Raw genomic sequence first — 72089 nt, 5'->3', positions numbered from 1 at the left:
ACTGATCTATAACGCCTAAAGACTTACATATAAAAACTGCTCGAGCACTAAGAATAGCAAGCACGAGAATTCATATGCATACCTGCAACTCACCTAATCATATTAGGTGGCACAGAGGCTGATGTTTGAGGCTTTGATTATGTAAGATATGTATAATCATCATGTCAACATTGTGTTAGGTGATGATCTAGAAAGACAAATCTTAGGTTTATTGTAATCAAATTCAAGATCATCTTATGTGATTTGATTGTTCTGTTTGAAGGAAACCGTTTTGACAGTTTTCTCTTAATCATTTTCGTTTTTGTTGGCAGATTAGCTGCCGGATTACGTGCATGCTTATCCCTCTCTCCCTCTCTCCCTCTCTCTCTCTATATATATATGCCCTTATTATTTTATTTATGATTTTTTTCCTGCTATAGTAGGATTTGGTAACTAAGTTGTTTAGAGTTAAAATAAACACCATCTTGTATTTAATTTTATTTGAATTTTGATTTAAAAACAACTGTAAAAATAATATTTTATTATCTATATATATCTACTCAAATGTAAATGATTTAGTTAAAATTCAATATATATAGAAAAACTAGTCTAGAAAATAATAGAAAATTGTTGTTTATATATGTGTTATGAAATTTATGTAAATGATTTAAAACTAAAAATAAATAAAAGAATTAACAAAACGTTGCATATAAATCCCAAGAGTCACGTAAAACTAAAAAGATGTTCGCACAAGATAGACGGCAGCAGTCTTAACAATGTATATGCCAGAATATTCCATATTCTTTAAAATTACAGAAATGACCTCATATAAATCATTAATTAATTCTAATCCAGGCCAGATACTGAAAAGGCCACAGGAAAAAGATCTCACCGCCGAAGAGCACCGAGATGACGAGAGCTTTTCCAAACGGTAATGCTGCGGCCCGAAATTAAGTGCACATTCAAATTAAATTCAAATTCAAATTCAAATTCAAATTTCAGCTTTCTTTTCTTTAATCTAATATAGAGTTAATCCTTGATATGAAACTGATCATATAATATAGTATAGTTAACGATATGATAAAACATTGAATGGCATGAGATAACTGTTGCGTGCAAGATTTACAACCTGCTTGTTAATGTGATTTAATTGTGTTTCTGAATTTTTTATTTATTTATTTTAGTTTTAAATTAATTTTTATTTATGTTTTTTTATCATTGTTTTGAGATGCTATATTAAGAATAAATTAAAAAAAAAATTAATATATTTTTAAGTAAAAAATAATTTTAAAATTAATCCTTAATATATCAAAATTCCAACAACAGTAGCACTAGCAGAAAGCATAAATGTGCCTAAAGATTTATATATAAAAAAAAATAGAAAAAATACACAAAAAATTAAAATGTAGAAATAATTGAGCAAAGGGATCGATCTCTAATGGTTCCAAGATCCAAACTGTGGCTTCTTATACTAAATTTCAAAATGCACTCTTTCATTTCCTCCATTTCATTATATATATATCCATTCTATTAATTTCCCATATTTTCCCAAGAACCAAATACAACATTAAATTGGTTAAGAGAAGGAGAAAAACAAGTAATTCTCTATTTTTTTTCCATTGCTGTTTCAGTCCCTGTTTTTACAACTGATACCATTCAAAAGAAAAATAAAACCTAAAATTTATCTCTACTGCTTCACCTTCTCCCTTCACTGCAATCTTCATCTTCATCAACACAAAAGATCGAAAAAGGTATATTTACACGAAAAAAAAAAACCCCAAAACGATCTCTTGATATTTCCAACATCACTCCATACATTTCAAGGACCTATAAAAACCTCCCCAGATATATATATATATATATAAACTAATCACCACCGTGTAAATTCACAAACAATCCTCAGAAGTGAACAAAGAGCCAAGTACATCCTCAAGGTCGCTTGACTCAAGACCGAGTCTCAGAGATTCCATAACTCGTTCAAAAACCAGCACGTGACAAGGAATTCTCAGCACTCCTTCCTGCTCGTACCCATATTCTTGAGCCGACTTGTTCAGAAGCCATATAAAAACCGGGTGGTTCAAGAGCTCAGCACTCACCGTAAACCGCTCCATCTCATCGCCAACATACACCGGCACATGACCCTCCGGCACCGGCTTGTCGGACCCTCGCCGGCGCGCCGACCTCAATCCACCGGATCTCCGTCGAGAAGCAGTTGTGGTGGATTGAGAGTTCGAGCGCAGAAGACTGTATTGAGAGGAGTCTGCCACCCGTGAGAGACGGCGGATTAGCTGCTTCATTCTAAAAAGATCGATCCAAATGGCGTCGACGACGTTGAGAAAATATTAAGAGAATCTATGCAAGACGGGGAGTGGGATAGTTAAGAGCAAGTGGGCTTTTCTTGTTATTGGTAGAATGAAATATGGAAGGCTTGAAGATTGGGGGAGTTCTTGAGAGAGAGGAGAGGCGGGGGGTTGAGTTGGGAGAGAAGGAGGAGGAGAGGAATATATAGAGAGAGAGGCAAAGAAAAGGGTAGAGTGATGATAGAAGGGAGAGAGAAGGATAGGGGTACAGGTAGGAGTACTTGCAAGGTACAATTACTGAATAAAGAAATAGAGATTTTTTTTTTTTAGTTCTGTTTTCTGTACTTATTTGTTGTTACTACTTGCCAGTAATTGTAAACTGGGGTTTTACATTTTTTTTAAGAGAGAGATAGTCTGTGTTTGGTAGTTTTAAATCGCTGGTTAGTTATAATTATTTTTTAAAAGTTATTTTTAATGTTATATATCAAAATCATTTAAAAATATTAAAAATATATTAATTTAAAATAACTAAAACATTAAAAATATTTAGTTTTTTAAAAAATATTTTTAAAATATAGAAATAAACAGGCTAATATCTAAGAGTGTAATTTATCTATATATTTAAAAAAATTTAAAATTTATTTTTTAATATTAATATTTATTATTTATTTTTAAATTATTTTAATATAATAATATCAAAATAATTATTCTCAGTGGAGTGATAGAAACCATGACTTATTCTTTCAATACTATAAAAAAAAAAGAAACAAAACAAAAAAATCGTCATCCAATTCTCAACTTGAGCGATCCCACTAATCTTCATGCCATGTACTTTTTATCATGCTCGTGCAAGTGTGGAATTAATTAGGAGTGGGCTGTCCGAGAGAGGGAAAGGGCGATCATCCCTAACCTTATAAGCCAAACACTCATGGATGATTCTAGTTGATATTGCCTCCAACTTATTGTACTCCAAAATAGGAACATAGATATTGTCAATAAGCTTCTTACTTCGACATTTTGACCTGTAATATACCATGAAAGTTGAACTCTTTTATGTCCTAAATTAGAGGAAGTATATTTCAGTAAGAATAGGTTGTTTTTTGTGTTTGAAATTATGTTTAAATGTATTTTAAAAGTGCATTTGTCTTTAAAAAAACATAAAATTTATATTTTTGTTAGTATTTTTTTATATTTTTATTATTCATTTTATATTTCTAGTTTAAAAAAATAAAAACCCACTTCATAGTGGCATCCTCTCTCTCTCTCTTGATTTTTCTTAATTTTCCAATTGGCCAATATCAATAAGAGCAACCTACTGGTTTTCCTCAATTAATTAAATAGACCCATATGATGTTTATGTAGCCACAGAAGCAAAGTTTTGGTTTTTATCACACACACCAACCAAACGTACGACCCAAGGCATTCTCGATGATGAGTTTTTGTTTTTGCTATGAATAAAATTAAATTTTCATTGCTATTGTTGTAGTCAATTTTCCATCTAAACTTTGATCATCACAAATGTTGATTGATGTTTCAACTCCAAATCTTTTTCCAACTCAAATTCAAGCACTGTTGACCAAACCTTTGTGCTTTTACCACGGTTATACTTGCATATATTCATCCATCCTTCTTATTGCACCCAGCATCTTCCATTTAACCTTCTTATTGCACCCAGCATCTTCCATTTTAAAAAATAAATATTATTCTGATATATTTTTATAAAAACAAATGTTATAAAAAACAACTATTATTATAATCTAAACACCTACTGATCAAAGAAGATCTAAAGGGACTAATCAGGCTTTACTCCAGTAATTAAATTGGATAATCATGAGGTGAAGGCGGAAAAGGAAAGGGAGAGAGAAAAGGAGGAAGGAGAAGGGACAAAATGAAAGTGATTTGCAATTGCGCAATTACCGGATGGGAGTCATGTCCGTAACCCGTTGCCAGTACAGCTCCGTGACTCTGATTCCTCTCTTCTTTATATAAATAAATAAAAAAAAAAACGTCTTTGCCTTTTTTACACTTCTTTATTATTCATAGCTTTATGCCGTGCTCCACACGCCTCCCGATTGAAATCCATCTTTATTGTGTGTCGTTTACTCTCCTTACAGATTATGGGAGCTGATAAGGCTTTGTGCCCTTTGTGGGAGATGGATAAAAAAGATGTGATTTCGAGTGTTTTTGTATATGATAAATGTTATGGTTGTGGTTTGAAATATGATATTTTATAAAAAATATTTTTAGTTAAAATTGATCTAAAAAAATAGATGTTTGGTTAAAATTGTAGTTGAAATTAAAATTGAAAAAAAATAATTAATGTGTTTGGTTAAAAATGTTTTTGAAATTGAAGTTATAAAATAATTTTTAAAAATATATATTAATATTGATGATTTTAAATTTAACTATTATAGAATTAATTACTTCTATTATATCATGAAATAAATAATATTTTATATAAAATATTTTTTTTATTTTATTAAACTATTTATAATTCTATTACGTACAAAATTTATTCGATAAGAATTACAATTTTTATAATTTTTTAAGCGTGTAACAAAATTAGATAAAATATTATTAGGTATAAAATTAATATTACAGTGTGAGTGAATTTAATTCACTCTATATTAGTTTTTCAAGAAAAAAATATTGTTCACGTCATAGTGCAAATAAATTTAATTCACTTTAAACTAATTTTTTTAAAATATTAATAAAATTAACACTTAAAAAAATATTAATAAAATTTAATTAAAAAATATTAATAAAATTAAATGAACACTAAAAAAACAAACAAACTTGTATAAACAATGCAAGTAAATTGCATTGTTTACTGAACAGTATAATTAATATAAACAGTGAATAAAAAGTAGTATTTCTTTACTTTTTATTAACTATATTTTAACCATAAAAATTATGTAGAATCCATGTATAATAAATCATTTTTTTTTACTAAATAACTACAAACTATATTTTAATTAAAACACAATCACAGTTACATAGCAACTACAAACTATATTTTAATTAAAACACAGTCACAATGCGTAAACAAATACCATCTTCATGTTTCTTTCTTTTGAGGTGAAAAGCTAGGGTGGTTTTGGGATCCAATCACTGATGTTCTCATAATTGTGCATGCAACCACAAATTTGGCCACTGGTTTTTGTCTCTTTTTTCTCATTTTTGTACAAGGAATTAGTTAGCAGAGAACATCGTTAATTTCTTCTTCGGGGTTTGGTTTCATGTTTATGAACTTTACGAGAAAGAGAAGCATACCAAGATTTTCTTTACCGAACTGATGCCCCCAAAGATTTTGATGCACTGTATACCTTATTGGTGTTCCGAAACTGCAAAAATAATTCATAAGATACTTTTCAGAACGGTGAAATTCAGTAAAATTAGGATTTCTCGTGAACCAGCAAGATTTTGATATTGTTTCATAGTTGCGTACGTGTATGAATAAATTATAGTTAGAGCTGCTGAAGAAATATAGTAAGGTTTGACGAATTTAATCTTGAACATCAATGGAAGTTGAAAATGAATTAATGAGTCAAACAATTTTGCAATAGAATATGGGATCGAGGAGGAGGGAAGCCCAGGAAAACATCCTTTAACGGTTACTTACTAGGTTTGCAGTCTCTAACTCTCAGATATGCTAGAAAGTTACCTATTATGATTTAAATCTCATTTTCACCATGTATCATCACCACCTTCTCGCTAAGGGTTTTAATTATAAGGAAATTCGATATGTCGCCAAAGGTGATTTTGATTGATTTCTAAATGTGTGCCGAGGGAGTAAATTGTTCATTACAATGATTAAAGCTTAGTGATCATGAAAAGACACCCTAAACCATACAAGCCGCTTAATCAAAGAGATTTAGAGTGTCTTTTCATGATCACTAATTATCATTGTAATATATAAATATGTGTGCGTGTGTGTGTTAGGTATAGTTGCGTGTTAGGTATAGTTGGAGAGAGTCCAAGAAGGATAATCAACTTCTCTTTTTATACTGCTTTTCGTCATTTTCACTATGCAACCATGTTAATTGCGTGACTGGGATTATCATTGCGCAAAAGTCTTGCTTTTTTTGCTAGTTAGGCGTCAATTACTGGGATTTAGGACTTAAAGACACCGGTTTTTAACAAAGAAAAAGAAGGGTGAAGGAATTTATGAGGCACCAAAGAAATCGTGGATTTCGAGGCTCCAAATATGATTGTTGAAGAAAACGTGAATGTTGCAATAGAAATAGAGTTAATGTTAAATCATTTCTAGTTACCATATCTAGTTGCTAGATCATATATTTTCAATAGTCCCATTAATTGCATATTTTGATCTATTATAGAAAAAACTAAAAAAGATTAAGGTTTTCTTCTACAAGAAATATTATGCACACATTCACAAATCACTTTAAATTTTAATAATATTTTTTTATTATTTTGGTCAGCAAATTTTTTGTTATTGGATCATTATGTGGCCAAAGTAATGATCAATTGCTTCTAATTTGTTGAGGAATAAAAAGATTTAAACTCAAAGGATCAAAGTAAGAAAAAAACAAAGAAAACTAAGTAGTAGTTTTCAAATTTGATGCAAAAAATTAATTTTGCTCCTCCTACTTTCTAATTGATACAATTGTAGTCTTTTTTGTTCCCAATATTTCACTTTCTTTACTTTTCAATCCCTTAGTTTAAGAGAAAAGAGAAGTAGCCATCAGATTATGGTTGAGCATAAAAAAAATTATGGTTGGCATTAATTCTAACCATGAAAAAGGTTACTCTTGGTATTAACAAGTTTCATTTGATGAGAGAAGTTTCATTTGGGTGTTCTTTAACTTTAACCTTGCCTAAAATGGTAGATATGGAGTTGAGAAGTTTTTTGAGTTTGAATTTATTTCGAGTTTTTGATTTAATTTTGGGTTATTTAAGGTTATAAATGAGTTTGTTAAAGTCTTTATGATGTCTTTTAGATGTTTTTAGGCTAAAACTGAGATGAAAATAATTGGGTATAAAACACATATGTCCCCACTTTCCAGTGACTTTTTGGTCAGAAACTGGTACAACATATGATGTCTCATCTGTATTTAAAAAAAAACAAAAATAAAATACATATTGATATTAAATAATAAAAGGTCTAGCACGCTGGCTTGGTCTCTTTTAAATGGGACAAGCATGCAGGGTTATACGTTTGGCTATTTTGTTCCTTTTTTTTCTTTTTATATCTTACAAATAAGTTCATTCAAATAAATTGATTAAAAAATAATGTGAATTTTTCTTATTAATTAGATACCATTGAATTTTTAATTAAGTTTTTTTTTTTAAATTATTTTAATGTGATCATAGTAGTTTTTTATTATTATATTAGCAAGTTCTTGTTTTGTGCAACCCGTTATGATTTTTTTTTAATTTTATTCAATCACTAAATTCTTTTTAATTATTATTTGATAAACATCATTTGATTTTTTTGTAATTTTTTAGAAAGTTTATAGAATCAATTTTTTTATAATGATTGCGGGTTTTATTTTAAAAAAATTATATCCTTTAATATCAAACTAGATTATAACCGGGTTGCATTAAATTGGTTTAATTTAAAACCCGAGCGAGCCATGTAAAAGCCTAAGTCAAGGGGTCTCTCAACGCCTTGACTTGGTATTAAGTTATCATTAATCTTTTTAATATTTAATAATGTCTTCAATTCAATCCTTAAAGTGTTATATCAAATGAAAGTATACAATTATTACTCATAGTTGAAAGAAAATACTTCTACTATAAATATGGTTATATTGTTTTGTTAAAAAAATATTCATTTAACCAATGAGCCTATGTTTTTTAAAAAATTATTTTGGTTAAGTAAAAAAGAAGAAGTTGTTGTGTAATTAGATAATGTGGTTTTAACTAAAAAAATATTTTTTAAGTTCACTTCCAAATCATTTAGGTGTTTTTGTTAATTCTAATTTCTTACCATTTTTATAAGATTAAGAGGATTTTATATTTAAAAAAACTTATTAAAATAAGATATATTCATTTATATTTTTTCTTGATAATGTGATATGCTTTGTCGATGCCTAGATTTTTTTTTTTTCATTGGCAAAAAGAAAATATAATCTAAATCGATGGTTTTGTTTACTTCTTACCATTTATATTTGAGATTATTTATTTTTGGTTTACCTTTTAAAGATTCAATGTAGATCAAAGAGTGGATTTACAATCTTTTTTTTTTTTTTAGATTAACGTGGGTGTCCGGGCCAGCTTGCGCGCATCACGACTAATCCCACGGGCCCTGAAGTTAATGACCATGTAAGCCTCCAGTGGCCATCATATGAGCAACCAAGGACTTGAACTTGAGACCATAGAGGGAGCAAACCCCTTGATTCCAAATCCTTACCACTTGGCCACCACCTAGATGGTTGTGGATTTATAGTCTTAGATGGATTGTATGTGATGTACAATTAAACTTTTATATACTAAAACCTTTGAACCATTAAAATTTTTAATTGATCAAGATATTATTTAATTGATAAATCATCAATTTATTTATTAATTAATACAAAATTAATTTATAAATTTATTTTTAAAAAATATTGAACTTAATACATGTATTCAATAATGTGATTATACAAATATTATCTATTACAAAATTATAAATTATCATTATTCTAAGTAGTTGTTTGACAAAAAAAATTCATGAATGCATTTGCTCTTATTAAATAGAAGTCATGTATCTGACTATTTTTATAAGAAACTTAAATTACATTCATTGTATACTTAATTAATATACTTCATGAAGTCAAGCAAAAGCATCTATAAAAAGAACATTAGTGTGACAAACAATAAAACCAAATACAATAGTTTCCCATATCTAAGGTGTAAAGACATAAACAATGATGGATGAAAGGCATAAATAATTGTGTGAGTAAAATATAGAAAATCCAATTTAAATCCAAAGGCAATTACAATAGTGGGTGTTAAAAAAAAGTTTATTTTACAAGTCAAGATATAATATCAAATACAATCAGGATACCGTCAAAGTATCTATTAGCCAATATTAATTAAGTTGATGCATGTCAAACAACATAAAATCAAAACAATTCTCAGAGCCAAAGAAAATTATGCATGAGTGGTTTGTTCCATACAAAGAACATATGTATATACCTAAAGAACTAGCTGGAGAAGGAAAATGAGTTTCCAAAAAGATGTACCATATAGATACAATAAAATTTCATTTTTCGGAAGGTTGGCTCAAGTATTTCAAATAAAACTATGGCATCAAGACATATTGTTATTTTAGAAGAAGCAAATTAGTTGGTATATAGTTAATTTGCATATTATAAGAGATAAACTAAATCAATTTCCATTAAAGATGTTTCTAATATGGATGAAACATGATTGTTTTATATACTAGAAGCATATCATTCTCTTAAAAACAAAAACAACTCGAAGATAAGAAACAAGACAATAAATAACTAAATTATCATTATTATTTACTATAATGAAGATGGTTATGAGAAAATTTCTTATGGTTCAATTGAAAGTATACTAAACCACGATGCTTCAGGAATATGAACTTGAGTAGTATAGACTAGGAATATCATGCTAAGAAATGATAATGCATGACTAAGATTTTATTTCAAAACTATATTATAAAATTTGATAAAAAAAAATAGATGTTAGAAAAGTTTTATTACTTAATAATTGTCCAGCTCATCCAAAAACTATTAAAGATTAGAAAAATATTGAATTATTATTCTTTTCATCCAATACAACTTCAAAAATTTAGTCTCACAATGCAGGGATAATACAAGTATGCAAGATGTATTATCATAATTGATTTTATAAAAAAAAATTAAAGAGTTATAAAATTAAAATTTTAAATCAAAACTCAATAAATATTTCAGATATAATGAATCTTACAATCTTGGATTGAGCAATATATGTTGAAGTAAATATAATTATATATATTCTTTTTGAACATTGTAAGATTATGCATAACGAGGTTTTAGAAAATTTGAATCAATACTTTGGATGATAAAGATGTTTAACAATTGCATGTTTTAATCAAAGAATTGAAGATACAATGAATTTTAAATAGCTTCTGAACTGCTAGAAAGAAAGAATGCAACTTTAAAGTAATTGAGTGATTAGTGAATTATTAAGACCGTTAAGGAAAATGATAAAGAAGATGATAGTTCTGTCCTGGAGGATGTCTTGTGTAAAATTACACTCGAAGCAACAATTATATTACATAATTTTCTCTTGCAATTCCAAAACAACCAAAGTTTCTTAATAAACTCAAAAGAAAAGTAAGAAATGAGGTTAAAAAAATAAATAAATTTAAAGGAAAGACCAGAATAGAAGAGGACAAGATGCTACTCTGAGGTCAATTGATTACTATTGAGAATGTAATATAATTTTAATTTCGTCTCAGAATTCCATACATAATCCACGGCGTCTCTTCCAGGTCTTTGGTCGACTGTAAAGCTCTGCCAAGGTGCGCGGTGGATTTGACTGTTGATTTTTCTTATTTCGATAAAAGTCTGCTTCTAACCAAGCTTTTGACTTTTGCCTGTGTTTGGACATGCAGGGTTTCGTCCACCCCTTCTGGAAGTACTCTTCTTTTCCATACAAGTACACCCACTTTAGTCTTGAAAAGACGCGAAGAAAGAGTACCCAAGAGAACTTGCATTGAATAAAGGAAATAAGCTAGTAAATTCCATGGCGCACTCTTTGGTTTTACTTATCAGCTCCCATATTTGATATATCATCACATTATTTAATTAAAAAAATATAATACTAACAGATAATTTAACTATTTAAATTTATTTTTAATGATTATAAATTTAAGTTTTTTAAAATTATTTAAAATTTATATAATTATTAACTTTCAAACTTATAAAATTAATTAAGATAAACATAAATAAACCGACCTAAACACCTACTTATAAAATTAATTAAGATAAACATAAACCGACCTAAACACCGATAAATATAAATAATAGCATATTTATTCAATTAAATCTCTTGTCCACGTATTAAGGGAAACATTTGCCTTCTGGTGTTTTCCTGGTTCATTAAAAAACAAGTTACTTACATTAATTCACAATCTTGTTTTTCTTATAATATATCATTTAATTATTTGTGAATCAAAGTTAAAAAAATCCTGTATAGTCGTAATCCTAAGACTCTTACGTATCGAATACCCTTTGGATATTAAAATGTTTGATCGTAATAAACTACATAAAAACCATTATATTACACGCAATGATATCTCTGGTACTAAAGGGACGTGAAGATCGATTCTTTTAATTTCTTGTATGATTTTTTTTATTTTTAATATTCACAAGAAAAATCATTAGTTAACTAGTATTAAAGTCTATTCAATAGTCGATTTTAAAATTTCATTTTCACACTACCCCAAACCACGTACGGTATAGCCGTGCGTCCTCAACCACACATGATTGCTCCCACAGCTGTCAAATTGAGTGTTAGAAGGGGTTGATTTTCTTGTGGAATCATGTTGCATTTTTAAAATATATTTAGCTGAAAAAAAATAAAATTGATGTATTTTTTATTATTTTTTAATGGTTTTTATATATTGATATTAAAAATAAAAAAATATGTGAAAATATTTTCAAATAAAAATTATTTTTAAAAACCAACTTCTATTACGTTTACCGAACACACAACATAAACGAAGTTGCGAAGAAACCTACAAATTCCTGAGGTTAGAATGTCAACATTTCCATGACTGGACGGACTGGTCTAGGATGTTATGGTTTGGTGCGTTGATTTATGAAATTAATGAATGCTTTTTTGTTCGGCAATTTGCCATATTAATTTTCTCATTGTTTCAAGTGCTGGATTTGGATTTTTACTTAGTTTCAAAGGGATTTGATTATATTTTAGAATTCTAAAATATAAACCAATGCTTACCTCATCTCTTTTCTTGTCTAAAAAGAATGACTTTTCTGGTTAGGTTATGCATGAAAATAACATGAATTCAATTTCCTTGCAAAACAAAGCAAGATGATCCTTTCTAACTTAATACTTTTTAAAAAAAATCTCCCAGTGTAGAGTACCTGTATGATCGCCTGTACGAAATAAATATAAAAACTAATTAAAAAAAAAACAGGAGTAAATTAGATAATCTTGTTCCCCCTTTGCCAGTCATGAAATAACTCCTGTCAAATCAGTTGATATATAGTTGGAAAATTTTTTGTGCAAATTAAAATTGTGTTTCCAACAATATTACACGAAAATTTAAAATAAATTTTGATTTAAAATTATTTTTTATATTTTTGGATTTCTTAAATACATCAATGTTAAAAATATTTTTTTAAAAATAAAATATATATTATTTTAATATATTTTAAAATAAAAATACTTTAAAAAATAATCATTATCACATCTCAAACTCTCGTAAAAATAAAGTTATCATTGTGGCATTGGATCCATTAATTGATTTTACTAATAATTTTTTAAAACATAAAAAATATATTATTTTAATAATATTTTTAAATAAAAAATACTTTAAAATATAATTATTATCTCAAACTCGGAAAAATAAAGTTATCATTGTAGCACTGGATCCATTAATTAATTTTAATAATAATTTTTTAAAAATAAAATATATATTATTTTAATATATTTTTAAATAAAAAATATTTTAAAAAATAACTATTATCACATCTCAACTTCTTAACATAAAAATAAAGTTATCATTGTGGCATTGCATCTATTAATTGATTTTGCTAATAATTTTTTTAAAAATAAAAAATATATTATTTTAATAATATTTTTAAATAAAAAATACTTTAAAATATAATTATTATCTCAAACTCGGAAAAATAAAGTTATCATTGTAGCACTGGATCCATTAATTAATTTTAATAATAATTTTTTAAAAATAAAATATATATTATTTTAATATATTTTTAAATAAAAAATATTTTAAAAAATAACTATTATCACATCTCAACTTCTTAACATAAAAATAAAGTTATCATTGTGGCATTGGTTCATTGGTTGATTTTGGTGATAATTTTTAAAAATAAAAATATATTTTTTAATATATTTTTAAATGAAAATAGTTTAAAAAATAACTATTATTATATCACAAACTCCTTAATATAAAATTAAAGTTATCATTGTGGCATTGGGTCAATGGTTAAATTTACTAATAATGTTTTTAAAATAAAGCATGTATTATTTTAATATATTTTTAAATAAAAAAATATTTTAAAAATAATAATTATCACATCTCAAAATCCTTAACGTAAAATTAAAGTTATCATTGTGGCATTGGGTCCCTTGGTTGATTTTGTTTAATGATTTCTGTCTGGCGATTTAATAATTTAATTGCATGAAACACCTGACAAGTGGATAACTATGAATGATATTTTTTTTAATTAATATAGATATTTAAATTAATTTGTATATATTTTAATTTATTTTATAAATTTTAAAATTAATAGTTATGCAGATTTTTAATAATTTTAAAATTTATAAAAATCAAATTAAAATCTCTAAAAAATAAATTTAATATCTGTTTAATTGAGTTACCCTTTGTAATTATAAAATATATTTTTCTTGATTTGTAATCGAAGTGTTTCCATCCATTAGATAAAACTAATAGAGAAATTATGGTGCGTTAATGGAAGGAACAATGAGAGTAGGGTCCACAACCAAGCATGAGCCATGTCAGCAGCTCCATAAAATGCCGTACAGTCCATCGTACTGAGGGACTCAAGTTCCCAAACCCCACCGACCCCCCACGGACCCCCCACCCACCCACCAGCTCCTTTTCATGTCTTTAATAATTTTTTGCCTGTGCAAACCAGTAAACAAAAGCATAAGAGATGAGAGAAAATGACGTGTCTTGCGTGAAAAGACAAATTAAATGACAGAGAATTCCACGAGTTTCTGTCTCGGCGGGCTCCCCCCTTTGCACCTGTCGAGTAGAAAAGCTCCCCTTGTTTTGCAGTCACTTCGGCTCCCCTCCCTTTGCCTTAAACTTCATTATTTTTATGCTTATTTTCAAGATCAGACCATGCTAGCGCTCAGCATGCCCTAGTTTTATTGCCATTGGCGGAAGGAAAGTCTCTTACGGTACACACACTTTCATGATGCTAATGGCTTTGGTTGAACTGCTGAGTTGAAAAGGAAACGATTGGTGTCTGGAGCTATTATTTTCTATCTTCTAAGCTGGAATTACTTATCAGTCTCCACATCTGTCTTCTTTAGATCTTGCTCGTAAAGATTTTAGTCAAATAAGTTGAGAGATTAGGTGGTCCAAGCTTGGACTAGTCAGGAATTAAATTGTAAGAATATAACTTGGTGGTCCAACCGTACTAAGTTCGACCACGGACTCCACGATTTTCTGTCTCTGGAAATTATTTGTAAGAAAAGATCTGTGAAGCAGATTTCACTGTCATTGAGGCAATAGTGGGAGAGCTATGAACAAGTAGGCTTGCCAACGTCATAGCCCGTAAAAACAGTCATGGTTGCCTTCCACTTTGGGTTTTGGGTGGGCAAAATGTGTCAGCAAGAGTAACTTCTCTGTCCCTTTTCTGTGCATTTCTCATTTTTCAAATACTTACGTGAGTGAAAGAAAACTATTTTTTCTTTTCTTCTAGTTTTCATTTTTCAACGTGAAATTATAAAATGTATTTTAAAAAAAATTAAAGACATAATTTTTCATTAAAAAATACATCAATATTACAACTATTTTTCATAAAAATTATTCAAAACCATGATTTTATAATAATCATCTTATTATTATAATATTTGTGATAATTAAGTTCTAAAATATTAATTTTATTTCATTCAAATTAAAAATCATCATAAAAAACTTATATGATTAACTAAAAATTGTACATATTTGTCATATTGTATTGATTTTTACATTGATCTTTGCACTCCTTATAAGTCTTATATTGATTTTTCAAGGGTGATTATTAAACATGCAAGAGAAACCATTTGAAATTAGATAGTAACTTCACATTTGATACATCTAACTATTAGAACCTTTCAACAACTACAAGCTCAACATGTGGCTTCTAGAATTCTAAAATCATTGGATAGCAAATGGTCACCATAAAGAAATTTTGCAAGGGTCTAAACTGTTATAAGTTGACAAAAAAAAATTATTTTGAATTAAAACTTAAAAATTAACAAAAATTCAAACTTAGATAAAAAAAGACGAGCACAATAATGATATTGGGTTTCTAAAATTTATGAATAAAGATTATTGTTATCGAGTTTACATTGAATATGTATTTTTTTATTAATAATATTATTATTTTTATATAATTGCATTATTTTATTTAACAAATTAAAATATAAATTTTCTATTAAAACATAACTAAATACTTGAGTGTGAAAAAAATAAATGAACACAAAAAAAAAAAGTAATCGAATCATTCTGGAATGGTAAAGAATTAAATGCCACTGAAGGAGGTGTGGCCGTGTAGGAGGTATTGAATTGGCCAGCATTTTTCTTCGCTGGACTTAAATAGCAAAGTGCGGGGGAATTACGCAGCCACGTGATTGACTGATTTCTCAATTTGACATTTCCTTTCCAATATCTATATTATTATATCATTGCACGCTATGTTGTCAGTCAAATTAATCTTTTTTAATGTAAACAAATTCTAGTATTTTTAATATAATTTTCAGTAAAAAAAACTATAAAAATTAATTTGATATAATTTTATTGACTTAATAAATTAAAAAATCTAAACAATTAATAAAAATATGACTTAAAAAAATTAAAAAAATATTAAAACGACAACATATTATATTATATCAACTCAAATTAATTCGGATTAATTTATCAAATTCACTATCTAGATCATAAGATTCTAATAATCTTATAGAAAAAATAAAAAAATATATAAAACATAATTCTTAATCAATTCAATGCTAAATGATGAAATTAAAAATAAAATTCAACTAAAAAAATAAATCAAGTCAAATTGAATTAATCTATTAAAAATGAGTCATAAGATCGAGATAACCCTATAAAAAGTAAATTATAAAAGCATTAAAAATGAGTCATAAGATCGAGATAACTCTATAAAAAATAAATTATAAAAGCAAATTAAAATAAATTATGAAACTCAATTTCTATTAATTCAATATTGAAGGGGGAAATAAAAAAAAAATAACAACTAAAAAAACATAAAAAAATACTTTAGTCAACTAGAATTAATTTATCAAACCTCTGACCTAAGTTATAAGATCAAGATAACATCACAGAATACAAACTAAAATAAATTATGAAACTTAATTTTCAATTAAACTAATATTTAAGGATGAAATAAAAAAAATCAACTAAAAACAATTGTGTCAACCACCCTAATCTAGAACATATATCATAAGACCCTGACAATCTAATATTAAAAATAAAAAAAATTATAAATCCCAGATCATAATCAACCTAATTCTAAAGGATTAAATTGAAAAAAAAAATCAAATAAAAAGGATAAAAAATAACTCTTAGTCAATTCGGGTTAATTTGTCAAACCAGAAAAAAAGACTGAGATAATTTTATAATAAATAAATAAATAAAATGTAAATTTTAATTCTCAATCAATATAATATTAAATGATAAAATTAAAAAAATAAAAAATAAATTACTTAAATCAACATGGCTAACCCACAAAACCTGCAACCTAAATTATAAGATCGAGATAATTGTACACAAAGCAAATCAAAATAAATTATCAAGTCTTATACCTAGTGAACTCAATGCTAGAGGATAAAATTGAAAAACAAATCCTAAAAAAATGTGAGAACAAAAATGAAAAGGTACTTTACTTTTCTTCATTGTTATAGTGAAAGAACTCAATGCTAGAGGATAAAATTGAAAAACAAATCCTAAAAAAATTTGAGAACAAAAATGAAAAGGTACTTTACTTTTCTTCATTGTTATAGAGCCAAGCTCTTTTTAGTATATTTTTATAATTTAATTTGAGATTTGATTGTAAGAAAAAAAAAGTATTACAATTACAATTAAAAAATAAAATAAAATAAAATGCATACATGTTTTGTATATGAATTTACACTTTTTTGCTTCTTTTTTTTTTGTTATTTGATCACTGATCTTATTTTCTATCTGAATTGATTCTTTTATTGTGAAATTGACACTCACTTACTTTTGCTTTGTTTAGGAAAGGTCAAATTAAAAGATAAATGATAAAAATTAAAAACTTAGGAAAGATAAGTGACAATTTTAAAATATCTATTTTTGTACAAAATTTTCTATTTTATATTTTTTAGTATTTGATTTGAGAGAGAAGAGAGACTTGCTAAATATTAATGGTAGAGAGAGAAAATACTGGTTGACATCAATTTTAGCCTTTAAAAGATTGATTTTGGTGGAGAGAGAAGAGAGACTTGCTAAATATTAATGGTAGAGAGAGAAAATACTGGTTGACATCAATTTTAGCCTTTGAAAGATTGATTTTGGTGTTGATAGTTTCTATTTAATAAGGAGAGTTAGATATTGATGAATTTTTCATTTATTTATTTTGGATTCTTGGATGAAATTGAAATTAAAAACTTAGGAAAGATAAGTGACAATTTTAAAATATCTATTTTTGTACAAAATTTTCTATTTTATATTTTTTAGTATTTGATTTGAGAGAGAAGAGAGACTTGCTAAATATTAACAGTAGAGAGAGGAGAGAGAAAATACTGGTTGACATCAATTTTAGCCTTTAAAAGATTAATTTTGGTGTTGATAGTTTCTATTTAATAAGGAGAGTTCTACCTAGATATTGATGAATTATTTATTTATTTATTTTGGATTTTTGGATGAAATTTTTTATTATTTAATGTTATAAATGAGTTTATCAAGATGTCTAGGGTATTTCGAGTAAAAACTAGGTTGAAAAACAATTTTTTAAAAAAATTCTGAAGCTTGTTTTTTTAAGTAGCCTTTGATAATTAAAAACTAGGTTATCAGATAATAAATAGTCAATGTTATTTGCTTTAAAATAATAATAATAAAATAAATAATATATCATCTATTTTTTAATATAAAAAATAAGAGAAAGGATAATACATTATCCATCCTCTAATATTGAAAGGAAAAAAAACTAGGCACGCGGACTAAACCTCTTTTTTTTTTTTGATTAACGTGGGTGCCCGGACAAGCTTACGCGCACCACGACTAATCCCACGGTCCACTGAACATCCTGCAAGCCCAGTGAACAGGTAAGACACCGCGGGGGTGACAGACGTACCACACAGAGAGGAGCCAACAGACATAGGAAGGAAACCACTCGCCAGCCCTACTAATCATCTATTTTTTAATATAAAAAATAAGAGAAAGGATAATACATTATCCATCCTCTAATATTGAAAGGAAAAAAAACTTGGCACGCGGACTATTACGCCACTGAGCTACAAGCTGCTTGGTGACTAAACCTCTTTTCATAAGCCTAGTTCATAAGCCAGGCCTTTTTTTAAGAGTCAAGCGAGTGGGTCCATGCATAGCCTATTATTTTTTTAATGTGTTTCCAACCTTTTAAAATTAAAAAAATTAAAATATCATTTTATTATTCATTTGTTTTTACTTGTTTTAAAAAAAACATTTTTTTTTTGTTATCGGATGGCCTTTTTAATTCAATCACAATCCCCCCAGCTGTTTTATAAATTGTTGCTTGATATAAAGAAAAATGACATATATCTTGATATAAAAAGAAAAAGTTTTATGCTACTACATCGTATATTTTAACATACATTTATTTCTTAAATTTTTAATTATCATTAATAATTATTTATGTATTTATTATCACATATTATTCTGAGTAGTTTTGCTTCTGCCCAATAGATTACAAGCAATGTATTTTTTTTGTATACATACATATAGATGGTTTGTTTAAAATTTGATATGAAAAGGATTGAATTTTCGTAAGTGAGAGCTGGGCTGAATAAATTATGATAAAGAATTCTTAGCGGTCTTAATGACCTAAATAGAATAGCAAGTTTAATTGAATCTGTTAAATTATCCATATACATCTCGCTATAATGGGTGCCAAACTAATCAAAACACTGCAACCTATTTATTTATCTTGAAATAACAAAAAAGCCTCTTTTTTTTATCACACTTTTACAAAATTAATTTTTTTTTTAATTTAATCTCACAAACAACCTTTTTAAAAAATAAAATTTTTTTGTTTGATGTATAAAAAAGTCTTATATACTAGGCTGGTGATCAATAATAATTTTGTAAATAAAAAGTTTTACATACAATGAGGTACATAACTAGAATTGCAGGTTGATATGGATTTATTTGAGTATTTTTTATTATATTTTAAATTAAATATTTTAAATTTTATTTTTTAATATTAAATTGATTAAAAATTAAATATTTTAATTTGTTTTGTTTTGTTTTGTTTTTTTATGATATTAAATGATTAATCGTTTCAATTTGTTTTTTAAAATATTTTTTTAAATAATTATAAATTTAAAAATTATCAAATTAGTATATTTAAACGTTTCTTAGTGTCAATTTGAAAAAAAAATTGTTTTAATATATTTTTATTAAAAAATATATTTATAAAAGCACGTACTTCATCGTCAAAGACACTCCTGGCTTACGAAAAGAGTCAGCGGTTATCCAAGAATTTTCAAAGTGTACAGCTGAATTTTAAAATTATCATGATTGTTATCAAGTTTTCAAAGGCCTGCCAATTATTCCTGTTTGAATTTTAACAGAGACATGTGATCAAAAGTCCAAAACAAATATTCCTGTTATTCTTCTGACTTGAGCTCCGAGCTATTTGTACAACGACTGAATACACGTATAAAATGAAGATTATTTAATGTTCTATTTGTGGGGTATATATAAAAATAAAAAAATATTTTTTAAATATTTTAAAAGATTTCATTTAGGAGATTAGTAGACTAAGAAGCAACTATGTGGATTTCAGTGTCTATATCTATTTTCAGTTAAGAGATTAATTGATTAATGTTGATTAATTAATTTGATAAATGTAGATATTTAGCTTAGTTCAAAGTGATCTCAAATCAAATTTCTTTTATAATTAGAATACATAGAAGAATTAAACACCTGTAAGTTCTTTTTTTTTTTTAATCTTGTAAATTATATAATGAACTAAATAAGTTAATGCAATATTGGTGTCCCTTTCTCAAAATTTAATAAGTTATTTGTAAACGAGTTTCCACTTTATCATCTTGCAATAAAATATAAGATCACAATAAATAAAATTATCTTCATTTAATATATTAATTCGATTGTGGATGGGGGCAGATAGTTGAATTAACTAGTTCTGCGATCCAATATTGTTTGAAAATCAAGTTAATGTATGTTAATTACCTGAAAAGTAACTTTAGAAAAGTAGTTTTCAAAAAAGTGATTTCTCATCAAATAAAAGAATTAGCTTTCCATAAAGAAAAGATACTTATCTCCATGAAATACTTCTCAAAATATCTCTCTCCTTTAATTGATACATGAAAAACATTTATCCAAAACATCTATTAAAATATTTTTATATCTATTTATCATTAATTAATTTGACATCTTCAATATAAAAAACAAAATATCTTCAAGTTTTTAAAATGAAAAAATTATTAATATATTTTTCTTAAAAAATATTTAATAAATCTATGTGTCTAAAATATTATATTTATATTATTTGTATAGTTAACTTTTATAAAATAAACGCAATATAAATATATGATTTAATAAATTTTTTTTTAACAAGTAAATAAGATAAAAGATAAAATAAAATTTCAAGACATGGAAAGCTGGATCCACTCAATGGTGAAATGGAGCGTGGGATCCACTCAATAATAAAAAAATTATTAATTGGATTGAAAGGATAATCTTAGTTTTTGCATGTCTAAGCTATGTAAAAATTTAATATAATTTTTATGATTTCTAGAAGTATTTCCAGATAAATTTTTTAATAACACACCTTTATATTATTATTTTATATATCAGTCTAATAAATTTATAGAAATAATTTTATTTGGATGTTAATTTTAAAATTTAAACTTACAAAATAAAAATAAAATCTCATAAGCAACTACTGCACTCAATCCTTCGGTCAAATAATATATATCAAGTTATAAAAAAAGATAGGTGTATATACTAATTTGGTGGTGTGAAACTTGATAAAAAAGAGAACCAAAAGATGGAAGTTGATGCTGTTGATTAATGTTGGTTGGTGCTAACGAGTCGGGTAGCCGAAGTTGCAGGAGGGTTGTTGGAATTTTAAGAGATTTAAAGAGGGCTACTGCTAGTTTTTTTTTTAAATTGCTAGTGAAAGTCCTAGTGGTATTACTAACGTGTCAAATTTTTTATAAGATTTTAATTAATTGTTTTATTTTTTTATTTTGTTGGTAAATTTATGTGAAATTACCGACTGAAATTTTCTATCATTATTTTTATCTAAAATTATAAATAAAATATTTTCCATAAACATTTTCATTTCTAAATATTAATTTCCTGGCAGTGAATGGAATGAGCCAGAGAGTGGCTTCTTTGCTACAGATGTTTTGTTCTTTGGTTTCAGCTAAGAGCCTCTGTTTTCCAGTGAAATTGCAACTGTGAGGTCTTCTTTTTTGAACGGATGCAACTTGGTAATTTCGTTCTTTAGTTATATCCAAGAGTCGTCAAGACTCGCTGTATTTCGTTGAATTTTTCCTCAAAAAATTAAGAAAAGGGTAACATAAGGGTATATTAATTAAGACAGCATGAGAAAGTAAGAATATGCTCCCTTTTATTTTATTTTTAAAAAAATTCTTACTTTCATGGATCCATAATGCCGTGTGTCTCCTCCCATACCGTCATCCTCATCCCTCAGCATATCAAGCCAAGCTAGGTATCCCTGGGACCCTTCTCCCCTTTCAATTTTGCTTAAAAAAACACGAAAAAACAGTTTTCGAGTCAAATGTAATTATGATTCCATGTACATATACCCTACCGATGAGTCTCAAATTGATATCTAGGAAGGGGAACACTCCACACAGACGATGTTTCCACTGTTTTATTTTCCTTTCAGTACTCATTGCATTGTTTCTTTCCATTTCCACTTAATTATGGTGCAGTGCTGCCATCCACAACTCAAGTGTATATAATAAACATGGAGTCCAATAATATAACATCCTTGCCCAGAATAGTGCTGTGTAGTCCATTGATACCACCGCAGAATAGAAATTTGGGGAAGTTCATTGAACTATCTCCAACTCCTGGCAAGAAATTTGTACAGAAAACTCCAAAAGGCAAATATAAGTCAAGAAACAGAATATGCTTCTTATAGAAATTGTACATGCATTCTCGAGGCTTGATTTGGACAAGAATAGGTTATCATATATATTTGCTTAAGATCCCATTAAGAGAAATTTGTTTTTCGTGTATGAAAATTAATCCAACGATTTCTCTTCTGCCAGTTTTGGAGTCAAAGTCTCCTGTTAGACATGCTAGGTTAGTCAAGTTTTGGGCAACAAATTTCTCTTCTGCTAGGCCTACCGCTTGGCATGATTGACTGATAGAATCATTTAGAGACTGGCATGGCCGTATCATGCATAGCCTATAATATATAGTCGTAATTGGCATGCTAGATACATGCAAGTTGAAAGAAACTTCGCAACTACTTTTGCACTCTTTAGTGAACTAATACATGCATCACTCTTTAACCATTTAAAAATATAATTTGAAAGATAATTGTTTACCACATTGTAAAACAATCCTAATCGATTTGTTTCTGTAGTTAAGGGTATATATTTTTATTGCATCAACATTTACAAAAGTACTAACTATTTTTCCAGCACTCTATCATAGTAGCTTGGTTAAGTTTTTTAGAAAAAAAAATTAAATATGTATGTTATTTCAATAAGTTTTTTTGACATAAAAAATTCAAAATATAAATATAAATATCATGCATGTATTTTATTAAATAAATCAAGAACCATCAATGTTGATAAATAAACAAAAATCATTCACAACAACTAAAGATTAAATTAAAAAATTAATAAATAAATATATATATTAAAATATTTGATCTCACAATATAGGTAATTTGCTTGGCTATATTTAATAATCTTGATTATTAAAATTAAATTTTGTTATTAAATCCAAATAAAATAGAAATAAAAACACATATAAAACTGATTGAATAAAATCGAAGGGAAAAAATATCACATGACATTGTACATATTGGAAATATTACCCAAGAATAAATATTTTTTATCTTTAACATTTATTTATTTATATAAAATAATTTTTTTTTTGTAGATGAATAAGAATAATCTATTCGAAATATTAAATACATACAAAATAATTTAAAAACAACCACTCTTTAAAAAAAAACTAAAACTAAAATAAAAAATCACTTAGAAGAGATATTAATTTAAATATAAATTAAAAAATATTTTAAAAAACACATATTAAAAAAGCATCAATTAAAAAAATAAAAAATAATAAAATAGATCAAAAAAAATAAAAAGCTAGACGCTACTAGATATGATAAGTCAGGTTCCCACGTTCGACCCATTTAAAAAGGGTACATATGTAGGTCTATAAGGATAGACTCACATGTGTGAGTTTTTATCTTTTATTTTTATTTTGGATATAGAACATACTACATGTCAACCATCCTAAATATTTTTTTTTAAAAAGGCAAACGATTACTTTTCCTCAAATTATGGCCATATGGTGACCGTAAAATTAGGGTTAATGTTTTTTCAACCTAAAAATCTTTTTTTGAACCTGTTATTGATCCAAAACACTTATTAAATATCTAAAACATTTGATTAAACTCATACACACACACATGACATAAAACAATCTAAAAATCTATCCAAAATCAACCCGAAATAAAAAACAATTTCAAGTTCAAATCTTCCATCTTAGGCTAAAAAAAGGATAAAAAAACATTGCACATACACATCTTAGGCTAAAAAAAGGATAAAAAAACAATACACATACATACATACACATGACATAAAACAATCCAAAAATCTATCCAAAATCAACCCGAAATAAAAAAAAATTCAAGTTCAGATCTTCCATCTTAGGCTAAGAAAAGGATAAAAAAACACCTAAAGTAAAATCATCTCTTTGATGATTAAAAAAATTAAAAAAAAATAAAGTTTTGGACCAAAGTGGAATTTTTAGAAAATCAAGAGAATAATTTGAAAAGTAGAAGGGCCAAAGTGAACTTTTTGATCCAATTTAAAAATGCCACCTATTTCCTTTGTCTTTTTCATTCTAGTCCTCCATCATTCAATCTTGTTTTTGGTCAACAAATCAAAAGCAATCAAGCTTCAATTTGGTCCTAAAAAATTACAATAAGGCAAAAAAAGAAGAAGTTTGAGAACCATAATGAAAAAATTACCATAATAAATCCATAGTAAAATATAAAAGTGTGAATAATGTTTTTTTTATTGTAATTTGCTCAAAATTTTTAGTGTTTATTATAATTTCATAATAAAAAAGTTTGTATAGGATCGATTCAAAATTATACTCAAACTACTAATTTTGCAAAAATAATAAAAACGTGTCTTTGATGCTCTTACGAGAGACAGTGAATTGATTATTATTACTTTATGTAAAGCTATAAAAAATAATCTTTCAAAAGTGTATGAAAACATTAAGATGTATATAATCTTTCCGGTACATATATTTTCGAGTATTTTTCTATCATGTTTTAAATATTTTTTTTATTCAACCACCCACTTGTAATTAAATACCTTTTCAATTTAACTTTTTCTTTATATATAAGTGTTCTTTTTAAAGATTTCTATAATCTTACTTGATAATAAAGTAAAAATTATATGGAATTTAATAAGATAATATCTAAAATATATTTTTAATTAATTTAAGAATAAAAGAAAGTATACCTGATATAAATTAAATTATTTATTTTTTAAGAAAATAGAATAAAATTGTTGAAAAAGATAAAAAGAATAAAACAGCAAGATGCATGGGTCTGCAAGCATGTTGCTTGTCCATTTTTCTTTTATAAAAAAAGGAGACAACACGTTGTGTGCAGAGATCGACACAACAAATATGCTTTTCAACTCATTTCTCATCTGAAAATATTTTAAAAATCTAGTAGCAGCCTCAAATCAGCCACCAATCTTCCCAAAAAGTAAAACCGATCCAATCAAAAACATTTTAGATCTTGATCTCCCTTTTCCCACCAAAATACAGGGTTAAAAATACTATAATATAACTTCATCCTGTTAAATGGAATTCATTACACGAAGAACAACTTTTTTAATGGCTAAACTTCGATCAACCATTCAACTTTTGTGTTTCTTAATGGCTCTTTCACTCGTCTCTAAAACTTAGAGACTAAAATATAAATACAATAAAGTTTTAAATCCAAACATAAAAATCTTAAGAAATAAGAACTATAAAATAAATAAAAAAATAAAAAATAATAATATAAAAACAGAAAAAAACACTTCATGCATAGTAGAGAAACAAAAGGAAGCTAAATATTGAATATAGTTTTAGATACTATCTCTAAAGTTTTAACTGTTGTAAATCAATAAAATAAAATTTTATTTTATTAAATTAAACATTAACTCAATATTAAAATTTATTTTTGATATCGTGAAAATATCATATCAAGCCACATAAAATAAATCATCAAGTCCAATATCAAATTAACTTAATGTGAAAAAATCAAATTAAAAAAAAGAGTAAAGTAACTAAATAAATTTAAAGAACAAAAAAAAACCATTATAGATAAGTAGTACAATCCATATTGCATTGTGCCTTCCTTATATGTTGCCTTTACATTGTTTTTTTTTTTAATATTTTTTTAATATCACATTGGCTCTTGTGCTAATGATTTTAAAAATCATTCCATATCTGATTGAATATTAATTTTATAAAATCAAACTATAATTATTGTTAAAAATATGATTTATAAGGATAGCGTATTAAATTTGATATAAAAAATAACAATTTATGTTACTATTTTGAAGACAATCATGCACCAAAAAACAAAAAAACTCGAGGAGAGAAAATATAAAAGAAAAGAAAAGAAGAATGATTTTCTAGAGTAATACAGGAGCTCTACCAAGATCACGCATCGCCAAATAAAAAAGTTCCCACCAAGGTGATTCCACCAATAGCAAGGAAGGCTGCCTTTAAAACTTACAGAAAGCTATATTGTGGCGCATGTGTTATGCATATCAATTTTTTTTTTAAATTTTACAAAAAAAACGCATTAATTTCAGTTTTAAATTTATTATTTAAAGTTTTAATTGCTTTGAATGAGTAAAATTAAATTTTATTTTATTGAATTAAGTTTTAATTAAGTGTTGTATTTTTTTCTTGATATCATGAGTTTATCAACCGAACCAAAATATAATATCAAGTAAAATCTCAAACTAGAATCAAATTAAAAAAAAGCTAAGCAACTAAAAATAAATAAATAAAGAGAGGACATTGTATATATATTACTATTAGGATTTAATCTTCTCGCATAGTAAAATCAATAGCTATTTTAGTTTTTTTTTTTTTAAATTAATTACTTAGACTTATTTTATCTACAATATTTTACAATATGAAACAAGGTATTATATTTTTCTTTATAGAAGAATAAATTTCATTAATCAGAAAAAGAAGAATATCCTCCATGATAATTTGTTCTTGTTCTTCGGACTTCGTCAACTTAAGTAGATTTGTGGTAGGTGGTTGCAAGAGCTTGGATATGGCCTAGAGTGAATGGAAAAATAAAAATAAAAATAAATAAAGTCTACTAAAATATCTCATCAAGTCACGTTATTGAGATATGATATATCTTGTGATGCTTTCCTGAAACTCTTGACAACAATAGCAAATTAATCAATTCTCCTGAAATGAAACTTCTTCACCAATATTTTAATTGTTACGATACATCGTATAGCATGGATTTTGTTCTTCACCTAATGGGTAATAATATTAATCCCTTTTTTTGAATCATATTGATATATTAATTAAAAATATATAATTTTTCATTGAATCAATATCTCTATATTAATGTATTTATATTAACGTTGTTTTTATTTTTATTTTTATTGGAAACAAGAAGAAATGATCTAGTCTGTCTTTGTATAATGGGGAGCGTTTTTAATTTGTACTTATTTTCGAATTGTTTTAATTTCATCCATAAATAAATGATTTTTCTCTAAAATGTCATTTCGTCTATTTTTCTATCGAAGCTAGCATAAAAGTCATATGACCTCCTCATGATGTATTTTGATGTAAGTAATTACTCTTATTTCATATAGGGTAAGAAGCTCATCTATCTTTATATTTTAAATAGGAAATTGCATTATAAATTTAGTTTTTAAAACCAAAAGATTCTACTCTTATTAACTTAGAAATGTGAGACAAATACATAGGTTGTTCTTTCTTATATGTCTAGTTAATAGATGACAAGCAAACATGTTTAAAATAAACATTAAATCCTAAAAATACATGTTTGTCTCATAATTTTTAAGATATTGTAGGTAGTTTTTTCATAAAAACAATTTCCTAAATTGTGACGTAATTTAAATTATCTAAAATTTTTCAAGTGAATTGCAAGTTTAATTTTTACATGAACTACGCTCTTCTGAATATCTTAACTAAGAATTAAAAGCATAACTGATACAATTATATGCATAGGAACTTGTTGAAAAAACCATTAAAATATAAGGACATGTAAGCTAGTTATTATATTTAGAACAAAGGATATTCTTGACACTTTTCTGCTTGTTTGGATTAAAAAATAGATAGAAGGGCATATTGGAGGAAAAATAAATAATTTAGGGACTATATCTAACTTTACCTTCTGATTCTCTGAACAAGGGGTTGCATGATTACACAAATTTAGATATTAACATTGTCGTAATGATCAAAACAGAGTCTGAGTTTTCTCTGATAACGAATTAATTATTTTAACAAAGCTCAAGCAGTGTCTACGTCTCTTCATTTATTTACTTATAATGATCCGAATTTCATTTAGAGTGAAAAGGGAGTACATCCGTTGATGAAAAAGAAGAAGAAAAGCCATGCCATTTGGGCTAGGCCCGATTGACAAAAGGTGCAGAACACCACTTCCGTTTGGGTCTAGGCCTAAATGGGAAGAACAAAATCCGAAGAAAGGAAGCCGTCGAGTGGGAGATGAGAAGTTCAACAGCGGCACATAATTCAAGGGAAGAGATTATCAGAGAATGCAAAGGACAGGAAAAAGGAATGCGATATCGAAAACACTATTATAAAGATATTGATAAGAAGATTTTAAATACAATAAGGCAGGCCACCAATGGAGCAAAAGGTGAGCCAAACGCATTTTTGATTGGTGGTGAGGTATGGTTTCCTTGTTAGGTGAGCCAAACGCATTTTTGATTGGTGGCGAGGTATGGTTTACTTGTTGGATACTTTAGGATACTTTAGCCTATGATTTTTATAGAATTCTACAGTTCAATCTTTAAAATTAAATTAACATGAAATTTTTTTTTTTGTAGCAATCATAGTAGATAAAAAAGATGAGACATACTTTATAATAAAAATTTCATGTTCTACAGGTCTTTCCAAATTAGTTAAATTATGAGCCACTTTATTATGTTTTCTAATAATATGCCTATACCTATGCTGGAGATTTTGAAAGAAAGATCTTGTTGCAATTATGTTCATAATAATAACTATGGTTTATAACATGATTGTTCCATTAAATCAATAAGATTTCCCCTATATGTTAGAAGACTTGGTAGGATAAGGAAATTTACACATCTTTATCGACTTCATAAACGTTAGAACTTTAAATTTCAAAATTTTAAAATGAGGCCAAATGAAGTGTTGGTTTAAACTGTATAAAATATGAAGTCTTTTTAGCAATTACCCAAAAAACATCTACCGGAGAAACTTTATTTTCTTCTTATTTAGAACAGGCCAAATGAAGTGTTGGTTTAAACTGTACAAAATATGAAGTCTTTTTGGCAATTACCTAAAAAACATCTACCAGAGAAACTTTATTTTCTTCTTATTTAGAATTGAGACCATGATCTGAACAAAAATATCATCAAATTGATTATAATTCAAAGGAAAATTTTTTTATCATAGTCAATGGCTAAGAATGTAAAAAAATATCATCAAATTGATTATAATTCAAAAGAAATTTTTTTTTTTTATCATAGTCAATGGCTAAGAATGTAAATTTCTTATATATGAATTAAATTATTCAAAGTAATGATGTATTCTCTCTCTAAGTGATATCCAAGGCAACAACCCCACAACCTTCCAAGGATAGGATGAACTCAGTCTTTCTAGTGTACTTGCGCAGCTTACTTTAGAAGGAATCAAAGTCTCTTTAGTGTGATTGCACAAATTACCTTGCAAAGGGATTAACATGATCTCTTTAATATGATTACACATTTATCCAAGAACGAGATTGATATGACATCTCTGCAAGGCAGTAGCCCTGCAACCTTTCTAAGATAGGATGAACTTAGTTTATTTAGTGCAATTGTGCAACTTACTTTGGAAAAGATCAAAGTCTCTCTAATATGGTTTTACAATTTATCTTATAAGAGATTTACATGGACTTTTTAATGTAATTGCATATTTCTCCAATGATGGGATTGACACGGTATCTTCCTAGTACAACAACCCTATAACCTTCAAAAAATGAGAGAAACTTAGTCTTTTTAGTGCGTTTGCATAACTTATCATCGAAGGGATTAAAGTCTGCCAAGAGCAACTGCACAATTTACCTCAAAAGAGATTAACATAGTCTCCGTAATGTGATGAAACAATTCTTTAAGGATATGATTGACATGACATCTCTCTCGGGCAATAGTCTCACAACCTTCTAATGATAGGATGGAATCAATCTTCTTAGTATGATTACATAACTTACCTTAAAAGGGATCAAAGCCTTCTTAATACGAGAACATAAACTACCTTAGAATGGATCAACGTGGTTTACCTCGTGTGATTGCATATTTCTTAAAGGATGAGATAGATTGCCTCAGTAATAATGCTTCGCCTTTTTAAGGACTATAACCCTAAACTCTTTAATAGATTAAACTTGAAACCTTTTAATCCAACAAAATCAATCTCTACCTATTTCCTAGAGGCTTGTTAACAAGTCATTACAGATTCATCCAGACAAACAATAACATATCTAAAACCAAGATTTCCTCTTGGTTCCAAACAAGGGGCAAATCCTTCTTAAATCTTGTTGAGGTTAGACAAAGTTCATGGTTCAAATTTGATAAATATTTTTCTAATTATAGGTATTAGACCCATATAAATTTTCAAACTTTTCTAAGGGGCCTTCAACCCCAATTGAAATTTTTACTGTAGACATTAGATTTATGCACACAAGTAAACATTGAAATGAAAAGAATCAAATTTTATAAAATAAAAAATATATGTTACATGGATAAACTGGGGCTGTTGTGTACATAAGTAAAGGGATAAGGGAAAAAAGGTTTAGATATATAGCCCAAGCTTTTTAACTAAATATTCTTCATGTTGGGTAACAACAACCTTGATAAGGAACATATCTATAAAATCAGGACCTGAGATTTAAAAGGAAACAATAAAGTCTATATGTATTCCCATTTTCTTATTAAATAAACACAGGTTAGACATGACAAGAAAGATCTTGCCTCCAACCATCTTGGTCAAAACTACAAACCCCTCAAAGAATTCTTAAAACTCTTTAGGAGAATTCCCTAAAGCCTCTAGTTGAGCTCAAAAACTTCAAACTTCTTTCTTAGTAGCAAAAAGTTCAACCCTCAGACCATCTTAGGTGGTTTTTATCTTAAAGATCTCTCATTTAAGAGTATCCATTTGGTTATAAGTGGCTTAAAGCAATTTATTATTGGAGTCCAACTGAAGAACGAAGCCTTATATTTTTTTTCCTTCAGTAATGAATAAACCACCTTAAAGCTCTTTAGTTCGGTTTTCAAAATAACCTTTTCCTCTTTTAATTGCTAGAATATAGTTTGGTTTGTTCTGTTTATAGTAATGGTTTGTTTTAGATGGATCCTTTCAACCATTCAACGCCTCTTGTAATAAGAGCACATCATGAAACTCTATTAAGAACAAGTGTTAATAACAATAGTCAAAGGAACAAATTGAAAGGTGAAATGAGAAAGTTCTCTACATTAAAGGTCATTTGAAGCGTTAAAAATAAATGATGGTAGTAGCTCTTATTAGATATCATTAAGATGTCTAATGAGATGGTAAGAATCTTTTCCAATAGTCTTAACACCTCTAGGCTAACCTTTCTAAGATTTGACCTTCTATCAATAATAGTCTCTATAAATTGCCTCACCTCCTCAATCAAGGTAGGGAAATTGAAGGGAGCTTGACTAATAGCAAGGTTGGTGAAAACATCCTCAAACTCAGCTTCCTCAATAATAGTCCAAATAGAGAATCTGACTGCTATAACCTTTATAAAAAAAGCTGGAAGTTGTGGTAGAAAGAATGCCACCATAAAAGCCAATACGGTTGAGGCTGAAACACTAATCTTTATAGAGGTGAAGAGTCTTTTCCTCTTAAAGCAAGCAATAATAAAACACTAATCTTTATAGAGGTGAAGAGTCCTCTTAAAGCAAGCAATAATGTCTACAATCACCTTAAGTGGAGTTAGATTTATTTAACTCCTAGATAGGGGAGTATCACTACCCATAACTTTTATTTTCGCATGAGTTTTAGCTCCTACCATTCCTTTCTCAGGGACAAGATGCTAATTAATGATAATAGTATTGTCCTCTATCTCTTTTCTAGTCTTGCCTCTACTTAAGGTACGGGATGAAGATCCTCTTAGTTAATTCTCCTCTGTAGACTTTGCTAAACTCTCTTATTCTTCTTTAGCTATCAGATATGCATAAAAATAAAGTAAGCAGTGAACACAGATGCAATAAAAACCAAAAAGGTAAGGAAGCTGCATACTTTATAATAGGACCTGGTAGTGCCCTCCAAACATCCTATTGACTTTCTACTTCGTTAAGGTCGACTCCAATACAACATATATGTTTTCTTCATCCGAGCTTAGAAGACATCTATTGTTGACATTAAAGGGAGGTACCCTCCAATAGTAGGAGTGATTAGAAATTTGTTACATCCTACTTTTAGGTTAACTAGCCTGTTATATTTTACTATCAACCACTTTCCCCTTTATTTTTTGACACGGGCAAATTTTCCTTGCATGGTTCCCTTTATAGCTCTAGTGGGTCTGTTGGTAAAAGTAAAGAACCAAGACATGTCATTATCACCATCAATGACAGTAACTATATGGTAATAAGTCTTAGAGATACCAATTATAGGATCGATTCCAACGAGCCTAAAAAACTTATCAAAGATGAATAAGATTATCCATCTATTTGAATGTAGTTGACCTAAACCCAATTGATAATATTTAAAAACATCTCTCATAAATTCTTGAAGAGAAAATTTATGGCCTAATACATATATGTAAAAAGTGCTATAATTTTAAAATAACTATAAGTAAAGGTTAAAGTCGCTTGAATAATATGTTCAACCTTTGCATGTATTAGATTTGTGTACTCTTCAATCCTCTAAGCATTAATGAATTCAATATCCTTTGCACTTAAAATACTTGGGGTATCATCTTCAGGACCTAAGGCAACCTTCCTATCTTTTGAAGTTCATTGACAATGATGGGAGAACTACTTCTTCTATGGCGAGAACTACTCTCCCCCTACCTAAGGTGGATGTTGGGACTCCACCCTTTTTAGTTATGAGGCCCAGTTTGATGGACTTATATACCGTGTTCCTCCCCTTTATTTTAGGTTGAAACCTAAATTTTTTTCAGAGGCAATTACATCTCTTTTTCTAGAGACAAATATGATAATTTTAAGGTTTATATTTTTATTTAAAATAAAATAGAAAAAAAAATTTATGATGAAAAACACCTTGAATGAAATTTTCTTCTTGGATTAGAACAAAACTAGTTCAGGGTTTCAATATAGTAGTTTTTTGAGATTATAGAAAGTGAAAGTATATAAAAAAAAAGATATAAACAAAAATGAATAATTTTTTTTTTTAAAATCTTTTTATTCTTATTGTTGGATGAATGACATTCAAGTCATCTCATTGTTTGATGAATTACAACAAAACTTCTTACATTTTCCAATATGAGATAAAGTTCCTTTTTTTTTTTTAATCTACTTGGCATACAAGCTATTATAACAACGCAAACATATTCTTTCCAAACGTGGTTGCTTTAACTACTTTCCTCGTATTCCATACCGAAAGCATCGTCTGAAGCGTTACTTGGGCATTGAAGGTTTTTTGAGTCCATGCCGACAAGACAGAAAGATACCTTCTCTTGGACATCTTCATTTAGATGTGCAACTATCTCCAATTCCTCTTCTTCTGATTCATAACCTACTTTCCTTTGTCTTTTCACCATCGGTAGCCTTCGTTATAAGAAAACAACGAGTAACCTAGAGAGAGTGAGTCTATGAAATGGAACCACCTTTATTGTAAACAGGTTGAAGGCCTGTCTAAACGAGACAAGATTACCTGCACAGTAGCAAGACAAAAATAACCCTCACAAGAAAATATCTAGCTAGGGAGAACGTGAAGTTAAATCCTAGTGCTTCTAGGATAGACTTTGGATGGAATCTTTTCAGGTCACTTTTTATTGACAAAATTGTTATTGAAGAAGATGAATGAAAAAGGAGAAACAACTCGGATTCAAGGGAGAATAGTGAATGTTTTCATCGAGCAAGTCCGGATCACTAGTCATCATGGTCATCTTCATTTCGTTTTGAAGCCTTAAGATTTGTAACTTTATTTCAAAGCGTTTCTCGAAAGAATTTATCGTCTATAAACTAAAATCAATTGAACATGCCATTCAAATAAAGAGAAAAAAAAAGCTTTTGAGTAACATAATTAAGATCTTTAATTAACGTAGTCGCGATAACCTACAAAAACTCAAGGGCATTAAGCCATACAAATATTAGTGCATGGAGAAAGCTACCAAAGTTTAGTACTGTGACTGATTATCAGATGAATATAATTCTATAATTAGTTAGGCAGCAGGAGCATAATCGTAGTCTCCATCATCGTCATCGTCACCCTCCATTGGCGCTGCAGGAGCATAGTCATAATCACTATCATCATCATCCCCGTCGCCTTCCATGCATGCTGCTGGTGCATAATCATATCCATACTCACCATCATCGTCTCCATCTGCATGACGGTGAATGCTACAAAAAGCAATAATGGTCTTCGACAAGGGACTCATTTTTCAATGTACTTACTGAATTTGGAGAGAAGAAAGGGATTTCGGACTACGAAGAAAGAAATGTTGGTTTTGCTGTGCTTTAGAGTAATGTGGAAGAGAGGTGGTGCTTATATAGAGGAGGAACTAGTGAAGAGAAAGTGGTGGACTCATTTGGACACAAGTCAACCACGTGAGGATTGTGGACGAAAGGATAAAGGGTTGTGCCGTGTGCATGGCCTCATGCCTATGACAGGCGGTATTGCCCTGTTGTGTGGCTTTTTGAGGCCTTTGTGTTAAGAGTAAAGGCAATGCTTTTCACTAAATTGCTTAAAAAATGTAAAAATAAAAAATAAAAACTTTATAAGAACAGCTTCAGATTAGATACATAAATCGAAGCATTCGGTTTAACAAATTATTGCAAAACCTCATATGTTAAACATTATCGTATAGTCGCCTGATGTTTTGAATATCTAATCTAAATATCGGTTATATATGAACTTATACTCAAAATATTAAAACCAGTTCAAGAAATTTTGTAATGCTCGTACGCCCAGAAAAGGCACTTGAAGGCCAATTATTTTGAATTTCTCCAAAAACATTTGGGAAAACTGACTGCCATGTGGCTCAGCCACCTAGACATCTAAGTGGCAGTTCTGCAGCGCCATGTCATTGGAGCTCGTATCTGTAGAATGGGATTGCTTTTGGTCATGTGGGAGTCATAGAAGAAGCATCTTTGAGTGCGTGGTTTTGTCAAGAAAAAAAGGTGAGATTTTTTGGCAGGAAGGTGGTGGGCTGCTGTTGCAATGTGTTGCTAAATTGAAAGTCAAGGCAGTGGTCCAGTGTATGCCTCTTTCTGTCTTGGAAATATTTGTGGTCTAAAAAATTTCTTTTGGAATTGTGGGTTTAATAAGAAATAAAGAAATACTTATTAATGGCATCATTAATCAAAGTTATGTAATATGTGGCCGGCTGATCAGCTGATCCTTAAGACGTTTAATCTCGTTTTTTCCCCCCTTAATTACTTTTGATCACAATCTGATAAGCCAGATTAATTTTTCCATTTTGAAGTATTTTTTTCTCAAAACTTTAACTAATTGCGTTAATATCTTCTCACGTTAGTTACCATATTAAAAATCAGATAATAATCTCTAAATCATTACCAGTAATTAATTGCAGGTTTCGAACGCATTGACGCTTTAGGGCATTGCTCGTGCATGCTGTATCCATATTGATTGACAACTCACAACAAATTACATTTAGAGTGAAGGTTATTGGTAATGTTGCCATCAATATCAGTTTCGGAAGTATTTGCCCTTTATGCTGTTTGTAATATTTAAGATAGGAAATTTTATAAATTTTAAATGTTTATGCAACTCCAAAGACTTGCCTTAATCAATAAGAATCCCATTCTCAATGGCGAATAGTACATCCTTTACAACTCAAATCTCTGATTGAATCATCGATAAGAACATGGTTGAGCCACTTATTTATTGGGCCAAAATGTAAGAACCCCATTGAATTTAAGTGGAAAAAAAAAAAACTTTTCTAAACTAAAAAACTCTTATTTTGCACCCTAAAAATCATGTTTTTTCAATGCCTCCCTTTATTAGGGTTGTCCTGGAAAATTAAAAAAGAAAACCATAAAAATCATCCTAATTCCTCTTGCATGTTTTCTCTATTAGCAAACATATTTATTTAAGTTGGTAGAAAAAAGGAAAGGGATTGAGAGTATTTCTATGAGGGTTCATTGGAACAATCTCATGTGTTTATGTTTCTTTCACCCAAAAAATTTAACAAGGGTTTTCAAGTGCATTGAAGTATTTTGATGTACTCTATTTGTCATTATCAAATACAGCCAGGATAAATAATTTTTTTTTAATTACACAATAAAATAACTCAAATATATTTGGAAGAAAAAATTAAACTTAGCATAAAGGGTAGTTTTATACACAATGGTTTTTTTAACTATTATAATTTAAGCTAAGATGCACTTTGGTATATATTTGCACAAATACAAAAAGTAATATTAATTTAAATGCACCATGAAATTACAAAAATACCCTCCAAATAAAAAAAATAACAATGAAATTAATCAAGGGGCTTTTGTTGGCTTTTCACATTGGAATTTTTATAATTACAAATTCAACTCAACGGAGATTATGTATTTGGATTTTTTTTTATTAAAAAACTAGGTGTTCTTGTACAACACTTGTGGGTGAATGGGAGGCGTTTGTGCCTTTCAAACGATATGTGCGATGCCTTCTAGAATTTAAAAATATCTTTTTATTGTATCGTTGAAAGTGTTGTTATGTTCTTTTCTTGATGAAGTGACAAGTGTCTTCATTGATGGTTTGATTTTACATCGATAAGCTTTTCTTTCCTCTTTGTCTCTCTCTCTTCCCTTAATAAATTATAGTCGGGTTCAACTTCAATCCTTGCTCTTTTAATTTTTATTTTTCTTATCTTGACTTTTTGGTAAAATTTTTTATTAGTTTTCAATTTCATCATTCAATTTTAATTTACCAAAAAATTATATTCTTCTATGTGGTAATCATTTTTTGGATTTCTATTTTTTTTCTTGACTTTTTTAAAGTTTTAGTGGTTTTTAATTTAATCTTTCAATTCAAATTAATGATATTATATTTTTCAATTTGGTCTTTATTATTTTAATTTTTAATTTTTTTATTGGTCTTTTTGTAAGACTTATTACTCTTTTTTATTTCACTCTTTAATTAAACATTGTTTTTATTTTTTATGCTAATTTGATTCATATTCTTTTAAAAAAAATTATCCTTTTGATGAAATTGATGTTTTTCTCAATTTCACCTTTCAATTAAAAATTAGATTTATTTTATATTTTAATTTTGATCTCTATTCTTTTCATTTGTATTTTTAAATTCTTTTGTATAATTAAGATATTTTTTATAATTGTATTCTTCAGTATTTAATTGATTAAGAATTGAACTTTATGGTTTTTTTTAGATTAGGTGTTTTGGTTCTAATAACTCGATCGGGTTATAAGTTTAAAAAACTAATATGATTTTAAAAAAAACTTTATATATTTTTTTTATTTTTTTATTAAGATATTTGAATTTTATAATTTGAATAGCAGGTTTGCAGAAGTATTCAAGTTGTATTCATCAGGTTACATGTTTGTCGTAATCAGTTTTGGTGTAGCCAAACTTTACAATGATAAGAAGACCCGTATAAGCACCCGTGTTGCGGGAACAATGTGAGATCTTGTAATGCAAAACCCTCAAGTTTCTTTAAATTTAAGCAATCATCCTTCTACTCAAATCATGTCTAGAAGCATCAACTGTGCAACCATATGTACTAGTGTTATTGACCCTGTCAGTACTATTTTAGTGGGTATCTTGCTCCGGAGCTTGCGATGACCTGACAGAAAAGCTGATGTATTTGCATTCGGTGTTATGGCTCTGAAAATCATAAGCAGAAGGCCAAGTTCGGACTCGAGCTTGGAAATGGAAAGGATATACCTTCTTGAATGGGTATCTTGTATGAAACTTGTAACCCAATTACTGCAAAAGTTTTGCCACATTCGGTGCTATATCAAATAAATTGCTTTTCATCAATTTAAGTGGTTACTTTCTTTTCAGGCATGGCACCTACATGAAAACAACCGTGAAGTTGAGCTAGTAGAATCGAGATTATCTGAATCTAATGAGGAAGAATTAAAACGTTTGATAGCAGTTGCAACGTTTGATAGCAGTTACATTTTATTTACTCAAAGCATTTTATGTACTCAAACTTCACCTATTCTACGGCCATCAATGTCGTGTGTCGTTGCTATGCTATCTAGTGATATCGAAGTGAGTAGTGAAACGTTAAAAACTGGATACTTGAATTAATGGAAATTTGATGATACAAGCAGCTTTATGAATGATGGTGCAACGAGAACATCTGATACTAGCCACTACAATTCATCTACAAGCACCAGCACTGGGAACAACACAGAATTTCACACCAAACACCACCGATCCCATGCTCAACAACATTATCGGACAGAGCAGATGACGATTTTCTTGTATCAGTGCCAGTACATTTTTTTTTCTTTAAGGCTTGTTCTGAAAGTTCACATACCGATTCTATTAATGGATTTGTGCAATCATGTACATAATTACAAGACACACAACGACCGCTGTTTAAAATGAGTTTTCCTTTTTGTATTTTTACTGTTTTTTCTTGATGCATGTGAAGATAGGTTGGAGTCTTAAATCTTGTTACCGGTGAAATGGAATTTCTTGAAACAGCTATCGGACAGGGCAGATGGCGATCCTTATTTTAGCTCTACGTATTTTGCAGCCCGTCCAGATCCAGCAAGTTCCTAAAGGAGTGATTTGATTCTGATTTCTTCAGTTTTATCAGATGTGTTTAGGAGATGTGTAAGATACTATTGCCATTGATCTCTATGTTTCCTTTTGATGTTGAATGCAAATTCTGTGCTGGATTGGTAAATGGGCGAGAGGTGGAAATTTTTCTGAATTTTGGTAGGATGTTTTTACTGCATGTTTTTATAGTTCTAATCCCTTGCATGTACTTCGAAACCAGACTCTGTTTCTGTTGCCATTGTCCCTCATAGAATGTTAAATGAAATCCCCATAAAGAAGCCCTAGCAAAGAAGAGGTGGTGTCGACTGAAGTATTTGAAAACTCTTCATGCGGAGGATATCTATACCTTTCTCCACCCATGAAGAGAAGAGCTGATTTTCATCTAAGCCTTTGCAAGCTCTCCGTTCTGGTCAATGTTATTGACTTATTTGGTGTGACTGTGTCTCAAACTAGAGAAAAGGGAAAGGAAAAAAACAGTTTCAATTAGTATTCTTAATTTCATGAATAAAACAGATGGAACCGTTTTTATCTATAATCTACCGATACTACCAGCTAGGTAAACAGCAGCTGCATTAAGCCTTAAAAATAAAGAAGAACAAAAGAAAACAGATGGGCTCTGCAATTCAAACTTCAGTATTTCATTTGTCAAAATTCATTAAACAAATCACAAATTAGAATCATCAAAGAGCAAGAGATTCGTAATTGTTTCAACATTAATTCTTTCAAATAAAATTTTCCCAAATTACAGAAACAAATTAGTTTCATAGCTCCCCATCCAATTCAATGACAGAAACAAAGAGTCTTCTGCCATGAAAAACCAAATTACATAAAAAAAAGAGTCTTCTGCCATGAAAAACCAAATTACATAAGAAAAAAAAACCCCATTTTGAATCCAATCCGATCAATTACACAAAATAATCCTTGTCAACCCCAGAACAAGACAAGACACACTAAAGAAAAACAAAGTAACAAAATCCCTAGCAGACCATTTCCTTACAACCTTTGTTTCAACTCTCAAACTCTTAGCTCTTCGAAGTGCATCAACTTCTTTCAAGAGATCAAACTCCCATCCTTTCTTCTTCAACTCCTCAACACACTTCGCCAGCAACTGACCATCTTCTTTCTCTCTCTCTAGCAACTTCTCTAAATGGCATTCAACATCAGTTTTATACCTAACAGCCCAAATAATCCCTAAAGAACACAGAAGAGAGCACAATGAAGGGATCCATGATCTCTTGCAAGATTCTGACCCTTTAGCTCCAAAAGGGTCTTTCGAGGATGCGTTGAAGAGAAGAAGCAAAGAAATGGAGTGGAAAAGGAAGAAGAATATGTAAAGTTGAGTGATTTCTTTACAGACTGAGTCGATTTGTGTTTCTTTGAGAGAGATTCTGTTGAAGATCAGTTCTTCTTCTTTTAACCATTGTTTTAAAAGAAGCTTGTGCGTCGGTGTTTCTGCAATTTGGTGAAGTGGGTGTTGTTGCTTTGGCTCCATTATTGACGACGGGTTTGCGCTTTGATCTGCCATGGATATGTATTTGTAAAGAGAGAGAGAGAGAGATTTGATGTTTTGGAGAGAGAGAGATACAGTAATGGTGACTTTGATTTCGAAACGGTAGGCCTTTGAAGTATTTCTACTCAACGGTCGAATTGGGAAAGTTTTTGAATAAGTCTTTATTGACAACAATGCCCTTGGTCGGTGATTTAAGAATAGGAGCGTGGCAACTGGCAAGGTTTTGCAACGGTTAATTTTAAGATGTGAATGATGATGGATTCGTTTTACGAGACTTGTAACGGTCTTCTAAAATGTGGGATATTCTTCTTTTTCTTTTTCTTCTTTTATATATGTGTGTGTATATATTATTAATTCATTTTACTGGAAAATATACTCTTTACTTCACCAAAGAAAAAAAAAACATAAATTTTAAGTTTATTTTCTAAAAATTACTAGTTTAAATTTCAGAAATTTTATAATTATTGAAAATTTACATGATTATTAATTTTAAATTTTATAAAATTAATTAAGGTATTTTCAAGTTGTTCTGAATATTCATATTAATTAAAAAAATAAACTTTACCAAATAATTATGTTTAGGATAATTACTTACTAGTTGATTTATTTAAATAAAAACACTGATTTAATCATTTTAATAAATCATGGAGTGGCGATAATAATGGAAGGAGTGAACACAATTCTCTTATTTATTTTTATTTTGTATTGGAATAAAGGATTAAAATCTTAAAGCAAGAAAATTAAGGAAAGCATATTTTCGAAAAACAAAGCATTTTTGTGTCTTTTAAAAGAAAATTAAAGCAACCTCAGATGCATGAACATAAGAATAAATGTTCTTGTCCCAGGAGAAAACACAGTTCGCTATCATTCAATAAGCACAAAGATTTGCTTTCCAACCTTTTTGTTTTCTAGGATGGAAAAACATGAAGAAAAAACTGTAACAAAAACAATGATTAAATAGAAGTTTAAAATATAGTAATAGTTGATTTTTAAAAAGATTTTTGTTTGGAGGTGTATTATAATAATTTTTTTATTTTAAAAAATTATTTTTATATTAGTATATCATCAACACATCAAATAATTCAAAAATATATAAAAAATAATTTTTATAAAATATTATTTAAAATGTAATTTCAAACTACATCTAATTAAAAAAAGGATTAGGCTAAACTTAAAAAGAGTAAATGGATTTATACATCATTCTTCTCACAGCTCACTAGTGATTACTATGTAATATTTGATGAATTAAGAGCAAGAGCGCCTAGACTAATCTCATCATATTTTGAGGTTTGTGCATTTTCTGGTTATGTGTTTGAGAATATAATTATGATTATTTTTTAAAATATTTTTATTTAAAAATATATTAAAATATTATTTTTTATTTTTTAAAAATTATTTTTAATATCAATATATCAAAATAATTTAAAAGTATCAAAAAATTACTTTAAAATAAAGAAAAAATTAAAAAAATTTAATTTTTTTAAAAAAACACTTTTAAAACATATAAACAAGAAAGAAGAGAGGTAAATTAAAAATTAAATATGAATAGCAAATCTTATTTTTTTTAATTGGAATCTTGTTTAGTATCATAGACAACTCTTTGAATTAAAATTTAATTTTGAAAAGGGCAATATACATGAATTTGCTCCCACAGCTATCAACAAGATCTCAATAGAGTCTCCATATAAAAACCTTTTCCATTTGAGTCCCTGATCTATTAATAATCATTACCAATTAATGCCACTTTTAAATATTTTGCTTCTAAGATCACAAGAGCTGGAGCCCTATTTATCTTGAAATCACGTTATAATGTTTGATGGATAGGGTACCTGATTAGGAATTATTTTTGTTGAGGGACCTATTTGAGAATTTTGTTGTAGTTTCGGAAGCATCAACTTTGCTCTGAGAGCCTCGAAATAAATAATATATTACACCACTGTACACTGACTTGGTTATTCGATTGACCCAGTTGTCATACCCAAGAAACTAGGTCAAGATATGAGACCCACCCCACAGGGAATTAATTTACTGTCGACCAAAATTAAAAATAAAAGGGCCCAGCTCACGTATTTAACGAGAAGTAGCTTCTGCCTGGACTTCGGAAAGTGCACGAATGGGAGGGAACATGTCCACCCGAAGATTCATCGTGTCAATGGGCAAGAGAACACGAGACTGTTGGAAATTACATGATTCTTTTTTAAAATTATTTTTTAAAATTTATTTTTAATATTAAAATGATTCAAAAATATTAAAAAAATAAATTTAAAATAATCTTCTTAAAAATAAAAATATAAAAGCTACAAGAAAAATGAAAATAAAATCGTCAACAACAAACAATTAACAACTCAAACGCATAAATTACAATAGTATTCAGTGTAACCCTTTTAAGTTTCAAACATATTAAAATTTTATCATAAAATTATTAAAAAATAATATAAATTATATTTTGAGATTTTATCTGGTAACTTAATTTTTTGAGTTGAATTAATTCTTTAACTTGATATCAAAATCTTGATGACCAAACAGTCACGAATTTAAATATCACTATTTTTATTTATTAAAAAAATTAAATGAAAGATAATATATATAAATTTTAAATTCAAAAGATTTTTATTTGATAAGATATGTTTTATTTTTTATAAGAATGTAGAGTAAAAACTAAGTTTATAATAAGTTTATAAGAGTAATGAGAAATGTAGGTTATGGTTTACAGTAGTAAATATTTTATGGGATGTAGACTTGAACTTATAACTAATTAGTAAGTTAAGAGTTACTTTTTTATTTTTCTTAGTTACCTTTTAGAACGTTAAAGATGATGCAGAACCATGTTGTTTCAAAGCAATGAATATAAGTCTAAACTTCTCTCTTTCGTATTCCTCTGTGCTTAATGAACCTAAACATGCATGAAGCCTTCATTTTATATGATAAGTAAAAAGCTTTTAGACTATAAATTTATACATATTTATATTATTTTATATAATTATTTAAGAAAATAGAGATGTTAAAATTTAAATTTTTAACTATTTAATTATTAAGACTCTAATACTATATCAAATAATCATCTCAATTCAGAAGTTTAAACCTAAAATTTTAAATTATTAAATGAGATTACAATATATAATTTATATAACTTTTTAACAAAAGATTTCTTTTAATCTATCTTTAAAATATTTTTAAGTGTTTCACAACTCAAAAACTTCATGCTTTTGATATTCAAAGATATCAAGACTTTTTGTGCTTTTTTTTTTTGTTTCTTTTAGATTGATAATAGCAAAACACCATTTATAATTCTTGAAGAAATGAAAAAAAAAAATCTACCAATAAAATTTTTACTATAAAAAAATATTGTATTTTTTAGTTTGTAATTTTTATTGATACAGAAAAATGATAGATGTAGGGTTACAAAGTAGCATCTGTAGGCCATTATGGAGTGATTCTTATACTAATATTATGAGATTATGGTTTGCTACTTTTATATATATATATACAAACTAAAAAAACTTATATTTTCACATACTCACATTCATTATTGTTTTACTATTGAGTGACAAGCTGTAAAGCTTAGGAAAGTCTTTTCTGTATAATTCATTAACCATTATAAAAAAGAAGAGGGTTAATCATTATTCTCGTATCTTTTTTTATATTATAATTACTTAATCACCGTTAAATGAAAAAAAAACTTGTTCCTTGGATCAAGGGGCTTTTCAAATTTATTTTTGTCAAATAAAATCACTTAAATGCCTCTAAAAAAATAATCTTTCTTAGCTTTGAATGTAATGACATTTTAATTATTTTGTTAATTTTTTTTTTATTTTCATGTGGAGTTAGGGGAATTAGATCATTTCAAACATATAAAAAAAATAAATTTCAAAGTTGTTGCCTTGGTAGCTAGCAGGTGCCGTCTATACTTTTTGAGTGGCATTTATAACCCCCAACAAACTATAAAAGTCAACATTCAAAATAAATTTTGATACATTTCAGTATTATTGTCAATGTGATGAAACAAGGTAGTGAAAAATGTGCAGTAATTAAACTGACAATTGAAGTTCAACAATTTGTTTTTTCTCAATTTTCTTTTTCCTCTCTCCTTTCCTAGAAATAACATGTTGGTCATTGCAAAGAAAAGCAAAGAAGTCTAGTTATTTTTTTATTGATTTAAATTAGATTCTTATTTTTTTCATTGCAATGTATTTAATATTAAGTCATTTATTAAGTTAATTTTTTTTTTAAATTTCTTTCATTTACATTTGATTTATATATTAGATTTGGTCTTTATTCTTTTAATTGTAATGTATTTAGTCTTTAATTCTTTATTGAATTTTTTTTTAATATCTTCCCTTGACATTTGATATTTGTTTGAAATTTGATCATCATTTTTTTATTGTCATTTTTAGTTTTTCTTATCATTTTTTTAATTGAAATTGTTATTCTATTTTTTCCCTTATAATTTTTTTATGTGAAATTTGATTCTTATTATTTTCAAATCTACATTTTTTTCTTTTCTATCCTTTTTTTAATTTGTCTTTTCAGATTTATTCTTAATTATTTTGGTTGGTTGAGAGTTTTACATTTTATTTTTTTATGTTTGCCCTTTATGCTTGATTCAATAGCATGATTCTTATCATAAATTTTGAGGGTTGGACTGGATTAACTTTGATCATTTGTATTTTTTTTAATTTCATTCATCATCATCGAGTCGTTAGAAATTGGTATTCTTTGTTTTTTTACCCTTTGTTTTATAGAGTTATTCTAATATTATATCTCAAGCATCATCATTGAGTCGTTAAAAATTGATATTCTTTGTTTTTTTACCCTTTCTTTTATAGAGTTATTTTAATATCATACCTCAAATCATGGATTTAACAGGTACACTGGATTTGACTTATACCTATTTTTTTTGTTGCTTTTAAATTTAGCTTTTTAATATTAAGTTATTTTAAGAATTAAGCTTCGTGATTTTATTCAGTTTGCTTTCTACAAAATTATCTCAGTCCAATGACTAGGTTACAGTTTTTGATTTTTGTTAAAGCTGGATCATAAAAAATTATATTCACTTTGGTGATAGCTTAGACAAACTCAGCGACTTGGTGAATTTATTTTTTGTTTTAGTATTTTTTTTATTTTATCATTCGTTATTTTTATTTGTTGGGAATTAAGATTTATATTATTTTTTCAATTTATTTTTTGTTTTTATAATTTTTTATTTGTCATTCTTTATTTTTATCTGCCGGTAATCATATATATTTTTTTATTTTTATGCAATCATTTCATTCTAATTTAATTTTTATTTTATTAACAAATAAGAACATGCAAAAGTTTTAGAAATATTATAAAAATATATTTTTATAATATTACAAACATTTATCTTTTGCATTAAATTATTGTTGTTTTTTTACTTTACTTGTTGTTGATATCTTAGTTTTTAATTATATTATTAAATTAATCAAGTTTATTAAACTCGTTTAAATAATGACTACAATCTTGGATATATATTTTTAAATACTTATATAATTTTGTTATATTTTTTATGATGAAAAAAATAATAGATAGAACCATAGAGCGGCCTTCTATCTGATATCTTCTAAATAAGGTACATATGATACCTACTATCTTTCCCAATCACGTGAAATCCCTGTAAGCTATCCCTGCAATCTTTCTCAGCTCAATTTCACTTGATAGCTCAGTCTAATATATTATTTTAATATATTACAACAGACTATTCAATATAAGTTGGATTTGAACATGAAATATAAAATTTGCTCGCTTGCCTAGGATTAGTTATTACAGGGCCATGAAACTACAGCAAGCAGCCAGAAATTTGGAAGGCAAACGATGACTGGAATCATGCAAGAAGCCCAGACAGCACTGAAACCCTATAGTAGGACACGTTGGAGTCACGATGACGAGCAGCAGAAATAGAAGAACTCTCTTCAAATTGCAAACAGAACAGAGCCCTGGCCTCTTGCTTGCAAACCCAAGCCGCAAATTTTTGTGTGTCTCCCACACTTTCCTTGAGCACAAACATGTAGAACAAAGCCAAGATAAGTAGAGAAAGAAAATAAAAAACCTTGCATGAATTGAAATATATGTAATAAGCCACCAACGTTAGATAATACATTGCTTCAAGAGAAAGAGAAAACTATGAGAGGAATTCGTTTTTAGTGGTGGATGTTCAAGCGGTGTGTGGTTAGAGCACAGATCCACCAGTGCCTTTTTATTTATTTCTTTTCTTCTAGAAATGGCTCCACAGAAAAGCCTTTGCATTTATTTTGGGTTCCCACTACAAATTCAGTTTGTTTCTGTCCAGTCCCTAAAATTTATTAGTCTCGCCACCCTCAACAATTAAAACAAAAACTAATTTTGGCAGATACATCACTGGGACTCTCCTCACAAACGACTGTGGACTGCTATAATTGTTTTTTTCCCCCAGTTTTTGCTCGAAAAGCAAGGAAGGTAAAGAGGGAACCGGGAAAAGAAGAGAAGAAAGAATAGCGTCATGTCTTCACTGACAACATTGTCGTGTAATGGAGGGATTGATGAGACAATTCCAACAATACTGGGAAGGGCGATGTCAGGTCATAAAAAGAGCGAAACGTCATCCAAAAAAGATGGTTTTTATAACTATCACGGGTTGAAGTTTTATAAAGACAGCGTTTATACGATCATTAATTTATTGAGGTCCGTGTAAATGCTCAGACACTTAAATTAATCTAAAAGGATGTTTTCCTCACATTCTAGCATGTATTTTGAACATACCAGCCAATTTTTTTTTTTTAATTCAGTCTCTTATTATTATTTTTTATTTAGTCACTGTTTTTTTATTGTTGTTTTTTTATATAACTATTCAACCTTTTTTATTTGGTATCCAACTCTTTTATAACTCTTTAGTCTAGTCCCTACCTTCATCTCCTTCCATCCTAATAAAGACTTGATCGTGTGGAAAAAGGGAAATGAAATAAAAAGGAATCTTTTTTTTTTTTTATTATTAATTTGGTCTTTCTCTAATAACTCTTGGAATTTTTATTGGTCCCTAATTCTTTTATGAATATGTTGGTGGATTGCCCCCATCCAAATCCTATAAAGATCAAATCAAAGAAAAAAAAAGACAATGAAGAAGAACCATCTAGGTGGTGGCCAAGTGATAAGAGCTTGGGATCAAGGGGTTTGTTCCCTCTGTGGTCTTAGGTTCGAATCCTTGGTTGCTCATATGATAGCCACTGGAGGCTTACATGGTCATTAACTTCAGGGTTTGTGGGATTAGTCGTGGTGCGCGCAAGCTGGTCCGGACACCCATGTTAATAAAAAAAAAAAGATAATGGAGAAGACAACTAGTCAAATTAGGTTAGTATATTATTATCATGTCATAACTCTGCCGTATATTTAGCAAGTTAAACTAGGATGGTGGGGGGGCAATATAATACGATGATGTCCTTTTGTTTTGCTTCCTAAACTCTTTATTTTAAATTTTTTTTATATGTTATTATTTCCTATTTGAACTTAATTGAGTTGGATATGGGTTGAAACGACAATGACACGTAATCAATTAACTCCAACACAATTTTTCCTTAACCAAATAAGATTTTAAATTGGGTAACTAGGCCGTGATTGGTTCCTTTGATCATATGACACTTAATCAAGTCTAACATAATTTTAGTTATTAAAATAATTGATTTTTATAACAAGTAATTTTATATGATAAGAAAAATTCAAAATAGTTATGTTTCTTTTTGTTACAGATTGATTTTTTAAATAAATTTATTATATACAATTAAATAAATAATACATATTACAATATTAAATATTTTAACCTGTATATCTCTCTCAATTTTTCTAGTGTTTTTTGGTTATTGTTAATAATTTGTTTTATTTACATAAATTACCATCAATTTATTTAATTATATACTTGCATTAACTTCTTGAATTATGCTTTTAATTTTAATAAAAAATAGCCTGCATAGCTTAAGTGTTTTTAAAAGAAAAATTTACAACCTGCTATGGCGCGTGAGTAAAATAGCTAGTATATGATATTTGCGGGTTGATGTTCTTATAAGAAATTGACAGATCTATTTATGTGTTTGTTAATGTATTGCAAAATAATTTTTAAAAATACTTTTAAATTAAAAATATATTAATATGATATTTTTTTTTAAATCATTTAAAATCATTAAAAAAAAACAAATTTAAAAAACACATTGAAAAGTAAAAATTACCTAAAGCACAAGTTCTCATAATGCCAGACAAAACACTATATATATCCAACAGAGATCATTAATTGTGACCTGTGCATTCAAAATTCTAAATATTGGCTAAAAGATATAAGTTCAATTCAATAAATCTTGAAAAATCTTGAAGTAAACTCATACATGCCACCATGCTGGATAGATATTCAATGGAGGCAATTAACGATGAAGAGAGAGATTGCAAACATAGTGTCATATCGGGCACAGTTGAGGGTTGAAATAGCATTCACAATTATGAAGCCACAGTCAAGTTTTCTATCCCAGCAGCAGTTTCCAAGTTGAATTACAATTCATGAATTCTCCGGGTATCATATAATTAATAGACGGAAAAAGAATAATGAATTAGACACGAAAAATAGCTTTGTAATAGGTGTCACTTAGATACCTCGTCCCACAACAAATTTAATTTTTTTAATATAAAAAAATGATAGGTTAAAAAAATTTAAATCTCAAGTTATTAGTTAAATTGATAAAACATAAAAGTAAAAGAAATTATTTTTTAATTTAATATCAGGAATATATCTTATATATAAGTTTATAATCCCATGTATTAATAGAAACAACATATTTTTTTTTGATATTTTTGAAATATAAGCCAAGTTCTAATGAATAATTATAAATTAGTTATTATATCTGTCACATCCGGATATTACAATGATCACTTAAAAATTAATTTGTAGTGGGAAAAGAATAGATATCTGTCATATTATTTTTTTAGGGGAAAAGTCATATTTAAGGAGTTACCACTTAGTATTATAGTCACTAAAAATTCTAACTGGTCAACATAAATTTATGGTATAGGATTGGTTACGCAAAAAAAAAAAAAAATGCTATCACCTCTTAAACGTCCTACCTAAAATAGGTTGCATTATTAGTTTTGTCTAAAATTGCAGAATTTATTCTTTTTTATTATTATTATTATTATCATTTCATATTCCCAACTCTAGTGTTAGTGAACAATTCCTATGAATATTTACAACTCTGACGTTGATAAATATCACACGAATCTAAAAAATAAGATACTTCTGATTGTGGCATTAGTGAATATTTTTCGCAAAAAATAATTTTGAAAAAGAAATTTTCTATGTCATTTTTTTCTCGTTTATTCTTTATTTTTATTTTCCCTTTTTAGATGGAAGTCACAAAAACATTGTATAATATTTTTGCATTTAACAGTAATAGTCTAAAGATTGAGTACATTTACAAAAAAAATACAAACATAAAGAAAAAAATAAAATAAAGTGCGAGTGACCCACAAATAAATCAACGAAGGCCCCCGACTATTTTTGAAATTTTCTGCTATTGAAAAAGGGTTTGTTTGGTCAAATATCAAATTAGAATGAATATAAAAATTATGATCAAGACATAAGGTTGTGTTTTGCTAAGCATGCCCTTAACAAACACAATTTGGGCAGGCTGGGCTTAAAGCCCAGACCTGATCCTCTTTTTTTTTTTTCTTTTGGGTTAGATCTAGCCCAGCCAAATCAGCTAAGTCAATTGTTCAAATTAGTAACCCGGTCGGTATATTTTTCTTTACAAGTGTGCATAAGCTACCCACACCTGCTTGCTATAGAAAGAGGGTAATTAAAAGTGAAAAGGAGGGGACAAAATGACTTACTTGTTGTTGGATTGTTGTTCTCAACTTCTTGAACGAAGATTAATGCAAGCACTTGTTGTTGGGAAAATTGGTACCATTCCTTCTGCATTTGTTTTCCTCCTGGTGCATACACTGAGGTTTGTGTTTATAGTGTCAAAGTCCCTTTGTATGTGGGAAACAAAATTTCAATCAAATTCATTTTTTTTTTAAATTTGAATTTGATTAAGAATTAAATTTGAAAGTGAATAACTATCATTATCTTAAAAATAAGGATAGAATGACAAAAGAACATTGTAGTCTTTAGTTTTCGTGCAAGCTGAAAAATCATATTTTTCGTTGAAATAAATCTTTGATATTTTAATTTTATATTTTAAACCCCATAAAATTAAATTAAAAAGCCAATGAGCCAAATAACAATATCCATTAACTGATTTTTATACTCTTCAAAATATGATAAAAATATAATTTTTATTTTTCACAAAAAACAGGCATTAAAATTTTAGAAGTTAGCTATATGCACACAAATAAAACATATTTTTGATTTTTTTAAACTTCAGAGAAAACAAGATATTTTTAATATCGGGTTTATATCTTACAATGTAAATCTACATTTTAATATTAAATAAAATTGCTAGAAAAACACATGATGGATCAACAAATAATCCCTAAATTTTTTAGATTTTTAAAAAATTATTTCAGCCTTCTGTATTTCATTCATTATAATTGAGTTTTTTAAATTGTTTTGATATAACTTTTATAATCTTATCATGATATCATATCTCAGATTATGAGTCTCATGGATTAATAATGATTGACTTGATTCAATCTGATAGACTATTTTTTTTATATTTTTTATAAAAATATATCGTTTAATATATCACTATTTAAATATTTTCATAATATTTTGGCTATCATGCATCACTTTTTTTTTCTTTCTAATATTTTTATATTTTTTTTATTAATATTGTTTTATTAATGATTTAAAATGTTTGGATAGAAATTGATTGAAAGATATCCACCACCTTGTCTGGTAGGTGTTAGTTGGAGTTTTAAATTTTGCTTTCCACGTTAGCTTTTCATTGGGATTTGAAATCCAAGGAAGACCATGGAAAAGAAATTTCTCATAAAAACATGGATAAAGTGTTAACAGAAAAGAGATTGATCTCATTGCACAAAAAAGATGGTCTGAAAATACTTTGAATGTTTTAAAAAATAAAAAATAAAAGGCCAACATGAAGTCCATCATATTATTCTGACAGTTTATCGAATACGAAATGAAAACACTTTGTCCAAATGTTATGTAAGCCTGGAGAAGGATTGGATGAGCTATATGAATGAATAATGATGGATTGTTGGTCCTATCATTACTGAATCATATAGAAGAGGGGTCGGGTGCCAAACAAAATGCTGCTGGAAATTGTCGAAAGGATTTATGTATGACCTTCATGTCTGTCGATGGATTTATGCTGCAACAAAGTTTCTACAGTAGTTGGATTTAATTTGGTCTTGATGAACATGGCCACTAAACCTTCTGATGACAAGCTTATGTTTATTGTAAAGCTGATGTTGAACAAGAACAAAAATTTTATTTTCCAACAACTGTTTTCAGCAGATAGGTTCCGCCTCCAGTACCTTTCCTGTTCCTTTTCATGGCTAGATGGTATCCTTGGATCATGTTTCGTTATGGAGACTGTCCATCTCTCTAGTGCAGTTGAAATCAAGCTGTGCATCCGGGGATACGAGGATTAATGAGAATTTCATTTCTCACAGGCAGCTTACAATTGGAACTGCAATAACGCACCTCTTAATTATCAGACTATTCTCTCACTTTCTCGATTACTTCTAGAGCGTCTGACATGTCCTTAGAGGTTCGAGTTTTCAACGTTAATGTGAGGCAAGTCATAAGCGTGCTGGTTTTGACCAACTCTTGAATGTGCAGAATTTTCTCTGCAAACAAGAACTCAATTTTTATTCTTGTACAAGCCATTCTTTTCTTTTTCCTTCCTTCTTTTTCTGCACATATATACTAGTCTTTACTGCCACGGCTTTTTTTCATTGTTCAAGCTTCTACATATAACATTCATGACAACCTCCACCCTGTAAAATTGGCCTAGCACCCTATACACAAGATACAGTTGGTAAAAATTATGTTTACAATTTTCAGACCTGCTTGAACGCTCTCAGTTAGTTCATTATCATTATTTATACACGATAAACCCTACCAACTTCAATCAATGCAGTGAGTGGGATCCCAAGTGAAGCTGCAGGGCTCCGGCTATTGCGTCTAAGGAATCCGTACACAACGTTAATGACAAACTTCTTCAGTATACATGATGCCTTGTTGGATATGACACAAGTATGTCCTATCATGTAAACCATACCAGCTTCCTCTGCCTCCATGAGTTCATTTACATCTTCACTTGCTTCTTGACATTGGAACCGCAATTCTCTACTTCTCCGTGTTTTCGCACCATGCAAAGACTGCTCGATCACTACCATTTGTTCGCTACTCAAATCACGTTTCAAGAACTCTGATATCTTTTCAATCAGTTGGGTTTCAAAGGCATAGCTGTCCCTGATATCCTTGTATCCATACCTAACAGTAGTGAGATAGAGAAGAGTCAAGGACTCGCTATCAATGGGTCACGAGCTTTGATGACGAGTTGGAAACAGCAATAACAATTAATGAGTTGGTGGGGGAGTTGGAGTATTTAGACAGCCTACCTCACAATGCACCGGAATAGAGGGAGCTGTGGTGGGCCAATCCTAGAAACGTGGAAACGATCACTGATTGGAACTTTTGGAACAATTAAAGACTGAATGGTTACAAAGATAAGAATCTGATGGAATGCAGGAAAGTTGGTGGCAAAATGTGCGAACATTGGCGGGACACCAGAGGTAACATGAGAGTAAACTAGGCAAACTCCAGGAACCCTTTCTATTTCCATGCATGGTCCAAGCCTCAAGAGGCAGTCCAAGCTAACCTTGTTCTCCAGCTCAAACGCCTGTTTTTTGAGAGTCCCATAATGCCATATCGACATCAGAGACAAAACTACTGCAGAAACAACAAGGGGAAACCAGCCTCCTTTGTGTAATTTAGCGAGGCAAGCATTGAAATAGGACAATTCCACAAATCCAAAAATCACTACGAAAAGGAATGCTAGAAAAACATGTTTCTTCCACACTGTACTAATGATCAGAAACATCAACAAGGTTGTGACTAACATCACTGTGATTACTGCCAGACCTGCCGACACAATATCAACATTAAATATCTCGTTTACGATATATATACATATGAACCCAAACAGAAAGGCAACATAGTGCTCAACAGAGTGAGGTAACACAAACCGTATGCATTGCCGATAGTAGCAGTGTCTCTAAATCCAACAACAACAGCAAGGCATAAAATCATTAATACCCAATTCACCTCTGGTATGTAGATCTGTCCATGAATATTATTTGATGTGTGCACTATCTTTACTCGTGGAAAGCAACTGAGAGCCCTACACTGACTAATAATGGAGAAAGTGGCTGATATTATTGCTTGGCTTCCCACCACCGTTGCAAGCGTGGCGATGATAAATACTGGCAAAAATATGGCATCTGAAAGCATAGGAGATAAGACCGATTAAACTAATTTTTTTTTTTAAAAAAAAGGAAGATGTTTTATTAAGAGTTACCAGGGACTGCCTTGTAGAAACTACTCTGAAGATCACGTCTGTTCTTGGAGAGGTAAGCGGCTTCACCCATATAAGCCAGAACCAAGCTAGGGTATACGAGTCCTGTAAATGCAATCTGTTTGAAAGATGCATGAAAAAGTCAATTTTCATGTCAAACCCTTCAATAGCTTATAGTATCAGGAAATCAAAGAGCAATTACCCTAACAGAAAGCTCTGAGAAATGTCCAAGATCAGCAAACATAGCTTCTGCACCTGATAGATTAATAAATTGGATCACCAAAAGAGAAATCCAACTCAGTAACATTAAAAAATTTGAATATTTTCTCCTTGAGGACCAACCTGTAGCACAGAGAACAATGCCTCCTAGTGAACTCCAACCAGCTGTCCCAGTTTTCTTAAAAAAGTTGTAGATATAGTATGGTGATATAGCTTTGAAAACATCAGGGTTCCACTGGAATATGTTGTAAATGCCAACCCCACTGATGCAAAGCAACCATGCAATCAAAATTGGTGAAAAAAGAAACCCAATTCTATGTGTTCCACAATGCTGAAGTGCAAAAACGCCAACTAAGATCACGCAGGCAATGGCAACAGTATAATCTGGCACATACGAACACGTCAGAAACTGGCTAAAGATTTTGACGTGATCTTTTATCAATCGAATTAGGATCATCACTTACTCTCATGTAAATCTGGAGCCTTAATTTGGATTCCATAGACTGCAGATAGGACTGCAAAAGAAAAACAAGGAATCCATGAGAACCAGCAAATGCATAAAGGCAGCGCAATTAAATAAATACAATTCTAATCCGATCAGGAAACATACCAGACATTGCTGGTGTCAGGATTCCATCACCAATGACCATGCTAGTCCCAAGCAGAACAACTAGCAGCAAAACAACACGCGAACTACGATGCTCGTTGAAGAATTCCTTTATGACCAAGCTAGTTCTTGTCTCCTTAGTGGATCCATTTGAATCATAACAAGTTAAAAATTCATCTTCCAGATGAGAACTCTTCAGAAGGCCCATTCTAGAGTGTCGGCAGAGTAACGAGTACAATGCGAAGGTTCCACCTGGAAAAGAGAGGCTCTTGACAAGAAATGAGCATCAAACCACTTACATTAATATGATGATTAATACAATATAATGGAAAGATCATTGTGAGCACCTTCTCCATTGTCATTTGCTCCTAGCACAATTATCATATACTTGCAAAGAGGGATGATTGTCAAAGTCCAGAAAACTAAAGAAAGTACCCCAAAAATCTCATGGTTCTCCTCATAAAGTTGTAATTCACCAGAGAATGTACTCTTGTAGACATAGATGGGGGATGTGCAGAGATCGCCATAAACAACACCAAAAGTCTGGTAGGCAAGTAATAGAGTGGTTTTGGAGAACTTCTGCCAGTAAGTCAAAAGTATTTACAAGTTGAAATAGTAATCAAATGCTACAGTAGTTACGGTATTGAATCTATTGATAGAAGCAACGGAAAGGAAAGTGTCCAAATTCAGGGACTAAATTATGAAGCTGGATAATTCAACATTTTAGCATCTAAATTCAGGGAAAGAAAAAACAAAGGACTAGGGACCAAAAAGGTTATAAAGGCCAAAGAAAGCAGTGATTTCTTTATATTATAAGCGAAAGTTGAGAGCAAATTATTGATCATTCAAGCCAAATGCATGTCTTAAATTTGAACAAAAAGGGTATGAAATGATCAAGGTCAACGGAAGTAACCACAGAGTGCACATGATTGCTTTTGTAACCAGAAAAAAAAAAAAAAAAACCCGACAGTTATCATTTAATCTTTGTTTTTTTTACTAATTTCCTACAAAGGGAACTAACTGACAAGCAAATACAAAAATATTAAGGTTTTCAAAGCCAAAAGGATTAACTAATTATTTTCATGAAAACATGAGAACAAAATAATATTGTTTACTCAAAAAGAAAAAGAAAAGGGAGAAAAACCTTAGAAAATGGACGATCAGTTATATACATATTTAGCAGTTCATTCATAAATTAAAATCAAACCACTAAAGTGGAATTCAAGTGACATTTATGACCACAAAGTTAAACTAAATAAATGGGAACCATAAGTATTGAGGAAATAAAATCTTGTACGAGGCAGGGAGAAACGACTTGCTATCCACAAAAGTTGTCGGGGACCTCCACCTGTGCGCAAGTTTTAACACTAATAGCGCGGTAGAAATCTTGATTTTTAAAAATTTAATTGTTTTTGTTTAAAATTAATTAATTAATTTTTTATATATTTTTGTATGTTTTGATATGCAATGTTTAAAAAAATTTAATAAATTAAAAAATATTATTTTAATATATTTTTAAATAAACTATTACACTCTAAACACGCATTTAACTCACCAAAAGAGGGCATGCCTCCTTAGAGTCAGGTTGGCACTTCGCATGCATTTTGGCCTTTTTTTTGGACATGAACACACCTTCCTTTCCAAATTCTAAAAAAAAAGAAGAAGGAAAAACCCAGTCCTCTTCTTTTTCTTTGCTTAGAACCGACATTGTCATCTCAAAAATAGAAACTGAAACCACTTCTCTTCCCCAAAACTGAATACCAAAAGAAATTGGGAATACTAAAAGGAAGACAGAAAAAGAAAAAATAATTAAAAGACTAATAATTAAGAGAATAGTGATAGAAAAATGCATATCCCAGAGTCTGCATGAAAAAAAACCACAACAAGAACTCCATAGCCAGACACAATCTCTCTCACTCTCTTAAGAAACAAATGGAAAGCAAAGAACTGCATACAAAATTCACCAAAACATAATAGTCTCATGCATATATTATCAATTACCAGTCGAGAATCCTGTGTTGCACCCGATTCTTGGTCCATTTCCCTCAGCACTTCTTTCAACTCAAGGGTGAGTTTCTTTTTTGTTTATGAAAAGAAAGTGAAGAAACAATTGATCAATGATGGAAAAGAATTAATAGGCTGTATCTTAAGTAATCTAATTCTGTTGAAAGCATACAAGATATTGTCAACAAGACCATCGATCAATGGAAAACACAGAGGGAGGCACGAAAAAAAAAATATAAGGGATGAGAAGGTAGTTAAATAAATAAATAAATATATAAAAGATTGAGAGAAGCAGTTAAATAGAAATTTTCAAAGAAATCTGAAGCAAAATTCTAAATTGTTTGGATTTACATGTTACGGTGATTACTAAAGTAAGGTTTGTCCATTTAGCTTGGCATGGTATCAACGAGCAGTTCATAATATATAGAAGGCATTTAGAATTCAGAGCTAAACATAAACTGTTCAAAATATTTAAAATGATTGAAAAGAAATTTATATAATTTCACTGCATGTGTCATCAGAATTGTCCCGATGATAAACATAAACTGTTCAAAATATTTAAAATCATTGAAAAGAAATTTATATAATTTCACAGCATGTGTCATCAGAATTGAAATTTTATTTTATTTTATTTTTTGATATTAAGATCTAAGAATATAATTAAATAATGAAACTCGTTTTTGTGTAGTTTTGCTGTCATGGAAGTAAAGGAAATCGAACTTATTATTTTGGTGACTTCAATATCTTAATGAATTCTTTAAAACGCATCACATTTACATATAGCTAGGCATTCGCTGTGTCTCATGGAATGGGTGAAGAAGCTAAGAGAAATTAGAGAAAATCTTCTTTAATTAATGACCATTTACTGTTAAATCAAGATTTCTAAATCACATACGAATTAATACAAATTAAGATGATGTTGCTCAATTATAATTATTATAAAGAAATTAAGAGGTGATCGGGAGTTTTACAGTATGCTTTTTTATTATGAATTCTCTCGCAGTTCATTGTGAATTCAAGGAAGGAAAAAATAAAAAATGTGTCCTAATTAATTTTTTTTTGTAGATTAGATTCTTTTGTGACCAAATTAAATGCTAATTGTTTCTAATTTGTTAAGTAAGGAAAAAATTAGAAGAGAAAAGACCAGACTAAAATTGATTGAAAACGAATTTTTAAAAGTAAAACAGCTTTGCTCTGACATCCCCTCGAGTAATTGAAAATTGGACACAAGAAGTGACGAGTTTTATGCTCCTTTTCTTTTTAAACTAAGTTGGGTTAGATGACATTAAAAATAAACAATGATGAAGGCTTTAATTTAATCATTCAAAGTTTTTTTTTTTAACAATTATTGATTTTTTTAAAATTTTAATCTTCAATATTGATTTATTTTTAATTGGTTTTCATTACTTTTTTTTTATTGTGTTATAATGATCTTAAATAAATGTCTTAATTATTGGTGCTTGATTTTTTTGAATTTTTATTTTTCTTGTTTTTTTTCTAATCATTTAAATTGCTTTTAAAATTACTAATATCCTGAGGTTAATCAATGTACATAATTTATTAACAAAATTATAACAGTAACATAATCGGTTAAAATCTAAATTCATCAAATTTAAAGTAACACCTCCTTTCATCAAATTTCATTACCATAATGGAATTATCTATCAAATTCATATATTTCATAGTCATTTATCTTATTTTATACCTAATTCAACACTGATTCTAACAAAATATTTTTATTAATTCACAATTAATAACAATCCAAAATCATTAATTATTTTATAAAATAACCTAATTATCAACTTAAATTATATTTAATTATCCTAATTATAAAACAACCCTGAATTTTGTAAAAAACAAAAATTCCTGATTCAAAACCCTAACATTATATGAAATCAAATTAATATATATTAGCATAAATTCCATCAAATTAATATAGAAAAAGTATTTAATATACCTCTAAATATAAAATGTGGGTAATGATGGTGTGATGGTTGTTTTGACTGGAGATTGGTTGACCTACGGTATAAGAAATAGGCTCTAGGATGGTTGTTTTGACTGGAGATTGGTTGACCATAATTAATTTCAAATAAAGTTATTTATAACTTACATGTCGCTGATGATAACTTCGAAATAAGAATCATAAATAGCATTTACAACTCGTGTGTTGTAGAAAGCAATTATAACTCATGAAATTATGTTATATTCCCAAATATTTTATTTATTGTGTTACTTTATCAATTTCTTTTACTTTGTTAAAAACCTAAAAAGCTCGATGATTTGATGTGTACTAGATAGATCAGATTAGTAGTGATGTCTTTTTCTCTTTCAAATTGGTTGTATTCATGGTCCAACTTTGCTTTTCTTAAATTTTGAAATTTGTTTTCTTCAAATTGATTTTTTTAGTTATTTTAGATCGTATTGATGTACTGATATAAAAAATAAATTTAAAAAATAAAAAATATTATTTTAATATATTTTTATATAAAAAACATTTTAAAAATCAATTATTACAACAACAATAATAAAAAAAAACCCTAGCTAATACCTTTATAGCTAACTAGGATATTCATAGTTTGGCCTATGGGGTTATCAAGCACTATTTGAGAACGCGGTGCAAACTGCATTCCATAAAAATTCAAATTTTTTTTGCTAAAAATTAATTTTTTTATATATTTTTAATCGTTTTGATGCATTAATTTCAAAAATAATTTTTTTAAAAAATAAAAAACATCATTTTGATATGAAAAGTACTTTAAAAAGCAATTGTAACCACACTTTCAAACATGATCTCAAGATGGGAGGTCCTATCTTGTACGGGAGCCATACTTGGAATGATACTGAAGAGTTTGCGAGGACAATAATGGATTTGCCTCAACTAATTTTCATCTTAAATCTGTAATTTCTTCTCTGTATTTTGTTTTTCTAATTTTAATTGAGATGCCATGCCTCAAAATTAAAATAAACAGCAAAACCTATTTTTATATATAAGAAAATTAGAAGATCCACGATCTATGTGTGTATTTTATGAGAATTTATAAATATATTTTTTTTTTATCAATTTTCATATTTGAGTTCATTAAAAAAGATCAACGAACATTTATTTCAAAAATACATTTTTCAGTTATTTAAATAACTAGTAAATCAAACTCTGATGCGATCCAATCAAGTATCTTGTTTCAATAGACATGAGAAGACTTGAATTCTTTTTAATAAAATCAGCATATATAGTATATTCGGAAAAGTATCCAAACTTAGCTCCAAATTAGGAACATGACTGATAATTAATTTAATCTATTTTTTAGTCAAATCATATCCAATAGAAATAGAGTCGTCCTAGGAGGAAAAACAGAATACAGAAGATGTCACTAGCTAGTCATCTTCAATGGATAAAGAAATTTCAGCAAGTTGTTCCAAACAAAAACCAGCCAGTCATTAGCAGCATAAACACAAGATGTCACGCTGTTTTCTTTTTTTAAAAAAGGGGTCAAACCTAGTTATATAAACACAAGATGTCACGCTGTTTTCTTTAAAAAAAAAGGGGGGGTCAAACCTAGTTAACTTCGGCAGGATCTTGTAGTTTTCCAGATTAGCCAAAACTACGTGCGAGAAACATGGAGAAACTGCGTACATTGTCAACCCTAGTTATCTTCGGCAACACCAGGCATGTTCTCTAATTTTGCTCGTAAAGTACGAGATTCAATTCCTAGTGTTACTATGATGGGGACATAAATTAATGATTGATGTTTTGGCGTGGTGACAAGAATTTTAGCTGGGATCGCCAATGCTGGAGTTGCGCATACGTTTCATTGAATAATTAGCTAGTGATTGAATTACACTTAGCTTTTGTTTTTTCTTTGAAGCTATTTATTCGGCTGTACTTGCTTCAAACATGCCATTTCTTTTATTAATTTTTTTTTTTTTTTTGTGTGGGAGACAGAAGTTTTTTCCTTATGAATCAATTTTGGGATGCTTCCCCCTGGTTAACAAGCAATCAGGCAAATTTGGTACCTGAGTTGCCAAAGGCCTGTTGGTCCTCTTAATCAAACGAAAAAGATAAAAGAATTTAACAAAATTTAATTTATATTTTTTTTATAAATAATTCTTAATTTATTTAATTAGACATATGCATTAATTTTCTAAATTTCACTTGATATTTTTTTAATTATATACAAAAACAAGTCGTAAAAATCTACATATGCACTATTTTTTTAAAAGAAAATATTTGACCATAACAAAGTGCGAGTCAAATAGCTAATAAAAACTAAGCCTAGTAGGAAAACTACTATAGTATTTTTATTGTTCATCATCCCACGTATCACTATATATTGAAATAATGATTTTTTTCTAAATTTTTAGTTTGTTACTCGAACTCGAACTTTTTTTACACAATGAAACCATTTTGAACTCAAATTATCACTCAATTGTTTTTTTTTTTCCAAGGAAATAGTTGGATTGAAAGCCAGATAACCAAAGTGAAAAGAGTAGGTAAAATAGGTGGCGACTTTAAATTTTACATGGAAAGTTTATTTTAGTCCCCCCATCTTTTTTAGTTATGGGATAATCTATCTCTTTAGTTGTTTCAAATTCAATTTTAGTATCAAACTTTATTTTTTATATTTTCAGTTCTATTTTTATAAGAGAGGAGAGAAAAGCTTGTTGGATTATGGTATACAAAGAAAGGCTTGTTGGATTCTGTTCTATTTTTATAAGAGAGGAGAGAAAGGCTTGTTGGATTTTGGTATACAAAGAAAGTAGTTGTTTTCGAATATTCTGGTCATAAAAATAATCAACATTAGTGTCAATGAATTCCATTTTATGAGAGAAGTTTAACTTAGGTTTTTTTTCCTTTAACTTATTTGATGAGACAGATCTGTTAGCAAAAATAATTTTAGGTCAAGGTAAATTTCAAGTTCTTTGAGCTGTTTTTTTTTTGTGAATTTTTTTAGGCCATGAATATGTTTATCAAGGTTTTTATAGTGTTTACTATATGTTTTATGTCATAATGGGTTAAAAAATAGGTTCTTAATAAAAAAAACCCTTGATTTTCCAATAACCCTTGGTCTCTAGATTCTTTAGAAAGCAGTCATATGTTGTTTGATGTCATATGTTATTTGATGTCATAGACGGTGCACCATCTTTTTTTTTAAAGAAAAATATAAATGGTATGGTCTTTAGGTCATTTATCCCTTTAAAAAATAAAAGAAAGCAGTCATATGTTGTTTGATGTCATAGACGGTGCACCGTCTTTTTTATTTTAAAGAAAAAAATAAATGGTATGGTCTTTAGGTCATCTATTCCTTTAAGAAATAAATAAATAAAGGTAGGTCTACATGTGTGGGCTAGGCTGGAAGACCCACGTACGGGGGCTGTTTTCTTTAATGCCCCACATAACTAGGCTCCTTTTAATTTTTTATTTTATTTTTCTATTTTATATTTGGTTTAAAAATGATAAAATAAATCATTTAATCTAATTCATCTATTAGTTAGGTTGTAGGTTTAATGGATTCACAACATTAATGATATTAGTTGTTTTCGTTTTTTTTAATGCCTTTATAGTCCGGCGAATTAATGAAAAAAAATACAATCTCACTCTTTGTTATTGATAATTTATTTTGTTTTTACTCAAACTTAGAAAAATACAATTTCAACATTTGTTATCAATGATCTACCTTTACTATCTCAACCCCAGGTGCTTATCATGATTTGTTTACTTTTTAAAAATATATTTCATACAAAAAAATCATCATACACTTTATTGTTGCATAATTAAGATATGAGAAATATATTTTACTAAATAAAAATAATATTCTAAAAAATATATTTGTTAAACACAACTAAGTACATAATTCATATTATGAGACCGAATATCTTAATCTTAGTTATTTCTTAATTAAATATTGATTTAATTAATTTGATATATTTATAAACATTTTAATTTGTGATTGAGAATGCTCTTATATCTAAAAATAAATAATAAGAGCTTGTATATCATTTTTTTAATGAATAAAAATAATTGTCTCGTGGTGGAGCCAGTACAAAACTAGTTAATGCTCAAATACAAATCGAAAAGAAAATAATAGGAAACTACATGTTATATATGATTCAAGGTCTGCAACATTTTATATTCCATATAATAAGTTTTTTTAAAAAGCAATACTCCTTGTAGCTATAAAAGAAGAAATATAAGGACGTTATTTTATACATATATTTATTGGGACAGTGTGATGTTATTTCGACTCTACAATTTGTTATTTCCAACTCATGATCTGTTTTAATTATTTATATAAACCAAAATACTTCTAATATCATATTAAATGTTAGTTTTATATTTACATCTAGAAAATATATATAGCTAAAATTAATTTTTCCTTTTTGATTTTAAGATAATCAAATTTAACTATTTTTTCATCACCTATCAACAAATTTAATTTCTTGGGAAAAAACTACTTTATACTATATTTTTTTTCTTCTATATATTATTCACCAATAAAATATTTATTTCAAAAAATCTAATAGAGTACTCAAGGATTGTTCACTAACATAAAACTATTTTTCTATTTCATTTCCAGTTTTCTTTTCCCTTTTCCCTTTTTCTTTTCAATAAAAAATATAAAGCATGTTTCTTTATTAAAAATGAAGATGAATTTTTCCATAAAAAATACCTCAAGATTATAAATATTTTTCATAAAAAACCAAAACTATAATTTATAATAGTCATCTTAATATTTATTATTCATGATAATCTAATTACAAAATATTAATTTTATTTCATTCAAATGAAAAATTATCATGATAAAGTTATATTCTTAACTAAAAAATGAAAATCTTTATATTATATGAAAATTGGAAAAAACGATGATGAAGTTAGAAAAAAACCTTCACACATAAATTCAGCTTTTGAAGTACATGAAAATTGGGCTAAGATATGTGAGTTGTGCTTTATGTTTGAGCTTCTGTCTATACTAAGTATTCCTGAAGAAATGACGGACTTTTTTATGCTTAAAACAGTAGATGTAGGAGAAAAATAAAATAAAAATATAAGAACAATAATAATATGTTGAGTTTAAAAACATTATGATTTATAAGAATTTATTTGTTTATCTAGTGATTTAAAGTATTTATAAATCTTGATCACCTTAACTCATTTTAAAAAATAGAATATTGCACGATCAGTGGTGGAGGTAAGGAGGGCTGGCAGGGACCTCGGCTCCTGCAAAGAATTTTTTTCCCAGCCGGAGGGCTGGCAGGGACCTCGGCTCCTGCAGAGAATTTTTTTCCCAGCCTCTATCTTTGTAAATATTGTAAAATAATTAAAAATTTAACTTGACCCCTTAATTTTTAACTTCACCCCCTTAATTTTTTTATTTTAAAAATAATTAAAAATTTAACTTGACCTCCTTAATTTTTAACTTCGCCCCCTTAATTTTTCTTTCTTGCTCCGCCCCTATGCATGATAATTGATTGTTAAAAATAAATATTGATAATTGATGGTTAAAAACAAATATTGGTGCTTACCTTTATTGTTCATTGGTAAATAAATGAGTTATTGTCTATGATACATTAGTTAGAAATAAATATTGGTTAATAAAGAAGGTGTATGATTTGCATTGAATAAAGTGTGTGTTAGCATTATTGACCATTGGATAGAGAAGGTGGAACCAATCTTGTATAAAAATATGTATTTGTAGAGAATATATAATAAAATATATTAATTAATTATGAAAAATATTATGTATGATGATCCATGTACAACTCTTGTATTTTGACTCCTTAAGAACTGAAAAAAGAATCAGTTGTGCATAATAGACAATGAGGTGGTGAAAAAAGAAAAAAAAGAGATAGAATATGAGAGAGAAGAAGGTAAAAAGAGGTGGAGATTAAGTGAAAAAGTATAAATAAGGAGGTGGAAGAAAAAAAAAGAGCAAAAACTAAGTGGTATTTGAGCTTGACCCAAACAACCACAGAAAGGTGCATAGTTGTTTAGGCTATAAAAAGATGTAAGGTCATTTGGGTTTTGGCCCCAATAAGCATATAAAGAGAGTGATCATTTAGACCATAGCCTAAACAACCATAAAAAATGACCAAAATGAGTGGTCGTACGATATATATGGCCCTCTTAGATCATTTTTTGTGGTCTTTCAAGGTCTCATCATGTTCGTCTTGTTTATACTTTTTTAAAGGTATTGAGTATGTTGAAAAAGAAATCTTAGTTTGTTCTTGGTTATACATTTTTATTTTTTTTGGTTTTGGTGTTCCATTATGGGCATGGGGTGAGAAATATTTCAATTCACTTCATGTGGGTTGTGGATCAAATGGAATGAGTTTTTTTTTAATCAGGCGTCATTAAAAGAGTTCCTTGATCAAGATAGTGCGAAGAAGCTCAAAGACTAAAAAGTCTACAGAAACTTGTGCTTGTACTTTAACCAATGATAGATCATGATGAATCTAGATAAAATGGACCCAACTCCCTCAAATAGACGTAGAAAACCCCTCAAAATAGACTCAAACCCCTAAGGTAGGCCCGAAAAAAAATAACATCCTTAAGCTTGAACTTGGTAGCCTGAGTCCTATGTCCAACAAGGCCCTATGAAAAGTAGACTCGAGTGTAGTAGCTCGAGCCCAACCCTTTAGAGGGTTTGGGCTTCAGCAAAAAACTCGAGCCCATGCTAAGCATGCAAGACGTACATCCAGTGTAGGCATGGCATGCCCAGGAGGCTAGGCATGCACTCCAACACCTTGTGGGCTCGGGCTTTCATGCCTAAGCCCAACTTGTTTGGGCTCGGAAGCACATTCTGAGTGCAATATGTTTAGGTTCAGATAGTATGTCTAAATTCATTTTCACCTTTAATGGCTCCAAGCCTCATGCTAAAGATTTTTTCGATGCCTTACGTGAGTTTTTTAGTATTTTATATTGATTCAATGCATATTATTTTGAGTATAATACCACTCAAAACATCATAAAAAATGAAATTATACTTTAGCTTCTCCTCTCTATAAAAATACAAGATTCATGGGTTATACATACATTATGAATCTTTTAAGTAAAAGGTTTATAATCTCTTTATTTTTAACATTATAGCATATATATTTTCAGAGTTTATCTTAATAAAATGTTATTGTATTTTCTCTCTTTTTAAAGTTACCGACTTTACCAACAGATAGTCCCTATGACCATCAAAAGGGATCTTTTATAGGTATCGATTACTTTGATTTATCAGGCATCACCTGCTACCAGTTATCAGCTCTCTATGCTTTCCATATCAAAGTCACCAACATACCTTATCTAGGAATAATAAACCAGATTGTTTGAACCAAGAGATTAACCAATTATCCAACACATCAACCTTATTTCTAAACATCTTAGATTCTTAGGATTATTAATTGGCACCATCTGTGGGAAACTAATAAAAAACCTATCAGTTTATAAAACTTGTTTTAGACATTTTCAAGACAAACCTACCTATTACGATGAATACTTCTACTTAGCTAGACGTTTAACAACTCACCAATCAGGTGCAATTCTTCACTCGAACCGTGTTGACAACTTAAGGTTAAAATCAGACCTTGCACCCTGACAAGTTTTGACACCTTCGGCAACATACAAGGCTAAAAAAAAAATAGCAGTCAAAAGAATAAGTTCAAAATTTGAAATAATAATAAAATGAGAGGATAACTCTAAATTTTGGATAGATCAATGCGAATTACGAGAAGAGTAGAAAGAAAAAAGGGAAAGAAGAAAGAAAATGTCGCCAAAGACATAGCATCGAAAATCAATGAACATGCCCAAACAAAGGACCACGTCACGCCGCTCCCAATGCAATTGTTGAAGGTAGTGTTTCGGCACTAGAAAAAGCCGCATGCACTGCTAGAGCATCGTGGCTTCGTTAACTTGTTGGCATGTGTATTACACGAGTCAGCCAATCTTCACCGGACTGTTAACTTTAATCCTCCATTTTTGTTTTAGTATCAAATTTAGTCCTTAAATCCTTAATTGCTCTAAATCAACATAATTTATTTTATTTTGACAAAACAAGCACCAAAAGTTTTTCTTAATATTAAGAGATTTCTACATTTAGGCAATCAAAATAAACCATTCAATCAATTCCTAAAAAACCTAAATCTAAAAATATCAAATTAAAAAATAAAATTATCCTAAGTTTTTTCTCTTTTCATGCAATTCATTTTCTAATGGAAGAAAATTAAAGGGATTTAATATTTATCAAAGCTTCAAATGTGGTTCCAAAAATTTTAATGGCTATAAACCAATAAAATAAAATTTTATATTATTAAATTAAACATCAACCAAGTAGAGAAATATTTCTTTGACACCCCAATAATCGACAAACCAACCCTGCCACTAAATTATTACATTATCAAATAACCAGATTAAAAAGATAAAAGCTAAAAAAAATAATATAAAATATCAAAGGATAAAAAAATAAAAAAGAAATCGATGTGGATCAGAGGGGCTACAATAATTCGAAGAGGAGACTTAAATAATTACTAGTGTAGGCCTAAATTAAGCCCCCACACCATTTTTTTTTTTTATATATATAAGGCTTAAACAAGCTTCAAATCAGTAATCACTCTCTCAAATCTTTCCTTTTCGTTTATTCAGTTAAGGAAACACAGAGAGGCAGCCGCCACTGCCCAATACAATTTTCTCTCCCTGTAAATTACACAGCAAAACAACCCAGTAAAGGAAGACGAATGAATTCTACTCGCATTTCATCAAATCCCATAGTTTCTCACTCACTCACTCACCACCGTTGGCTCTCCACTCCACGCAAACTCTATCCCCTAGTGATCAAAATCAACGGCAGAAAATCACTGACAACATCATGCCTCAATGTAGACGTGAATGCGCCAGATAATTCAAGTAAAGTAACAGCCCAAAACAGCAAAGAAGTGATGGAGTTAGAAGGGAAGGTAATGGTAGGGACATACGGGAGAGCGCCTGTTGTTTTGGTGAGTGGCAAAGGTTGTAAATTGTATGATGTTGAAGGGCGTGAGTATTTCGACATGACTTCAGGGATTGCTGTTAATGCTTTAGGACACTGTGATCCTGATTGGGTTAAGGCTGTTGCTGATCAAGCTCATGTTTTGACTCATGTTAGCAATGTCTACTATTCTGTTCCTCAGGTTAGGTTTCTTCTTCTTCTTCTTTTTTTTCATGTTTTCAGCACTTTTGTTTTTGGTCTTTTTAGAAATTTCAGTGAGTGGGAAATGTGTATGCTTACTGGATCCCACATTTTGAGGAAATTTGGGATAGTGTAAGAAAGTTGAATTCTTTGAAATGGCTCTTGTTTGGATGCTAAGAAAGTGTGGGAAATTTTAGGAAGGTTGAATTCTGGAAATTTCTTTTTTTCTCTTGTGTGAAGCGGGTGTGTAGGTTGTGAAAATGGTGAATTGAGGAGCTTTTAGGAGATATGAAGTATTGAAAGAATGGGCTCAAGTTAGTTCAAGCAAAGCACATTGGTTTCGTACTTCTTGAAATGGGGCATTAGAGCTCTAAAAAGTATTATTTGGACAGTATATTTAGTACAAGAGAATGGAATGGATGTATTGAAGATGGAATTAAATGGATAGTTTATCAAACTTGAGTAATGTAATGGATAATGCGACGTTTTGCTGGGATGGCCTGATGGTCAAGCTAGAGAAGTCAGGGGTTTAGGTGTTAAGAGGTATAATTGGGATTGAAGGGGTGGAACCAGGACATGACATAAATCCATGTTGATTGTTGTTGTGAATGTGGTTTAAGTGATTAGGGATGAATCTAATAAGAAAGTCAAAATGAGTTACTTTTAACGTTTTTTAAAGACCAAAATACAAATTGACGTAGTGTAAATGGAAACAAGTTTGGATTTTGGGCGTAAGTTCCCAAATGTATATGAAATAAATTTTCAAAATGGGAACGGGTCTTAAGCACTGAATTCATCTAGAAGGATATTTGAACTGGAACAGCTTGCACTGGATCTGCTCCTGGTTTTCCCAATCCCACCGGCCTATCCAGTTTGGATTTGAAAATAGTGGGAATTTGACGTATTCATATATTTGTTTTAGTGGTATGGTAAAAGTCTTTATTTTAAAATATAAGAATTAGTAATGGTGTTTCTGCAGGTAGAGCTTGCTAAGCGTCTAGTGGATTGCTCGTTTGCTGATCGAGTGTTTTTTACAAATTCTGGAGCAGAGGCAAATGAAGCAGCTATCAAATTTGCTAGGAAGTTCCAAAGACACTCAAACCCTGACGTGAAAGACCCAGCTATAGAATTCATATCTTTCACTAATAGCTTCCATGGCAGGACAATGGGTGCGCTTGCTTTAACAAGCAAAGAACAATATAGATCACCTTTTGAACCTGTTATGCCCGGCGTCACATTTGTAGAATATGGAAATATAAAGGCTACACAAGAATTAATTCGGCGTGGGAAAACTGCTGCAGTTTTTGTGGAACCCATCCAAGGTGAAGGAGGCATTTATAGTGCAACAAAGGAGTTTTTGGAGTTCTTGCGAACTGCTTGTAATGATGCTGGGGCACTCCTGGTGTTTGATGAGGTAATCAACTGAATAAGAAAAAATAAATTTTCAATTTTGTAGGCAGTGTCAATTGTCTGAAAACTGCATTTTGGTATGTATATGCACTTCTGCATGCGCACACCTATCTTTTGCTTTTCCAAAATGTTTTATTTTAAAGATCAATATTACTCTGGAACCTAAAGTGCCATTCTATTATTTACTAAGGTGGTGATGCCACTAGTTGGAATTAGCTTGTTTCTTCTTCCTTTTCTCCTGATCAATAGAATTATTATGGAAAAATAGAGCACCTAAAGTTTGGCAGCACATATGAGCACTCAGGAATTGCATGGAAGTGCACCTGAAAAAAAAAATGGAAAGAAAGAAAACGGAAAATCATTCCCTCGACAGAAAAAAAGGAGAACAAATTTTTCAAAACCCTTAACTAATTAGATGATACCGTAGGAGGACCAGTGATAGCTTAGAACATCAAAACGCTGCCTTCCCTTTCCCTTTTCCTTTTCCTTCATATTGTGAACCTTTATTTTTATTTGACTCATAGATAACAAACTGCCTTTTAGTATTATCAACCATGAATGCATTTGCCTTCTCATTACTTGTACTGGTGAAATTTCTTATGACTTATCTTGTGCGAATGTTTTCCTCGTTCTGCAGGTGCAATGTGGTTTAGGTAGAACTGGATACCTCTGGGCCCATGAAGCTTATGGGATCTTCCCAGATATATTGACACTCGCAAAACCACTTGCTGGAGGTCTACCTATTGGTGCCGCTTTGGTGACTGAAAGAGTTGCTTCATCTATAAATTATGGTGACCATGGAAGTACATTTGCTGGTGGTTCCCTTGTTTGCAATGCAGCCCTTACTGTTCTAGAGAAAATCTCAAAACCAGAATTTTTGGCTTGTGTATCTAAGAAAGGGCTGTACCTAAAGGAAATTTTGCAGCAAAAGCTTGGCAGGAACTCACATGTGAAAGAAATCCGAGGTCTTGGGCTTATTATTGGAATTGAGTTGGATGTCCTAGCCTCACCACTAGTTTCTGCTTGTCGAAATTCTGGCCTTCTTGTGTTAACTGCTGGAAAAGGAAATGTCGTGAGACTTGTGCCTCCATTGACTGTAACTGAGCAGGAACTTCGTCTTGCATCTGATATTCTACAAAATGCAATGTCTGTACTTGATGAGAATAATTCAGAGTAGGGGGAGAAACAATTGCAAACCTGCAACCTTCCGCAGACCAGACTGACTTGTTCTTGTGGTAGCTTTAAATTATGAAGTTGTAACTCCTGTACAATCTTTTTTGTTTTTGTTTTTTTAATTACTCTTGTACAATCAAAAGGCTATGTTGTGGTTGTAATAGTAAGTTTTTCTTTTTTAGCTACTTCAGATTGAGATGGTCTAGTCCTGTAGCGGATCGTAGAATGCATGTTAATTGAGACCTGAAGTAACGCAGATGGTTCAAGTATATTTTAGCAGTGTACAAGTAGTGAAGGTTTTGAGGCCTGGGAGTGTTGGCTTAACAGGTAAATTTAAAAGAAAACTTGCAAAAAAAAAAAAAAAAGATTATTATTATTTGGATAAGTTTAAAATATACTTAAAATTGTGGGGGAAAGGTTGTTTGCTTTTTACCAGTATCGGAGAAACATGCTAAGTTCTAATGAGAATAATAAATTTGACATGAGCTTTTCTCGATTGTTTTTTCGACATGATAGTAAATGGTTCTTCAGCAATACAAGACTCCCTTTCGACTTGCATTAAAATTTTTTCTTTTTTAGCTACTTCAGATTGAGATGGTCTAGTCCTGTAGCGGATCGTAGAATGCATGTTAATTGAGACCTGAAGTAACGCAGATGGTTCAAGTATATTTTAGCAGTGTACAAGTAGTGAAGGTTTTGAGGCCTGGGAGTGTTGGGTTAACAGGTAAATTTAAAAGAAAACTTGCAAAAAAAAAAAAAAAGATTATTATTATTTGGATAAGTTTAAAATATACTTAAAATTGTGGGGGAAAGGTTGTTTGCTTTTTACCAGTATCGGAGAAACATGCTAAGTTCTAATGAGAATAATAAATTTGACATGAGCTTTTCTCGATTGTTTTTTCGACATGATAGTAAATGGTTCTTCAGCAATACAAGACTCCCTTTCGACTTGCATTAATCTTTATATAGGACACTTGAAGACTTAAGGGAAAGCCTCGATCTTATCCCTAAAAGGAACACAGAGGTAGCCATGGGTCAGATTTCAATTGCAGGTTGCTTGCCACCCATTCAATTTTTGCTAGTGTGATTATGTGTCCGGTTGCCTCACACAACAAATATAAAGCTTTGCTGAGTTGATCATTCTTTAGAAAGTGACAAACTGTCCTTTAACTGTGATGTTATCTCCTGATCAAACGGTGCTTTTTAATTGTGTTATTCTTGTACTATTTCTCACTTATTATTTTATTTGGATGGAAAACGATCCATTACTCTTATTTTACAAAAAAACTTTATCAAATCATTTATTATCAATAATCATTTCAAATTGCCCCCAACATATATGGTTGTATGCATCATTTTAACTTTCATCAAAATACACTTATGTGATAATATTTTTATCAAGTATTATAGTCATCTTTTAAAGAATAAACCAACTTTTAATCTACAAAGATGCCCTGTAAGCATTGCATTACTCTCAATTATTGATGGAGTTTACCAATTCATCAACTATCATAAACTATTTTTTATTTAGTAACATTACTTTCAGTTGATCACGCTATGCTCACTCATTTAACTATCATTAAGAGGCACTTGTCTTTATCAAATATTATTTATATATTTGATAAATTTTGTTAAATCATCATTTAACTATTATTTTCAAT

The 72089-nt window shown here is 29.3% G+C and overlaps 4 protein-coding genes across 7 annotated transcripts; 1 reads left to right on the top strand and 3 right to left on the bottom strand.

The window, feature by feature from the left end:
- Window positions 1-1555: 1555 nt before the first annotated feature.
- Window positions 1556-2499, bottom strand: LOC105123982 (auxin-induced protein X15-like). Its single transcript, XM_011023792.1, has one exon. The coding sequence runs from the start codon at window positions 2274-2276 to the stop codon at window positions 1866-1868; it is 411 nt and encodes a 136-aa protein (XP_011022094.1). The 5' UTR covers window positions 2277-2499; the 3' UTR covers window positions 1556-1865.
- A 36981-nt stretch (window positions 2500-39480) lies between these two features.
- Window positions 39481-40473, bottom strand: LOC105123981 (uncharacterized). Of its 3 annotated transcripts, none has more exons than XM_011023788.1 (2): window positions 39722-40473; window positions 39481-39680 (listed from the first exon to the last, which is right to left on the bottom strand). In XM_011023788.1, the coding sequence occupies exon 1, from the start codon at window positions 40367-40369 to the stop codon at window positions 39746-39748; it is 624 nt and encodes a 207-aa protein (XP_011022090.1). In that variant the 5' UTR covers window positions 40370-40473; the 3' UTR covers window positions 39481-39680; window positions 39722-39745. The 3 variants fall into 3 exon arrangements, with proteins under 3 accessions (XP_011022090.1, XP_011022091.1, XP_011022092.1); XM_011023789.1 differs by having other exon boundaries at window positions 39547-39674; window positions 39715-40473; XM_011023790.1 differs by having other exon boundaries at window positions 39547-39682; window positions 39725-40473.
- Window positions 40474-52289: 11816 nt separating this feature from the next.
- LOC105123980 (probable potassium transporter 13) lies at window positions 52290-56884 on the bottom strand. 2 transcript variants are annotated; one of them, XM_011023785.1, is made up of 10 exons: window positions 56699-56884; window positions 55045-55276; window positions 54701-54949; window positions 54555-54605; window positions 54214-54474; window positions 54074-54126; window positions 53875-53989; window positions 53543-53797; window positions 52916-53438; window positions 52290-52787 (listed from the first exon to the last, which is right to left on the bottom strand). In XM_011023785.1, the coding sequence occupies exons 1-10, from the start codon at window positions 56735-56737 to the stop codon at window positions 52394-52396; spliced, it is 2172 nt and encodes a 723-aa protein (XP_011022087.1). In that variant the 5' UTR covers window positions 56738-56884; the 3' UTR covers window positions 52290-52393. The 2 variants fall into 2 exon arrangements, with proteins under 2 accessions (XP_011022087.1, XP_011022089.1); XM_011023787.1 differs by lacking the exon at window positions 56699-56884 and having other exon boundaries at window positions 54701-54965; window positions 55045-55119.
- Window positions 56885-67256: 10372 nt separating this feature from the next.
- LOC105123979 (acetylornithine aminotransferase, mitochondrial-like) lies at window positions 67257-70613 on the top strand. The gene is made up of 3 exons (XM_011023784.1): window positions 67257-67846; window positions 68825-69259; window positions 69893-70613. The coding sequence occupies exons 1-3, from the start codon at window positions 67415-67417 to the stop codon at window positions 70430-70432; spliced, it is 1407 nt and encodes a 468-aa protein (XP_011022086.1). The 5' UTR covers window positions 67257-67414; the 3' UTR covers window positions 70433-70613.
- The last annotated feature ends 1476 nt before the right edge of the window (window positions 70614-72089 follow it).

Source organism: Populus euphratica, unplaced genomic scaffold, assembly GCF_000495115.2.
Source record: "Populus euphratica unplaced genomic scaffold, PopEup_1.0 scaffold12.1, whole genome shotgun sequence".
NCBI lineage: Eukaryota > Viridiplantae > Streptophyta > Magnoliopsida > Malpighiales > Salicaceae > Populus > Populus euphratica.
The sequence above is the reverse complement of the archived record's forward strand: the minus strand, read 5'-3'. Positions and strand labels throughout refer to the sequence as shown.

What these genes read in the sequence shown, in the direction of transcription:
- LOC105123982 (XM_011023792.1), bottom strand. Translation starts at nt 2,276, where the DNA reads ATGAAGCAGCTAATCCGCCGTCTCTCACGGGTGGCAGACTCCTCTCAA.
- LOC105123980 (XM_011023785.1), bottom strand. Translation starts at nt 56,737, where the DNA reads ATGGACCAAGAATCGGGTGCAACACAGGATTCTCGACTG. An exon ending in CATTGTTCTCTGTGCTACAG is followed by an intron (nt 54,127 to 54,213) that starts GTTGGTCCTCAA and finishes TTAATCTATCAG; the next exon opens with GTGCAGAAGCTATGTTTGCT. An exon ending in CTATTCCGGTGCATTGTGAG is followed by an intron (nt 52,788 to 52,915) that starts GTAGGCTGTCTA and finishes CACTACTGTTAG; the next exon opens with GTATGGATACAAGGATATCA.
- LOC105123979 (XM_011023784.1), top strand. Translation starts at nt 67,415, where the DNA reads ATGAATTCTACTCGCATTTCATCAAATCCCATAGTTTCTCACTCACTC. An exon ending in TCTACTATTCTGTTCCTCAG is followed by an intron (nt 67,847 to 68,824) that starts GTTAGGTTTCTT and finishes GTGTTTCTGCAG; the next exon opens with GTAGAGCTTGCTAAGCGTCT. An exon ending in CACTCCTGGTGTTTGATGAG is followed by an intron (nt 69,260 to 69,892) that starts GTAATCAACTGA and finishes CTCGTTCTGCAG; the next exon opens with GTGCAATGTGGTTTAGGTAG.
- LOC105123981 (XM_011023788.1), bottom strand. Translation starts at nt 40,369, where the DNA reads ATGGCAGATCAAAGCGCAAACCCGTCGTCAATAATGGAGCCAAAGCAA.